This window comes from Mustela lutreola, chromosome 16 (genome assembly GCF_030435805.1).
Source record: "Mustela lutreola isolate mMusLut2 chromosome 16, mMusLut2.pri, whole genome shotgun sequence".
In the NCBI taxonomy this organism is placed as follows: Eukaryota; Metazoa; Chordata; class Mammalia; order Carnivora; family Mustelidae; genus Mustela; species Mustela lutreola.
The window spans coordinates 42520612-42581559 of NC_081305.1; the positions used below are offsets into that span (position 1 = coordinate 42520612).

General features: G+C 47.7%; 4 protein-coding genes and 1 long non-coding RNA gene across 8 annotated transcripts; 4 read left to right on the forward strand and 1 right to left on the reverse strand.

Annotated features, from left to right (window-relative positions):
- Positions 1–14670: 14670 nt before the first annotated feature.
- LOC131818448 (uncharacterized) lies at positions 14671–19906 on the reverse strand. Its single transcript, XR_009348826.1, has 3 exons — positions 19798–19906; positions 19417–19521; positions 14671–16649 (listed from the first exon to the last, which is right to left on the reverse strand). It is a non-coding gene; the product is annotated as an uncharacterized LOC131818448 (long non-coding RNA).
- Positions 19907–19945: 39 nt separating this feature from the next.
- Positions 19946–29923, forward strand: HAUS5 (HAUS augmin like complex subunit 5). The gene is made up of 19 exons (XM_059152017.1): positions 19946–20087; positions 20847–20909; positions 21001–21033; positions 21161–21185; positions 21802–21907; positions 21985–22144; positions 23223–23292; positions 23382–23464; positions 23982–24039; positions 24181–24305; positions 24510–24573; positions 24685–24815; positions 25027–25189; positions 25405–25485; positions 25587–25732; positions 25993–26104; positions 26182–26314; positions 28449–28581; positions 28764–29923. The coding sequence occupies exons 1-19, from the start codon at positions 19990–19992 to the stop codon at positions 28879–28881; spliced, it is 1902 nt and encodes a 633-aa protein (XP_059008000.1). The 5' UTR covers positions 19946–19989; the 3' UTR covers positions 28882–29923.
- A 6613-nt stretch (positions 29924–36536) lies between these two features.
- On the forward strand, positions 36537–44511 carry RBM42 (RNA binding motif protein 42). 3 transcript variants are annotated; one of them, XM_059152018.1, is made up of 10 exons: positions 36537–36771; positions 36999–37143; positions 38428–38512; positions 38617–38691; positions 40483–40548; positions 40628–40803; positions 41206–41538; positions 41866–41983; positions 43975–44169; positions 44262–44511. In XM_059152018.1, the coding sequence occupies exons 1-10, from the start codon at positions 36644–36646 to the stop codon at positions 44372–44374; spliced, it is 1434 nt and encodes a 477-aa protein (XP_059008001.1). In that variant the 5' UTR covers positions 36537–36643; the 3' UTR covers positions 44375–44511. The 3 variants fall into 3 exon arrangements, with proteins under 3 accessions (XP_059008001.1, XP_059008002.1, XP_059008004.1); XM_059152019.1 differs by lacking the exon at positions 40483–40548; XM_059152021.1 differs by lacking the exon at positions 40483–40548 and having other exon boundaries at positions 36538–36771; positions 40649–40803.
- A 3562-nt stretch (positions 44512–48073) lies between these two features.
- ETV2 (ETS variant transcription factor 2) lies at positions 48074–51154 on the forward strand. Its single transcript, XM_059153138.1, has 7 exons — positions 48074–48494; positions 48742–48831; positions 48926–49039; positions 49285–49344; positions 49592–50071; positions 50580–50692; positions 50936–51154. Exons 2-7 carry the CDS (start codon positions 48762–48764, stop codon positions 51134–51136), a joined length of 1038 nt encoding a protein of 345 aa, XP_059009121.1. The 5' UTR covers positions 48074–48494; positions 48742–48761; the 3' UTR covers positions 51137–51154.
- A 1927-nt stretch (positions 51155–53081) lies between these two features.
- Positions 53082–60377, forward strand: LOC131818340 (cytochrome c oxidase subunit 6B1). Of its 2 annotated transcripts, XM_059152705.1 has the most exons (4): positions 53082–53232; positions 54981–55096; positions 56244–56344; positions 60186–60377. In XM_059152705.1, exons 2-4 carry the CDS (start codon positions 54991–54993, stop codon positions 60237–60239), a joined length of 261 nt encoding a protein of 86 aa, XP_059008688.1. In that variant the 5' UTR covers positions 53082–53232; positions 54981–54990; the 3' UTR covers positions 60240–60377. The 2 variants fall into 2 exon arrangements, with proteins under 2 accessions (XP_059008688.1, XP_059008689.1); XM_059152706.1 differs by lacking the exon at positions 53082–53232 and having other exon boundaries at positions 54959–55096.
- Positions 60378–60948: the final 571 nt, after the last annotated feature.

Here is a 60948-nt window from a genome sequence, read left to right on the forward strand (position 1 = left end):
TGATGCTGATGTGAATGGACACCCAGGTGGCTCAGTCAGTTAAGTGTCTGCCTTTGGCTTAGGTCATGATCCCAGGGTTCTGCAATAGAGTCCTCTGTCAGCTTCCTTGTTCAGTGGGGAGGCTGCTTCTCCTTCTGCCTGCTGCTCCCCCTGCTGTGCACTCGCTCTCTCTCTTTCTCTCTCTGACAAGTGTTAAAAAAAAAAAAAAAAATGATGCCGATGTGAAAAACAAGTATTTTAAACGGAGTTGGGAGGCCCTAAAAAGAAGGCTGTCACTGGCTGCCACTTGCCATAAGAAGCAAATATTCATTCCCCAACAGGAAGAAGCTTGCCTTAATATTCCAGCAGCGGGGGAGGAATGGAGAAAAGACTTGCTCCTACCACTCCCAGAAGCCCAGCCAATGAGAACTCAGGGAAACAGCCCTTCCCAGCTTCCCCCTTTCTCTTATAAAAGTAAACCCCTGCCCCCCCCCCCCCCGACCAGCTCTCAGGACTGGCCTAAGATTCACCATAGTTTGCTTGTCCTGAATTGCAATTCCCCTGCTATTAATGAAAAAACTCATTTTCTGGTAAAAATAGAAACAACACTGATGACCCAGGCTCATTCACCAGAAAAACAGTGAGATGAACTATTAATTAGGTTGAGGCTCAGCAGCAAGTAACAGAGCAGGGGGCCAGGCGGGAAACCACAGATACACTTTCACAAGGTAGAGGCATTTCCCTCTCACATAAAAGTCTTGAGTTTGGTGATTAGGACTGGCCTGAAGGCCTCTCAGAATGTCAAGGTAAGGCTCCTTCCATCCATCTGTTCCTGTTCTCTAATCTGGAGCACTCATCCACAAAGCCCAAAATGGCTGCTCAAGCCATCACATGTGCATCCAAGGCAGTGAGACAGAGGAAGGGAAAGTGGACCTGTCCTTTAGGACACTTCCAGGAAGTTACACACAAACACACACACACACAAGGCTGCTGTGAACACTCATAGACAAGTTCTTGTATGCATATATGCTTTCATCCCTTTTAGATAAATAACTAGGAGTGGGATGCCTGAATCATATGGTAGATGTATGTTTAACATTTATGAAACTGCCAAAGAGTTTTTCCAAAGTGGTTGTACCATTTTACATTCATATCAGCCAGGTATGAGAGTTCCAATCACTCCAAATATTTGCCAACACTTGTATGATTACTTTTTAAAATTTTAGCCATAATTAGAATGTAGTGGTATCTCGCTATGATTTTAATATGCATTTCCCTAAGGCTAATGATAGTACCTTTCCAAGGACTTATCTACCGTTTATATACGTATTTGGTAAAGTTTTTGTTCAAGTCTTTTGCCAATTTTTATTGGTTTGGCTTATTATTGAATTTTGAGAGTCCCCAATCTATTTTGGAATCAAGTCCTTTATCATATTTTCCAGTGTGTAGCTTGTCTTTTAATTCTCTTAACAGTGTCTTTTAAAAAATATCTATTTATTTATTTATTTGAGAGAGAGCGTGCAAATAGGAGGGGCAAAAGAAGAAGGAGAGAGAATTTAAAGCAGACTCTGTGCTGAGTGCAGAGCCCAACATCGGGCTCAAACTCATGACCCTGAGATCACAACCCCTGAGCTGAAACCAAGAGTTAGACATTAATGACTGTACCACCCAGGCGCCCCTTAACAGTATCTTTTGAAGAGCAGAAGTTTTAACTTTGATGAGGCCAATTTTGCCCTTAACAGATCATGCTTTTGTTGTTGAATCTCAGAAATCTTTGATTAACTCGAGTTTTCTCTTATGTTCTCTCTAGAAGTTTTATGGTTGTGGTTTTACATTTAGATCTAGGATTCATGCTGAGGTCATTTTTATTGGCATAAGGTATGCATCTAAGTGTGTTCTTCTGCATATGAATAGTTAATTAATCCCAGGACATCTGTTGAAAACACTAGCCTTCTTCACTCTATTGTTTTTGCACATTTTAAAAACCTCAAATGCTTACATATGTTAAGATCTATCTTTGAACTAAGAATAGGCTACCCTTTTCCATGATCTATTTGTCTTTCTTGATCAACACCACACTGTCTTAATTTCTGACTTATAACAGGTCTTGAAGTGAAACAGTGTGAGTTCTTCCCTCTCTTCCTTTTCAAAGTTGTTTCGACTATTCTAGTTCTTTTTAATTTCCATCTGAATTTAGGGATAAGCCTATAAATTTATTTTAAAAGAAAAAGCCTGCATTGGGACTACACTGACTCTATAAATCAATTTGTGAATTGACATTTTAACAATATTTTGTGTCTTCCAATTCGTGAACATGGCACATCTCTCCATTTACTCAAGACATCTTTAAAATCTCTTTGCAGGGGTGCCTGGGTGGCTCAGTTTTGGGGCGTCTGCCTTGGGCTCAGGTCGTGATCCCAGGGTCCTGGGTCCCTGCTCAGTGGGGAGCCTGCCTCTCCCTCTCCCACTCCCCCTGCTTGTGTTTCCTCTCTCACTATGTCTCTCTCTGTAAAATTAATAAATAAAATCTTTTTTAAAAATCTCTTTGCAATGTTTTGTAGTTTTCAATGTACAAATCTTACATGCCTTTTGTCAGATTTATCCTGAAATATTTAATATTTTTGACCCTATTATAAATGGCATTTTAAAAATTGTGGTGAAATACACATAATACAAAACTTACCATTCTAAAATCTTTGAAGTTCAGTATTATAAAATACCTTTCATATTTTCAACCAATCTCCAGAAGCCTTTTCATCTTGTAAAACTAAACTCCATACTCATTAAACACAACTCCCGAGGAACCTGGTTGGCTCAGTCAGTTAAGCATCTGCCTTCTGTCAGGTCCTGATCCCAGGGTCCTGGGATTGAGCCCCAGGAATGGCTCTCTGCTCAGCTGGAAACCTGCTTCTCCCTCTCCCTCTGCCTGCTGCCCTGCCTGCTCATTCTCTCCCTCTCTAATAAATAAATAAAATCTCAAAAATAAAATAAACACCCCACTTCCTCATATCAGGGAGATCATATGATAGTTGTCTTTCTCCGCTTGACTTATTTCGCTAAGCGTGATACGCTCTAGTTCCATCCATTGGGGAGGGTATGTGTTTTGGTGAGTGCTGTGAAGTGTGTAAACCTGGTGACTCACAGACCTGTACCCCTGGGGATAAAAATATATGTTTATAAAAAATAAAAAATTATATTAAAAAAAAATAAAATAAATAAAATAAAATAAACACAACTCTCCATTCCCTTCCTCCCCCCAGCCCTTGACAACCACCATTCTACTTTCTGTCTCTATGAATTTGACTACTCTGGGTTCCTTATATAAGTGGGATCATATAGTGTCTTTTGGTGACATTTATTTTTCTTAGCATAATGTACACAAGGTCCATTCATGTCATAGCATGTATCAGAATTTCCTTCCTTTTTAAGGATATCTATCATTTTTTTTGTCTCTTTCAAATTTTTACTTAAATTCTAGGTAGTTAACATCTAGTGTAATATTGGTTTCAAGAGTAGAATTTAGTTGGGGCACCTGGGTGGCTCAGTGGGTTAAAGCCTCTCCCTTTGGCTTGGGTCATGATCCCAGGGTCCTAGGATCGAGCCCCACATCAAGCTCTCTGCTCGGCGGGGAGCGTGCCTCTCCCTCTCCCTCTGCCTGCTGCTCTGCCTACTTGTGATCTCTGTCTGTCAAATAAATAAATAAAATATTTTTTTAAAAAGAGTAGAATTTAGTGATTCACCTTACAATGCTGATGGGAATGGAAACTGGTGCAGCCACTCTGGGAAACAGTATGAAGGGTCCTCAGAAAGTTAAAAATAAAGTACCCTCAGACTCAGCAATTGAACTACTAGGTATTTACCCCAAGGGTACAAAAATACAGATACAAAGGGATACATGCACCCCAATGTTTATAACAGCATTATCAACAAAAGCCATATTATGGAAAGAGCCCAAGTGTCCATCAACTGATGAATGGATAAAGAGGATGTGAGATATATATATATATATATATATATATATATATATATATATATATATATATAACTCAGTCATCAAAAAGAATAAAATCTTGCCATTTGCAACGACATGAATGGAGCTAGAGTGTATTACACTAAGTGAAATAAGTCTGTCAGAGAAAGACAAATACCATATGGTTTCACTCATATGTGGAAATTAAGAAAATAGATGAACATATGGGAAGGGGGGAAGAAAGAGGGAAGCAAATCAAAGAAACTCAATCACATTTTATTTATCCATCCATCAATGGGCACTTGGGTTAGTATCACCTTTTGACTATTGTGAATAATTCTGCAGTAAAAATAGGGAGGCACAAATACCTCTTACAGACCCTGTTTTCAATTCTTTTGGATATATACCTAAAAGTGGAATTGCTGCATCATATGTAATTCTATTTTTTATTTTTCAGGAACCACCATAGATTTTTCCATAGCAGCTATACCAGTTTGTTTTCCCACCAATGGTGCACTGATGTTCCAATTTCTCTGCACAACCTTCTTCACACTTGCCATTTTCTGGGTTTTTTTTTTAATAATAGCTATCTTGATGGGTATGAGGTGACATCTCATTGTGATTTTGATTGTCATTTCCCTAATGATTAGTGATGCTGATCAAATGCTTATTGGTCATTGGCATATCTTCTTTGAAGAAATGTCTAATCAAGTCCTTTGCCCATTTTTAAGTCAGGTTATTTTTGTTTTTGTTAAGTAGCAAGAGTTTTTTATATATTCTAAATTTTTAAAAAGATTTATTTATTTATTTACTTATTTGTGGGAGAGAGAGAGAGAGCGCGCGCGCGTGAGCACAGGCAAGCAGAGAGGCAGGCAGAGGCAGAGGGAGAAGCAGGCTCCCTGCTGAGCAAGGAGCCCTATGTGGGACTCCATCCCAGGATGCTGGGATCATGACCGGAGCCGAAGGCAGTAGATTAACAGACTAAGCCACCCAGGCTGTCCCTATGTATTCCAATATTAACCTTTTATCAGATATATGATTAGCAAATATTTTCTTGATCCACTTTGAGTTAATTTTGATAGATGGGATTAGGTAAGGATTGAACTTCATTCTCTTACAATGTGGATATCCAGCTTTCCTGGCACCATTTGTTGAAAAAGACCCTTGTGCTTACTTTTAGGGTAATTTTCTCTTCTTTTTTCCAGATGCTTAAAGAGAAAGCAGACATCCTTAATTTTAGATGGTTTGCTATAAATTGAATGTTTGTGTCTCAACAAAATTCACTTAAGCTTCATCCCTAACATAATGGTACTTAGAAGTAGAGCCTTGAGAGGTGATTAGATCATGACGGCAGAACCCTCATGTAGGGATTAGTGCCAATATAAAAGAGGCCTGAGGGAAATCCCTTGCCACATCCACCATGAGATTACACTAAGAAGACTCTTGTCTAGGAGGAAGGTGAGGCTCTTACCAGATGCTGAATATGCCAGTTCTTTGATCTTGGACTTCCCAGTCTCCAGAACTGTAGGAAATACATTTCTGTTGTTTATAAGCTACCCAGTCTGTGGCATTTTGTTATAGCAACCTGAGTGAACCGACACTGTTCTTTTCTAAAATAGCCATTTATTGCTATAAACTTCCCTTTAATGACTGCTTTGACAAACTCACATATATTTTTACATTTTGTGTCTTCACTTATATGCAGCTCAAAATGCTTTGTTTTTAAAGATTTTATTTATTTATTTGACAGACAGAGATCACAAGTAGGCAGAGAGGCCGGAAGAGAGAGCAGGGGAAGCAGGCTCCCCACTGAGCAGAGCCCGATGTGAGGCTGGATCCCAGGACCCTGGGATCACGACCTGGGCCAAAGGCAGAAGCTTTAACCCACGGAGCCACCCAGGCGACCCTCAAAATGCTTTTTAATTTTTCTTTTGATTTCTTTTTTGAGCCATAGGAAAGTTTTTTATTAAAAATTTTATTTATTGGGGTGCCTGGGTGGCTCAGTGAGTTAAAGCCTCTGCCTTCAGCTCAGGTCATGATCTCAGGGTCTTGGGATCAAGCCCCGAACCAGGCTCTCTGCTCATCGGGGAGCCTGCTTCCCCCTCTCTCTCTGCCTGCGTCTTTGTCTACTTGTGATTTCTGTGTCTAATTAATTAATTAATTAATTAAAAATAAATACATTGAAATAAATAAAATTATACCTATCAAAAATGATCATCCATAGGGGCGCCTGGGTGGCTCAGTGGGTTAAAGCCTCTGCCTTCGGCTCAGGTCATGATCCCAGGGTCCTAGGAACGAGCCTCGCATTGGGCTGTCTGCTCAGCGGGAAGCCTGCTTCCCAACCCCCCCCCCCCCACCCCGCTTCTCTGCCTGCCTCTCTGCCTACTTGTGATCTCTGTCTGTCAAATAAATAAAATCTTTAAAAAAAGAAAACCCTACCCCTTATACAATAATGAACTCAATATGGATCACATATTTAAATGTAAAATGTAAGTCTATCACATATTTAGAAGAAAACATAGAAGATCTTCCTTACACTGGATTAAGCAGAGAAACTCTTAGACATAACAACAAAAGCACATCCATAAAAGAAAAAATTAATTGAGTTTAATACTAATTAAAAACTTTCCTCTGGGGGCACCTGGGTGGCTCAGTGGGTTAAGCCTCTGCCTTCAGCTCAGGTCATGATCCCAGGGTCCTGGGATCGAGCCCCACATCGGGCTCTCTGCTCAGCAGGGAGCCTGCTTCCTCCTGCCTCTCTGCCTGCCTCTCTGCCTACTTGTAATCTCTGTCTGTCAAATAAATAAAATCTTAAAAAAAAAAAATACAAATATCCTTGATAGTGGAAAAAAAAAAAAAAAAAAACTTTCCTCTGCACATGACACTGTTAGAAAATTAAAAAGATAACAACAGACCCAGAGAAGACACTTGCAAATCTCATATCTGAGAAAGGACTTGTATCCAAAACATATAAACGGCCTTCGAAACTAAACTAATAAAAACAACTCCCGGAATTGACCAGTCACCTAAGAGAGTAGGAAGAGTTTGAACTCCTTCAGACCAATCAGCAGCCATGTGAGTATTGGATTCCCCACCCTATCACATGCAAGCTCAATCAGCCAATAATAATAGAAAGAAAGGCTAGGAGGCGGAGCCTGCATGGTCTCCGCGGTAACCCCTGGCAGGTTGGAATGAGGAAGAAGCTCCTTGTACCCAGACCCAGATGCCTTAATGGGGGTGTTTGAAGGGGCAGGGAACTTATGGGGGGATAGGGTGGGAGGAAGAAAGCGTGAGTAATGGCAGAATGAGGGGGAAAGAAGGGTCTCAAGAGGAGACAGGGTGTTATAAGAACTATTTAGAGGGAACACGGCTTTAGGAGAACCGGGAGGCTGCTAGGAGTGGAGGAAAGAAGGGTTCAGAGGATCAAGACGCTAGTTTCAGAGGTTGGGAGAAGGTGGCAGAGGGAGAAAGGACAGGCCTTTATAAGGGGACAGAGAAGAGGCCACAAAGGGACATGGAGAGGACTTAGAATTTAGAGTTGGTCAAGGAAGGTCTTAGAGGAGCCAACAGAGAGGCCATGGGTGGGGGGGGGAGGGGAAGGGAGAGTTGATGGGTAAACAGTAAGGCTCATAACAGACAATGGTCCATCGGGACAGAGTGAGAGAGACAGCAAATGAGATCAAGAGAGCAGTATTGTGGGCACAGTTTTATAGGGTGAGAGCTTTATGATGGAACAAGGTTCTATAGATGGAAAGCAGTGTTCAAGTGTTGAGTAGGGTCTTCTTTGTAGGTGTTTTATAGGGGCAAAAGGCTGCTTTTGGGGACCATGACTGTGTTACAGGAACAAGGTGTGATAGTGGCTCAGTTGTGGCTCCAGGGAGGGTAGTGAGAGTCATCAGAGTCAGCAAGGGATTTTGTGGGGGTGGTGTTAGGGGCCAAGTGAGACATGCTGTAGAGACCAGCAAGGCAGTTCTAGAAGACAGGGAGGAGGTTATAGGAGACAGGGAAAGGGCTACTGGGAACAGGCAGGCATTATAGAGCATAGGAGTGGAGGGGGCTGGGAGATCCAGGGTAGAAGGAGGTATTAAATAAAGGCAATAATGACAGGTTACAGGGGACATGATAGGAATTAGAGGGAGTCAGTATGAGTTTTAAAGGAGGTCAACAAAGAATTTATAGGAGCCAGGTTATCATGAAAAAGAGTTAGAGGGGACAGCACAGTCCAAAATCCATACCGAGCCATGACCCACTCCCCACCCACAGGCATTTGAAATTTTTCGGGACAAGCCCCCCAAAGACCACATGTGCCTATCGATTTGTGCCTTCCTCCTGTGTTTTCCCATAGGCATTGTAGCCTTGATCTTCTCTGTCCAGGTGGGAAACCGTATCATGCCAATCCTCTCCTCCTGTACTCCCTTTTCATCCTGGCCTTGACCTTGACTCAAATTCTTTCTTTTGTCCCTCCTGTGGGTTCAAGTCCCCACCCTGGGTCCTTTCAGTCCCATAGCTCAGCCATTACAATAACCCATTAAAGGCCAACTATTCCTGCCCTGACTCTTCCCTCTAACCAGACAAGGCACAGCAACATGTGGAATAACAGAGCCTTGGCAGCCGAGACCTCCCACCAAACCTACTACATTGCAGTCTTGGGGATTGTTTTAGGAAGCCTCATCACCCTCACCATCTTGATACTCCTCATGATGGACTTATTTCCTCGTTAACTTCCTTTTCAGCAAACTACCAAATATATACAACAGTGATACTTACCTTGGCTCTAAGTATCCATTTGGGCCAAATGGGAAAACCTTTAAATGTCTGGACTGCTAAATGTTGAGCCTGAGCCAGCATCTTGAGGTAGTTGATGGAGTAAGAAAGGGGCAGCTGGGCAGTCCACTGGACCAAAGTTCAGGATCAACCCGAGGATCCTGCCAGGAGATAGGGGCTGTGGAGGCATGGTAGGGCACTGTTTCCTCAGGGAATCTTCTTCCTGTTTACATCATACATTCATGCCATAAGTCTATTCATACCAAGGGCCTTGGCTGTGCTATGACACTGGGGATATATCCGTGACCACTTCAGATTCACCACACCCTCTCTGGACTTATAAACCAGGTGAAGACAGACATATCACCAAGCAGTGACAGTCTAGTGTGGTCTAATCTCCAGTAGGGGAAACTTAGAGAGGAGAGTTATAAGAGACCAGATTTAATCTTGGGTACTTATGGTCTACCAGAAAGCCAGGGAGTGAAGCAGTTGTCAGTAAACTGATAGGAATTCAGGTCAAGTTACAATTGAAGAGAACATCTATTACAGGTATGGTTGCCTCTCCTCCCCCTCACCACCAAAGTTTGTAATTTATTCATTATTCAACACAGAATTTCTGAGCATGTAGGATCTACCAGGCAAAATACTAGGAGCTGGAAACTGAACAGAGCAAGATAAGTACAACTCCTTTCTGAAGGAGCTTACGTTCTCCTGGGAAGAATACCATAAGCAAATAGACCTCTAAATAAATAAGATAATCATAGGGAGTGGTAAATGGTAAGGAGAGACATAACACAGGGTAATAAGCTAAAGCAGTACCACTACTGGTCCACTGATGTTAATGGTCTGCAACAAGAAAAGTGCAGAGATTGCCAATAAGCATTACAAAACTCACAGAAATTTGACATGGCCAGGACATCCAAGAATAAAACCAATATTCTTGATTCTTGAATATAATTATTGAATATAATCAATATCAACAAGACTTCTCTTGTTGGACAGAGATTGGACAGATTGGAGAGATTAAAAAATGAGTCCTACTCCACAACCACAAATAGTCTGAGGTACAGTGAGCTAGTGGGCAATGAGGTCTAGAAGTATACTGTTTAGAGTCATAATAGCGGCTATAACAAATAAACCCCACCATTTCAGTACTCACAAAATTGTTTATTTCACATCCACAGAACCTCCCAAAGTGGGCATTTCTTTTTGCCCATATGTTAAGTTAGGAATCCAGCCTCCTTCCACTTGGTGATTCCACCATCTCCTAAAATGCCTGGAGTCTTCTGAAGGACTCCAAATAAGAGACTGGAGAACCCCCACTTGCTTCCTAAAATCCTCAGCCCAAAACTGAATCCTTATACACTCTTGGATGGGAATGTAAATTGGTACAGCCACTATGAAATATGAGATGGGGGTTCCTCAAAAAATTAAAAGTAGAACTACCACATGATCTAGCAATCCTGCTGCTAGGAATATATCCAAAGGGGGGGGATCACATCTCAGAGACATCCATATTCTCATAATTACAGCAGCATTTTTCACAATATCCAAGATATGGAAATAACCCAAGTGTGTACCAATGAATGAAATGATAAAGGATTGTGTGTGTGTGTGTACACATTATATTTCTTTATATATATATATATATATATATATATATATATATATACACATTATATTTCTTTATATATATTGCATGTTTCTCATGGTTTAATAATATTTCTTTATATATAAAGAAACATGCAATCCTGCCACTTGCAACAACACAGATAGACCTTGAGGCCATTATGCAAGTGAGATAAGTCCGCTAGAGAAAGACAAACACTGTGTGGTATCACTTATATATGAAATCTTAAAAAGCCAAACTCACAGAAACAGAAAGTAGAATGATGGTTGCCAGGGGCTGGGGGAAATGGGGACAGGCTTTTAAAAGGATTCAAACACTCAGTTATATAAGATGAGTAAGATCTTAGGATCTAATGTATAACATGATGACTATGATGAATAATACTGTACCGTACTTAAAATTTTCTAAGAGTGGGGTGCCTGGGTGGCTCGGGGAGTTAAGCCTCTGCCTTTGGCTCAGGTCATGATCTCAGGGTCCTAGGATTGAGCCCTGCATTGGGCTCTCTGCTCAGCAGGAAGTCTGCTTCCCTCTCTGTCTCTGCCTGCCTCTCTGCCTACCTGTGATCTCTCTCTCTCTCTCTCTCTCTCTGTGTGTGTGTGTGTGTGTGTCAAATAAATAAATAAATAATCTTTAAAAAAAAATTTTCTAAGAGAGTATACGTTACATGCTCTCACCAAAAAAGTGGGGGAAAGGCAACTATGTGAGGTAATGGATGTATTAGTTAACTTGGCTGTGGTAATAATTTCACAATATATACATATAAGAAATAATCATGTTGTACACTTTAAATAGCTTACATTTTTCATCAATTATACCTCAGTAATCCAAGAGGATTTTTTTAATAGAGTTTTGGCCCTAAATGATATACATCTCTTATTCAGAGTCCATTGGACAGAATTAGTCTCGTGACCTCAACTGGTTGCAAGGGCTTCTGGGAAATGTAGTCTCAGACTGGCTGACACTAGCTGGCTTTGCCACAGAAACCCTTTCTAAGGGGCCCCTGGGCGACTCAGTCAGTTGAGTGTCTACCTTCAGCTCAGGTCATGATGCCAGCATCCTGGGATTGAGTCCTGCATTGGGCTCCCTGCTCAGCAGGGAGCCTGCCTCTCCCTCTGCTCCTCCTTACCCTGCTCCTGCTGAAGTGCTCTCGCTCTCTCAAATAAATTAATCAGAAAGGCAGAGAAAGAGGGGCGCCTGGGTGGCTCAGTCATTAAGCGTCTGCCTTTGGCTCAGGTCATGATCTCAGGGTCCTGGGATCAAGCCCCGCATCAGGCTCTCTGCTCAGTGGGGAGTCTGCTTCTCCCTCTCCCACTCTCCCGCTGTGTTCCCTCTCTCGCTGTCTCTCTCTCTCTCTGTCAAATAAATAAATAAAATCTTAAAAAAAAAATAAAGGCAGAGAGAGAGAGGGGAAGGAAGGGAAAAAAGCAAGCCTTTCTAAGATGTTCTTTGAGCTGAAACATGGAGGCCCAAGTGTCAGAGCTCCAAGAACTATGAGAACAGGGTGCCCAGAGTGAGAATGGAAATCACAAAGAACAAAAAGGAAGCCAATGTGGCAGTCAGTAATGTCACACTCTCCCACATTCCAAAGCAGGTGGGGTTCTCTCCTCCCTGTGAGAACTCTTTTCTTTTTTTTAAAGATTTTATTTATTTATTTGTCAGAGAGAGAGCGAGCACAGGCAGACAGAGTGGAAGGCAGAGTCAGAGGGAGAAGCAGGCTCCCTGTAGAGCAAGGATCCCGATGTGGGACTCGATCCCAGGACGCTGGGATCATGACCTGAGCTGAAGGCAGCTGCTTAACCAACTGAGCCACCCAGGCGTCCCTCCCTGTGAGAACTCTTGTAGGTGCTTTCCAGCTCTCCTGAAAAGAAAATACAACACTTCTTTTTTTTTTTTTTTTTTAAGATTTATTTGACAGAGAAATCACAAGTAGGCAGAGAGGCAGGCAGAGAGTGGGTGGGGAGCAGGCTCCCCGCTGAGCAGAGACACCGATGTGGAGCTCAATCCCAAGACCCTGAGATCATGACTGGAGCTGAAGGCAGAGGTTTAACCCACTGAGCCACCCAAGCACCCAAAAATCCAACATGTCTTTACCTTCATCTGACAAAGATCTACTCACAGGAATCTTTTGTAGACATCTTTTGCAGTCTATCTTTAGGACCTCCAACCCCCTCCATGCCTGGCTTTGCACTGGGTGACACAACAGTGACCAATACAGATTCTGTCCCTGTCCTTGGGACATCCTCAGTCCAATGGAGAAGACAGGCTCACCACCAGATGGAACTGTGAGCTGTCCTTTCATTTATTCCTTCATTCGGCAAAGTTTTATTGTGTGTCTCCTGCAGTGCCATTCTGGTGCCATGTGAAAGATGATAAACTTAAGTAAGAAACATATTAAGAGTACTGTGGAAGGGGTGCCTTAGTAGCTCAGCGGGTTAAACCTCCTCCTTCAGCTCAGGTCATGATCTCACGGTCCTGGGATCGAGTCCTGTGTCAGGCTGTCTGCTCGGTGGGGCGCCTGCTTCTCACTCTCTCTGTCTGCCTCTCTGCCTACCTGTGATCTCTCTCTTTCAAATAAATAATTAAGATCTTAAAAAAAAAAAAAGAGTACTGTAGAAAAAAGTAAAGCATGGCAAGGGTGATCAGAAGTATTAGAGGGGCGCCTGGGTGGCTCAGTGGTTTAGCTCTGCCTTCGGCTCAGGTCATGATCCCAGGGTTCTGGGATCGAGCCCCACATTGGGCTCTCTGCTCAGCAGGGAGCCTGCTTCCTCCTCTCTCTGCCTGCCTCTCTGCCTACTTGTGATCTCTATCTGTCAAATAAATTAATAAAATCTTAAAAAAAAAAAGAAGAAGTATTAGAGATGGGCGAAGAGCTATAATTTCAATAGGGAGGCAGGTAATGCCCCAATTAGGATCTGACTTTTGAGCAAAGGCTTGCAGGACTTAAGAGAGGAAACCAAACATATATCTGTGGTGAGAGTCTCGGGCAGATGGAACTGCTAGTGCAAAGGCCTGGAGGGAGAAGCCCATCTGATATTTCTGAGCGATAGTAAGGAGGCTAGTATAGCTGAAGCGAAATAAGGTAGGAAATGGTTAGAGATGAAGTCAGGGAAGTAACAGAGGCAAGATCAAAGGGAGCATACTTTACTTCAAGTGCCATGAACAGACATTGAACAGATAAGTGACATGTGCCGGCTCAGGTGTTAACGGGCTCTTTAGGACCCTGGAGGAGAGTCGACATCTGGTGAAGAGATGACAGTAGGGAGACTGCTGTGATTTTCCTAATGGGAGGTGATGGTATATTAGGGCAGAGTGGGGAAGAAAGGAAATGCCTTGATGAATTTGACAGGTAAACAGGAATTGCTGATACATGATGTAGGTGTAAGAGAGAGAGGGAATTTTGGCCTCAGGACGTGGAATCACAGAGTTGCCCTTGTGTGATCTGGGGAAGTGGGAGAGAAACTAGTCTGGGGAGGTACGGTATAGTGGTCATTCTAAGATTTGGGAGCCATGTTCTGGCTACAGGCTGGCTCAGAGTGGGCATGTGACCCCATCTGAGAAAATGAGACTTGGATAAATGGTTTCTGGAGCTTTTGGTAAAGAAAGAAAGCCCCCTCTCTTCTACGTTACCCTCTAAATCCACATCTTTCTCCCCTTCAAATGGTGGAGGGTAAGTCGTTTTGCCACCAGGCAAAAGAGCCTGGAACTGCTAGGATGAAAGAGAAGCCAAAATAGAACCAAGTGCTAGGAAGGGGAGCCAGACACTGGGTCCCCAGTGATACCACCATCATCACCATCATGACAGTCACTGAGTGTCAACTTGTGTGCAGGCACTCTTTAAGGAGTTTATCCATATCGTCTCATTTAGACCCCACAACAATACTGAAAACAGGTATTATTATTATTGTGCCTAATTCATAAATGAGGAAACTGAGGCTGCAGAGAATGAGAAACTTGCTCTAGATCATTTAGCCTGAGTGACGAAATGAGGATTCAAACCCATTGAGTCAGACTGCAGAGTCTTTGCTCAAAATAATTGCCTTCCAGTGTTTGAGCTTCTGGATCATACGTCACCTGAATCAGGATAAACCAGACACTTTCTTTCTTTTTTTTTTTTTTTAAGATTTTATTTATTTATTTATTTATTTATTTTATTTATTTGAGATCACAAGTAGGCAGAGAGGCAGGCAGAGAGAGGGGGGAAGCAGGCTCCCTGCTAAGCAGAGAGCCCAATGTGGGGGCCGATCCCAGGACGCCGAGATCATGACCTGAGCTGAAGGCAGAGGCCCAGCCCACTGAGCCACCCAGGTGCCCCCAACCAGAACACTTTCTAAATCACATGTGCCAAGATATTTTTTTGTTTGGGAAGAAAAACACTACTTTGGGTTTAGGGCATTTTTAAAATATTTTATTTATTTATTTGACAGAGAAAGAGAGCGAGGTCACAAGGAGGCGGGAGCAGGCTCCCCGTGGAGCAGAGGGCCCAATGTGGGGCTCGATCCCAGGAACCTAAGACCATGATGTGAGTCGAAGGCAGAGGCTTAACGCAATGAGCCACCCAGGCGTAGGGCATTTTTCATCAGAGAGCGGCTTACCTTTGAGAGTCCAGAGAAGTTAATCCAACCAACCTGGAGGCGGGGGGTGGGGGGGTGGTCAGAGAAGGCTTGCATAGAAGGGCACATCTGAGGTAAAATGTAAAGAAGGAGGAGGAGGTAGCCATTTAAGATAATGAAGAAGGGTGATGGAGGTAGGGGACAGAGGAGGAAGAAAATCCCAGAGGTGAGAGAGAGGGAACCTTGACATGTCATGTCCCAATGAGAACACTGCTTTCCTCTCTGGAAAGGGCTTAATTGAGGGATAAGCATCCTCCACTCTACTCGATCATCTCTCCCACCGCCCCCTGCCAAGCCTCAACTCTGTCATCACCTGTCCTGGTTCCCTGCTGTGGCCTGTCTCCTCCTATCATCCACCCACAAGACACCTAGAATGTACCTCCCCACACTGTTTTAAATGTTTAATTTCTTAATTTCTTTTTTTAAGATTTTATTTATTTATTTGACAGACAGAGATTACAAGTAGACAGAGAGGCAGACAGAAAGAGAGGAAGGGAAGCAAGCTCCCTGCTGAGCAGAGAGCCCGATCCAGTGCTCAATCCCAGAACCCTGGGATCATGACCTGAGCCGAAGGCAGCGGCTTAACCCACTGAGCCACCCAGGCGCCCCTAATTTCTTAATTTAGATAAAGGTTTCAAATCTACAGATTGTGCAGAAATAAGTCTAAGAGACCCCCATGTGCCATCTACATTTCCCAGATGAAAACAGTTAACTATACTTGCACCAGATCTCTTCTTTTTAGAAATAAAATGTTGTAGAAGCAAATTAAACCCTTCCCCCTTCTGTTCCTTCTTCCTGCTCTCCATTCCTGAAACCACCAAACTCATGATGCTGTAAATCAATCCTGTGTGTACTTCCTACTCTTAGTATATGTGGACACACTTGGTACAGAGTTGTTGCTTTGGGTGTTGAAGCATCCTTAGTGACCTCTGCCACATCTTTCCAGCTCTTCACTTTCTAAGACTCACCTTCTGGGTCTCTCAGCTGGCCCAGTTCATGTTTCAGTTAACATGGTCATAAAAAGGCCAAATGTTATGAGGAAATTAGAGCAGGATGGTCTAAAATGTGCCAGATAGTCATCATAAATTTTAAAACTGTATATCCAAGAAGCCAGTGATAAGAATCCATCTCTGGGTATTAATGCTAATAAAGGTTTTATCCCCCCAAAGTCATGTAGATGGCACCTTCTTAAACTTCAATATGCATACGAATCACTGACAGATTTGGTCAAAATGCATGTTTTGATTCAGTAAGTCCAGGAGTGGAGGGGCAAGGGATTCTGCATTTCTAGCAAGCCCCTGGATGCTGATCCTTGAACACCTTTAAGCAGCAAATTACAGGCATAATGTGAGAGCTTGAAGCTTGTCAAACAGGGGTCAGGAGCAGAATACAGGTTAACGGTCTCAGTTTGGGGATGATAATCATTTTGTCATTTGTAGATTGAACAGACTGAACATGGTAGGGGTACAAATATGACTTCTACTTGTTCTTTCTGTGAATAAGATGCCAATCTCACATTTTTGCGTCAGCCTTTTGGGGAATGGAGAAGAAAACATCCTCTTCTTATGCGGGAGAGGAACAGGAAACCCACTGCAACTTCCTCCATGAACAGCAGCTTGAGGTAACAATAACTCCACAGACACCAGGAGTCTCTGCTTACGGAGTGTATCAGGGCTCCATCTGAGAGGCTGAACCACTAGGGGAGATCGAAGATAGATAGATAGATAGATAGATAGATAGATAGATAGACAGACAGGCAGGCAGATAGATAGATGGATAGATGGATGGATGGATGAGCTTGGATTTAACCTTATGCAGTCAGGAGTTATGAAGCAGTTCCTAACATTGTGGTCTTAGTGTCAGATGCCGACACTCGAAGTACGGAGGGTAGGCAGTTAGGAAGAGAAAACAGATGTAAAGTGGGGAGAAGCTAAGACAAGCTGGTATAAGCTGGCCTCTGCCTTTGGTGGTATGAGCATCCATGGGAGAAACTGGCATCCTTCATCATGGAGCCAGACACACACCTGGCCCAGAGCTGGAGAAGTTGAGAAGATCCAGAAAAAGGTGAAACAGTTGCGGGCCTGGCTGCTGCCCTATGCAAACCTGACGAGCCAGCAGCCAGCCAGCGACAACCTGTGTGATCTATAAAATGGCAGCTGCTTCACTTCTGCCCTCCACATCTTGCCCAAGAATCTCTATTGGTCCGTCCTAACCGAACGCATAAGGAGAAGGTAATTCTAAGATATAGTTCATTCAGCCTAGTCAAGCCGATACATGACAAAGCCATGCACAGAGACTGGAGGAGAGTGGAGAGAAGATCCGTCAGTGGCCGCTGGGGAGATGGAAACATGAGCAGCTCTGCTCTCAAGCAGAGGCACCTTGAATGCATGTGTCTCATAACCTCTGGGTGGCTTTTTAAAAATTTTAGAGTTAGAGGGGAAACTGGTAGCAGCTACCTCTTATTTGGCTTTAGCTTTTCTTCCAAATCTTTGAGAATCTTTTTATGTTACAGTTTCAGTCAAGGTGCATCTGATCAGTTGTCATTACATTATGGTTGTAGATAGTTCATTAAAAAATATTCCAACTTTCAACCAATTTTTTAAAAGATTTTATTTATTTATTTGACAGACAGAGATCACAAGTAGGCAGAGAGGCGGTCAGAGAGAGTGGGGGAAGCAGCCTCCCTGCTGAGCAGAGAGCCCGATGCAGGGCTCCATCCTAGGACCCTGGGATCATGACCTGAGCCGAAGGCAGAGGCTTTAACCCACTGAGCCACCCAGGGCCCTCAACCAATTATTTTTTTAATAGATTTTATTTTTCATGAGCAGCTTTATGTTTACAGAAAGGTACACAAAAAGTCAAGGAAATTCTCATATACTTCCTGTACCTCCACACCCATTTTCCCCTATTATTACCATCTTGCAGGAGTATGGTACCTTTGTTACAATTGATGACCAATAGTGGAATGTTATTACTAACTAGAGTCCATATTTTACACTAAGGCTCACTCTGTACTGTACAGTTCTATGGCTTTTTATAAATGCATCATGTCATGTATCCACCATTACAATACCACACAAAATAGTTTCACCTTTCCATCCCTACCCCCATCTCATGATCTCTTGGCAACCACTGATCTTTTTACTGGTCTCTATAGTTTGGCTTCTCCTAGAATGCCATATATTTGTGGTCAGAGAGTTTACTGCCTTTTCAGATTGTCTTCCAAAATGGCTGTATCATTTTGTACTCCCACCAGCAATGAAGGACAGTTCCTGTTGTTCCACATCCTCAACAGCATTTGGTGTCATTTTTTTTTTTTTTTTGGATTTTAGACATTCTAATAGGTGTGTAGAAGTATTCCATTGTTGTTTTAATTTGCAATTCCCTAATGACATTATGGTTAGCAACTTTTCATGCTTATTTGCCATCTGTACATCTTCTTTAGTGAGAAATCTGTTCATAACTTTTGTCCATGTTTAAGCAGATTGTTTTCTTATGGTTGGGTTTTAAGAGTTCTTTATATATTTTAGATATAAGTCCACCATCAGTTATGTGTTTTGCAAGTATTTCTGCCAGTCTGTGATTTATCTCATCATTCTCGTAACAGCCAGTGCTATGAGTCTCAAAAGGCTCATAGACCAATGGCAGACATGCTGGCTAACTGATTTTAGTTTTTAACAGCAAAACACCCCACAAACGGCAGAAGGGTGACAATGTTTGAGCAAAATGGCACCTTTTGAGAATTAGGCACTGTGGAATAGCAGCTGTTCTTTCTTCCAGGAAAGCCACCTGGATTACAGCAGCCCATGGCACCTTCTTATGCTTTTCAGCCCTTATGAAACACTTGAAGCTGGACTCAGCTTCTCGCCAAAATTTGCTATCTTAATGGTAATCCCATGGTCCCTTTCTCCCTGGGCCAAAGGCTCAGCCAACCCTTGGATGTCTGACTCCTCACACCCACAGGGTCCCCACATTGTTATCAACATTTCCCCCAGAGTTGTGCCTTCTCTGACATCTGCATTTCAAGGTCTGCTCCGGAGCCCAGAGCCCTGGACCTCACCCTGGGTGCCCCACCCTCTACACCCAATCAAGATCCGGACCCACTCACTCAGTTGTCTCCCCTCTGCTCCACAGCCCTATATGGTCCACCATTGCCCTCCACCCCCATACCTCATCCTGTCCCCAGTTTTATTCTCACCCCACCACCTCTCCCCTCATTTACTGAATAACTACTTAGAGAGTCAGGCTTTGTACCAGACACCGAGGACAGAGTGGTGACCTAAGCATGTTCAGTGAAAGGTCCCTGAATGATGCCATTTCTCAGGGCCCTGAATGAGGCTGAGTGGGCTCTCCAGAACTCCACTACCAGTATCCAGTGCTTTCTGGGGCAGCCCACAGACCTCTGACCATTCCCTGTGTCCCCAATTGACCCACTCCTGTTGTTTATTTTCCACCATCCCTACCTGGTGATGGTGATCCGTCTAAGTCCCCCACTGAACCTGAGCTCCGTAGCATGGAGACTGGGGCTCTCTCATCCACCGCAGTGGAATGGTAAAGACGAGGAACACCTGGAAGAATGCATGCCGGGGAGATATCAGGGTCGTGCTATCGGCCTCCTATCCCTTTCCATCCCTACCCCCGTGCTATCGGCCCCCTATCCCTCCTCACTCAGACCTGAAACAACCTGTTTCTGAAATCAAGGAGCAGTAAGTTTGACATCTCCGCACCTGACCTCCCAGAATGAAAGTCTCATTTTGTCAAGAGAATCAAGGGAGGCATTTGGAACCTTTTGCCTCTTAAGGGGCACTTGATGGTGAGCGGGAGGACGAGGAAAGCGAACGAACCTCACCGTTTCCCCTCACTCGAAGATACCTAAGCTGGAGGAGCAAGAAACGTGAGCACTGCTCCGTGGCGCGGCGGGGCACCGAGACCCTAGTCCGCCTGGACACCGATGGCGTCACTGCCGGCGCGCTCGTGACGTCAGAGGCGGGCGCCACACTTGAAGAGGGTGCGGGAAGCCGGGGAGCGGAGCTGTCATGGAGTTAATGCAAGAAGCGCGGGAACTGGGCTGCTGGGCGACGGAAGAGATGGGAGCGCCCGTCGCAGCCCAAGCCCCGGAGTCGACGCTGCGCAGGTGAGGGACGCTCTGAGAGTGAGCACTCCCAAACCCTCGAGGTGGTCTCCAGGGATGAGAGAGAACCCCACCCCTCCCTGAAGACCCGCCTTCCTCTGCCTCAGTGAGAATAACCCTTAAGGGCGCCCCCTCCCCCGCCCCGACACACGCACACCCAGTAGTATATTCAAGAAGAGGATCCTGGGTTGAATGAAGATCCCCTGGCGGTGATCCCGACACTCCCACCCCCCACCCCGTGAGACCACCCAGAGTGAGAGCGAGGCACCAGTGAGGATCCTCCGAAATTCAGTGGAGACCCCTTCCCGTGTGGAAGTAAGATCTTTGGAGTGAGACCGTCCCTGCAACAGCCTACCACCCCCACCCACCCCAACCAGTGAAGAGACTGGAGTTACCAAAGACCACCCCACAGGAGATTGAATTTATAGGCGTTATGACCCACATCTGGTAATGAGAGCACTTCCTGACAGTATATTCCCCACCCCTCTCCTCTGGGAGTGACTAGAGATAGCCCTCTTCTCCCAGGAGAAAGGAATCACCCCACCATGGAATGAGAATATCCCCCACACAGAGAGAACCCCACAACTCAGTGACCAAGAACTCCCCAGAAAGGACTATCTCACCCCAGAAAGTATGCGCTCTCTTTCCCCCTAGAAGTGAGAATTCCCTAGTAAAAACCTTACCCACCATGACCAGCCTGGGAATAAGGGTGAGCCACCCTGTGTGATGCCGGAGGTGTACCTTTACACACTCTTCCCGCAGACTGTGTCTGGGCCAAGGGGCCGACATCTGGGCCTATGTCTTGCGGCATGTGCACAGCCAGAGGTGAGCCTGGCCACATGAGGGAGGCTGTGACAGGGAAGGGACACAGGCAAGCCCCACAGTAACACCTCTTCCTTCTGCCTCTCCACTGTAGGAGTGTCAAGAAGATCCGGGGAAACCTACTCTGGTAAATGGTTCTATATTCCCTCCTGTTAACCCTAGTCCCATCCAGCTGTGTTTTCACCCACAGCCTCACACCACTTGTCTCCCCTGGAAGTCCCTGTCATCCCCTAACTCTGGCCTCATTTCCTCAGGTATGGCCACCAGGACAGTCCAGAGGTGAGAAGCATGTGTTATAAGATCTTTTATCCAAAAAGAGGACATGTAGATTTCTGCTCTAGGCCCAGCCTTGTGCTATGGGATGCTGGGGACTACTGAGTCACAAGACAGGTCTGATCCCCACACTCACAGGACTTAACAGTCCAAGGGAGGCAGGCATGAGCTGGATGTTGAGGGGACATGGATATGAGGCATCCAAGCTGATGAGAGGAGATGGGAGAAAGGACTGGTTTCGGAGATATACTGAGGCTAGTGTAGGACCTATTGTGTGCAAGGCGCCCCAGTGCCATCTAGGGGGAGGTTGCCAGAAGACCTTGGGGCCCCTCGATGTGGTGCTCAGTGGGGAGGTAAGAACTGGGGCAGAGATGTAGTGTCATCAGTGCAGAGACAGGACACGGGTTAGGACGATAAGGGAGACAATCCCAGGAGAAAGGAGGAGGCCAGATAGTACCCTAGTGTTCTTTTAGGCCCAGAGAATAAGACACAGAAATTCCTCACAATAAACCCTCTGCTACTTCCCTGTGCAGGCAAGGAGACCAGTGCTCCCCAAATAGCAGTTAGTCCAGGCCAAGCCCCAGCCAGGCCATGCATCTGACTCTGTACCTGATCCCACCAGGCCCATCGGAAGCTGGAGCTGGAAGCCACTGTTGCTCACCTGCGGGCAGAGATCCAGGAATTAGACCAGAGCCTGGAGCTGATGGAGCAAGAGACCGAAGCTCAGGGTGACCTATGGGGCTGGGAAGATGAGCAACAGAGTGGTGGTGGGGGAACTGCTGATAGCCATGCATTTCTCCTACAGACATGGCCCTGGAGCAAGCCCTGCAGAACATTCAAGACACCCAGCGTCGCGCTCTCCTCCTCCAGGCCCAAGCTGGGGCCATGAGAAGGCAGCAGCGTGGACTGCAGGATCCCATGCAGCGGCTGCAGAATCAGCTGAGGCGTCTACAGGACATAGAGAGGTGGGCCTCAGGTGCTCAGGGACCAGCCTTCACCAGGCGGGGCAGGCAGACATTTTCCATAGAGACCTCATTGCTCTACCCTGACCCCTTCTTGGGTTCCAGAATTCTGAGCTCCACTCCTTAGGATTTAAAGCCTGTGAGGTCAGAAAGTTTTCTCATCTCAGCCACTTATATTTCCAGTGCTTAGAATGGTCCCAACCATATATCTAAAGAATGTTCTAGGGAAAGAACATTAAATAAGGGACAAGTACCTGCCTCCTGGGGCTTCTACTCTGATGCAGAGGAGCCAAAGATAAACTAGGAAGCAAACTCTATAACTGCAAGGAGAGATAAGTGCTGTGATTAAAAAGGTGGTGTGATAGTAAAGGTGAGGGAGATATACTCCAGGGAGGATGGCCAGAGAAGCCGTCTCTGAGGAGGTAGCACTGAGCTGTGGAAGGAATCTCCAGGGAGAGGGACAGGAAGGGCAGAGGTGCTGAGTTTGGCATATGGGAAAAACAGCCAGGAAGCCAGTTCATCTTCAGTTACACAGGCAAAATGGAGGGCACGAGAAGGTGAGGTCAGAGAGGTGGACAGAGTGCCACGGGGGCATCGGAATTTTACTCAGAGGCTGGGTTCATGCCTTAGCCTGTCCACTTACAGCTCTGTGACCTTGGGCAAACTACTTAGCTTTTTTGTGCCTCAGTTCGTAAACTCTATGGATTGGGGATTAATTTAAACCTACTTTATAGGTGACTTAAATGATGCAGAGCACTTAGAAGAGTTTCTAATACCCATTATTACTATTTTGAATGTGATGGGGAAATGTTACATTTTTTCGAGGGCTTTGGGTAACAAGGTGACCTGATTTGTCTGAAGTTTTAACAGGATCATTGACTACTAGTTGGAAAATAAACTGCAGAGGGCAAGAGCAGAGGCCAGTGAGGAAGCTAATACAGCCAGGAAGTGTCAGTGGCCTGATTTTAGAGGTGGACCCTGAGATCCAGGCTTAGTGACTAGCCTTGTAGCAGAAAGAGACACATCCATTCTAGCTCCCTTTTCCCAGTGACTACTACCCCAACTCTACTTTTCTCTCCAGGAAGGCCAAAGTAGATATATCTTTTGGACCCTTGACATCAGCAGCCCTGGGCCTCGAACCTGTGGTCCTGGTAAGAGTCTTGGGCCATGGGGAAACGAGTGGGGAGTCAGGTCAGGTGGACCCCTGGGTTGCCCTCATGTCCCATCCTCTTCTTCCCAGGGTGATGTCCGAAGAGCCTGCACCCTCCGGACCCAGTTCTTGCAGAAACTCTTAATTCCTCAGGCCAAGGGAGGCAGCGTCCCGTGAGTGTCATCCAGGCTCCACAGATTCTGACAAGAACCTGGGCTTTCATGGAGGAGTTACTCATCTGTTCCTTCCTCAGACACTCAGCCTCTGGACTGTGTCAGCCCCAGGCCTTGGCCTGACAAAGCTCTCAGGTTGAGAGCAAAAAGAGACAAATACATTACAGATGGTGGCAACGTGGGTGATTAGGACTGTTGGGGGTGGGGAAGCCTGAGAGACTCCAGGTCCCCAGAGAAGACATCTTCCTCACTTAAAGAGTCAGGGAGGACAGGTTCTCTGGTGAGGAGGCTTAGGCAGGATGAAAGGTTAAGACAATATTCTAGACAAATAGCACATGTGAAAGGCCCTAAGGGCAGCTGGTTGGTGAACCCAAGTCTAGCAGGCATAGATGGACTTGGTTTCCTCATCCTTAAAATGGGGACAGTGATAGCCCCCACCTTACAGGGTAGTGGTGATCAGTAGAGGGAGAGTTGTTGTGTCTTGTAATATTCTCTGTCCCCTTCCCCAACCCCACAGAACCCCTCGAGATGACTACTTTGGAGCTTCCTACCAGCAGTGGCTTAGCTCTGTGGAGGTAAGGGGGGGGCCTCACCTTCTGTCCCATGAGCAAACCTCAGGGTGCGAGGACCCAACTCTTGATCCCTACTGCATCACCATAGATCCCAGCGCATAGCCCCGCCCCCATCTAGCCCTACTTTACCCTTTCCCCTACCAGACACTGCTGACAAACCATCCTCCGGGTCATGTCCTGGCCTCCTTGGAGCACTTGGCTGCAGAGCGGGAGACAGAGATTCGGTCCCTGTGCAGTCCAGATGGGCTCCGAGATACAGAGATGGACAGGTGTGGAGTGCCGTGCTCCTAAGGGCCGGGCAGGGCGGGTGAATGGGTAAGCCAGAACAAACTCTGGACCAAGCACAGTCACCTGCTGATGGCGGTGAACCTGAAACTCAGTGATCAGTCTGGCAGGTGGGCTGACATTGGCCACCCCCAAGAGCCCTGGCAAGGGGGGGGACTCCTCCCTCAGCAGTTTTACCCCACCCCCAGGTCCCAGGCACCAGACCAGTCAGACTCCAGCCAGGCCCTGCCATCCATGGAGCATCTCATCCAGGTAACCCCCAGGCATCCTTCCCAGGACTCCATCCCCTTCCCATCCCAAGGCCCACTTGATCCCCTTCCCCCCAGGGATCATGCCCACCCTGACTTTGTACTCTTGCCCCAGGAGGGCTGGCGGGCTGTGGGTGTACTGGTTGCCCAGCGGGGCCCCCTTCTGAAGGAGCGTCAAACCCTGACCCAGCGCCTCCAAGGCCTGATGGAGGAGGTGGAGAGATATGCCCCAGGATCCAGTGAGAGGTGAGGGGGCTCTCTCAGCAGAGACCTCTAGGGCATCTCTTTCCCAGAGGTCTCAGAATACTAGACTTTTTCTGCTCCTGTGGCTCCCAGTTCTGCCTCCCTGCTCTCCTGGTTTGTCTCCCTGTGTTTGTGGCTCTTTGTGCATCCTTACAGATCCATCTGCCTCCTCTACTGGGAGTCTTAGTCATCTTTCTTTTCTGCCATGCCCCAGGCAGGCCTTCATGCTGGGGCTCCGTGGCTGTGGCCTATGGGCAGAGCTCAAGGCCCTGCGTGCCCAGAGCCAGGAGCTGGAGGAGGTGGCTGGGCGGCGGCAGCTTCTGCTGCAGGAGCTACAGGCCAAACAGCAGCGGATCCTGCACTGGCGCCGGCTGGTGGTGAGAGGCTGGCCCTGGGGGATGTGGCAGTGCCTGATGGAGGGCCAGAGAGAGTCTGGGAGCCTTAGGTCCAAAACTTGGCCTCCAGTGGTGTGGAGAGGCCCAGAGTCAGTCTCCTAGGAGGCAGCAGGACCTGTGCAAAGGGGAGGGCAGGGGTAGAGGCTGGGAGATGGAAAGTAAAAGCTGCCCATCTTGGTGGTCTCATGGCTGCCCAGGAGGAGACACAGGAACAGGTCCGCCTCCTCATCAAGGGCAACTCAGCCAGCAAGACACGCCTGTGCCGGAGCCCTGCAGAGGTGAGATGGGAGTTGGGGCAAGGTCTGGGTAGGGCTGGGGCTCCTAGAGATGGCGCCAGGGGGCTCCAGGCTGCCCCTCGCATCCCTTTCATTCCCCGCAGGTGCTGGCTCTGATTCAGCGAAAAGTGGTCCCCACATCTGAGGTGGTGGCACCACAGAGTCAGGAGCTGCTTCGCTGTCTGGAGGAGGAAGCCCGGCATCTTCCGCACCTTCTGCTGGGTCCCCTGCTTCGGCACAGCCCTGGAGGGTAAGACTGAAGCCACCCCCTTAAGCTCCTTCTGTGGGTGACTATCACTCCCTGATTCCACGCCAAAAACATAATCCTGGGCCTCCAGTGTTCCCAAGCTGTCAGACCTCACCCTCAGGTCTCAGTCCTACTCTGGAATCCTAGTCCCCAGACCCATCTCCAACTTTCTGGGCCTCCTGAAGCCAGCTCTCAGCCCCCAGAACCTCTGGAATCTTAGCCTCCCTCCAAGTAGCCCACCCAGCCTGGACTTTCCCCCCCAGATTACAGCCCCTGCCCACGGTCCTGCCATCCATCCACCAGCTGCATCCTGCGTCCCCGAGGGGCTCCAGCCTCATAGTGCTGAGCCACACACTGGGGCTGCCTGCAGGGAAGGTGAGTACCTGTCCCCTAGGACCTGTCTTCCCACTCCTCCTCCTGCCCAAAGTGACTGTCCTTCCCCCTCCCTCCAGGCTCCGGAACTGCTCCTCCCAAAGGCTGCCTCTCTTCGCCAGGACCTTTTGTTCCTCCAGGACCAGCAGAGTCTCCGGTGCTGGGATCTGCTGCACGTGAAGACCAGCCTGCCACCAGGACCATCCACCCAGGGTAAGCCCTGCCCTGCCTTCACAACCAGCATCCCTGCCCAGCCCCGGGACCATCAGCCTCCAGAACAAATCCCAAACATCCATTGCTGACACAGGGCCTACTGTGTGCTGAGTGTGTTCGCTGGTTTCATCTGCACAGCAGCCCCATGGGGTGAGCGCTGCCGTTTGCCCCTTTTGCAGAGGCAAGAACTAAGCCTTGCTGGCTGCCTAGGTGGCAGAGCTAGGATTTAAATCCAGGCAGTCTGACATGTGTCTATACTCCTAACCAGGTGATCCTACCCATCAAATTACCAAGTACTCATGTATCACCATCCAGTAGGAAATGAGAGTAGTTAAAAGTTGGGCTTTGGAGTTAAACTCCTCTCAGGCCTACCTCTTCCCTGCTGTGTGATCTACCAGTGCCTCCATTTTCTCCTCAGTGGAGTAAGCATAATCATAGTACCTTGGAGAGTTGCTGGGAAGACTCAGTCCAGTTACCCAAACAGGGCACTGAACAATGCATGGCATTCAGTAAGCGCTACGTGCCTCTGGTACAATTATGATCATTTTGTCTGCGCATGTGCAGTCTCTTTCAGTCCTTATGGTGAGGGTAGGATGTCTGTTGTTGAGAGAGAGGAGCGGGGAGGGGGAGGTGGGGAGAGAGAATCTTAAGCAAGCTCCAGGCTCCGCACAGAAGCCAACATGGGGCTCAGTCTCACAACCCTGAGATCAGGTCCTGAACCAAAATCAAGAGCCAAATGCTTAACTGGCTGAGCCACCCAGGTGCCCCCAAAGGTAGGGATTATTAAGACCCAATTTACAGATGAAGAAACAAATTCAGGGAAGTTGTTCCTTGCTAGATTCCCTCAGGAGGCACTTGCTGGGTACTTGCCAGCTGCTGGCCCCGAGAGCTCAAGGGGGAGAGAGGCCAGAGCTGCCCATCCCCAGGGATCCCACTGGTAGAAGCAAAGAGCACAGAATCAAAGGGTAAATAGGAGAGGTGTATTGATAAGAAACGACTTGGGTGCCATCAGCAAAGCAGGAAAAGACCATTTCCAGGCCTTCGGAAAGGCCTTCCCCTCTCTGATGAGCAGGGAGCTGTGTGCGAGAACAGCCCATGTTATGGCACAGAATCATCCCGCCTCGTGGGCTTCTTGGGCTTTAGCACGTCTGTGGCAGAACATAGTTCTCTCTGTTCTGAAAAGCAGTTTTGTTTTTCTTCTGCATTGTTTCCCTCCCTCAGCAAATGACCGCACTCTCCTTACTGAGGCCAGCCACCCAGGAATCATGCGTAATTCCTCCCGGCTCCCTAACCGCCCCCCTCCCGACCTTCAACTTGTCAACAAGCCTTATAGGTCCCACTCCAGCATGCCCCAGTCTTCCCCCTGCCTCACTATTACACATGACCGCAGGAGGGGCTGAAGAAAGGGCAAGTGTCAGGCCTGAGGTCAGGCAAGAATGGAGCCAGGCCCAGGGGCTCAGACTGCACTGCTGATCTGTACTTGCTCTGAGATGGACCTGGTTTGGACCTGTGAAGAGGGACTAGACCTAGTCACATCTCCAGGGGGAAACACTGCTGGAATGTCGGTTATAGCAGTCTAAGGAGGAAGCCTTGGGGTGAAGAACACTGGGAAAGTCTTCCAAGAGGAAACGTGGTGTCTCGAGTGGGCCCAGAGGGACAGGCAAGGTTTTGGTAGTAGCAGAGGCAGATAGTGCAGACCCTCAAGTACTAGGCTGAGGAGCTCAGACTCTGTTCTTGGGGGTACTAGGGAGCCTTGAAGGGTTCCATGCAGAAGAGGAAGAGGATCAGGTTTATGCTTTAGAAAGATCACTCTGGCTGCCATGTAAAGAATGGACCAGAATGGGAGGCTGAGACCTGGAGCCTAGGAGGGAAGCTGGAGAGCAAGCAGGGAAGGTGGAGGAAGGGAAGGGATGGGCCAAGGAGATGGGTGGTCTGTGCAGAAGGGAGGAAGGTACACAGGATAAATCCTGTGGGATGGTGGACTTGCCCCTGAGATGAGGACCTGGAAGGAGGGAGAGATCTGGGAGACATGCTGAGGTCCTGACTAGGTGACTGGAGACTTGGTGACCCACTGGCCATAAGGCACCAGACAACCCGAGGACTCAATGCTGCCTCCCGGGTTTCTCACCCGCAGAGCTGCTGCAGATCCGGGCATCCCAGGAAAAGGAACAGAAAGACAATCTGGGGCAGGCTCTGAAGCAGCTGGAGAACGTGCTGAAACAAGCGCTGGAGCGAATCCCCAAGCTACAGGGGGTTGTGGAGGACTGGTGAGAGGGGCATGTGGTGGGGGGTTGAGGGTGGGCAGGGTGCTGAGCCAGGTGGAACGGGCAGAACTTGGGCAGGGTGCGGGGGGCAATGTGTGGCTGGTAACAAGCAGGCCAGGGTGTTGGGAGGGAGGCTGAGTGTCTAGAAGCCCAGGCCTTCCTGTGACACTATCCCCTTCCCCCAGGTGGGAGCAGCCAGGCCAAGCTGCCCTGTCCGAGGAGCTCTGCCAGGGCCTTTCCCTGCCCCAGTGGCGGCTGCGCTGGGTCCAGGCCCAAGGTGCCCTGCAGCAGCTGTGCAGATGAAAAGGGGCCTCAAACAGAAGTCAGGAGCTTCATATTCACCCCTTCATGAGACCTTTGGAAGAGAACATCACTTGGATGTGTCAGCCCACTGTCTCTACCCACACTTGCTGTCCCCCTCACAGGTGTTTCTGTTCCTCTCAACTGCCTTGGACTTGTCTTTTCATCACATCAAAGCCAAGTGAATGGGGTACTCTGGACCCCACCCTAGGTCCCCCTGAAACTCCCCTCGTCAGCGGAAAGTCATTGAATGAAAAGTCATTGAGCACCTGCTGTAAACACTGAAGATCCGGCACTGAACAAAGTGCACGGAAGTCCCAGCCCAGGAAGTTGTTCAGCACAGGGAAGCAGACCCTTGACAAGTTAAGTGAGCACATAGCATGTTCGAAGAAAAAAGTTCTGGAGAAAAAGAAAGCAGGCAGTAGGAAGTGTGACTTTAGCTAGAAGACTGCACACACTCTGTGAAGGTGATTAGAGGGCATCTGAGGAGAGCCTGTGGGGGGCCAGAAGAAGGCAAGAGCTGGGGAAACAGCCCTGAGCTCAAGGTTGTCTTCTAGTTTTTACATTGTTTCCTTTTTTACATTTAAATCTCTGAAATCATTTGGAATTTATCCAAATGGATCCAGTTTTGTCTTATTTTACATATATCCCAATAGCACTTAAAATTCTCTGAAGGAGAGGTGGGTAGCAGGGATCAACCAAGGGTCAGGAGACAAGGGAACTTTCTAGAGTTGAAAATGGATTACACGTTGAAGGTAGTAAGGATAGATGTCAGAACTCATCTAGCTATACTCTTTTAAGTCTGTGCATTTCACCGTGAATTATTCTTCACCGTGCATTATTCTTCAACTTATAAGGTAAAACTTTACCCACCTATATAAAATAAGATTTCAGGTGATTTGAGATGCCACCTCTTCGTATGCTAAATGTCTGTGAGTAATCAGACTATATCTGGATTCTCTTCAAGTCTGTTGTCTGTGATTCTCATATGCTATCCCCACCGTGTTGTAATTATAAAGGTTTTATTATGTTTTAGGATTTGAAATGGCTGGTTGTTGTCTTGCTCTATTTTCTCAAGGCTTCCCTGTCTCTTCTTGCTCATTTTTTCTCCCAAACGAAATGAACTTTATACCCAACCTGCCTGGTTCTAGAACAAATACGAACACAGATGGGAGTTTTACTGGGGTTGCAATAAGTTTACAAATGAGGGAGATTTACATCTTTATGTCTTTAGCATATTTCCTTTCCTAAGTGCCACCATAGTGTTCCTCTTCATCCTGGCTCCTAACCAAGACTGATCATGGGGGTCCTTGTCCCCCCTCCCTGCTTAATTTTTCTCCATAGTACATCTTTTTTTTTTATTTGTTTTAGGATTTTATTTATTTATTTTACAGAGAGAGATCACAAATAGGCAGAGAGGCAAGCGGGGGTGGGGGGAAGCAGGCTCCCTGCTGAGCAGAGACACCCCCCCCCCAATGTGGGGCTTGATCCCAGGACCCTGGGATCATGACCTGAGCCAAAGGTAGAGGCTTTAACCCACAGAGCCACCCAGGCACCCCTCCATAGTACATCTTCTAACATACTTTGTGTTCTACTTTATTTATCCTTTGTTGTCCTCCAGACAGAATGGGAGCTCCATGAAAGTGAAGTTCTCTATAAACCAGAAGTTGGGCAAACTTTCCTAAATATGATTCAAACTCCAGATGCAGTAGGGTAATTATTAATGAAAACATAAAAACAAACTTTTGCAGGGTACCTGGGTGGTCCATTTGAGTGGCCGACTCTTGGTTTCCACTTGGGTCATGACCTCAGGGTCATAGGATCAAGCCCTGCATTGGGCTCCTGTTCAGCACAGTCTGTTTAGGATTCTCTTTCTCCTCCCTCTGCCCCTCCCCATGCTTGCACACACGCTTGATCAATCAAGTAATTAATTAATTTTAAGAACTTTTGCATGGCAAAAAAAAAAAAAAAATAACAAAGTAAAAATTGATAAATGGGAGGGGAGAGGGATTTGCAGTTTATACCATAAAGGGGGGGGGGGGTGTGCACACATGTGTATGTCAAAATGGAAAAAAAAATTCCAAGTCCATAGAAGAGTTGGCAAAGTGAATGGACGATTCTCAGAAAATATCCTCGAATTCAATATAATAAGAGAAAAGCAAATTAAAACCCTACTTTGAGTGCTTGCTTCAGCAACACATATACTAAAAACCCTACTTTGATACATTTTCCACCTATCAGACTGCAAGACAAGTTGGGGGACCTTGTATGAAACGACTATCTTCAGAAAATCATTGGGGCTTGGGTGGGGACAACCACATGCAAGATGGGTCTTGATCGAGCCATGGAATTTTTTTAAGTGAAAGTACTCTTAGGGGACAACAGGAAATTTGAAAATTGGTAATGGGAAACTTGTATGTTAGAGAATATTACTGTGTCTTTGTTAAATGTCTTGACTGAGATAATGGCATTGTGTTTGGGTGGGAGACTATTCTTAGAGGATGCGTGTTGAGGTGTTAAGGATAATGTCTGCAACTTTGAGATAGTTGAGAAGAGAATAAGGTAAAAGGGACAGAAATGAAGCCAAACATCTATGTATACTGTTTCATATTTTGCACTGTGGAAACATCTAATTTATCATAATTTTTAAAAGTGAGAAAGTAATCCCTAAAAGCTGAAAACAAACAAACAAACCTAACTATATCATGTTGGTGGCACAATTGATTCAGATGAAAATTATTCCACGTTAGGTTAAAATAGTACTTCAGGGGCACCTGAGTGGTGCAGTTGGCTAAGCGTCTGCCTTTGGCTCAGGTCATGATCCCGAGGATATGGGATCAAGTCCCACAGTGGGTTCCCTGCTGAGTGGGAAGTCTGCCTTTCCCTCTACTTCTGCTTCTCTCTCTCTCTCTCTCTCTGCCAAATAAACAAATAAAATCTTTGAAAATAAAGTAAAATAGTACTTTTGCTCGATGCCTCCAGTGGTACAGGTATCTTAAGGGAAAAAGAACAATACAATCTTAAACTGCATTTATTAGTCTTACAGTCCGTAGTAACACTAGTTTTTATTTTGATAAAAATACATAGTTTACATTTTTGAGACCCTACATTATATATTTTGAAATTATATATTTGACTAAAGCAAATAAGTATTTGTGCTAATGCTACTGGGAAACAAGATTTTTTTTTAAAGTAGGCTCCATGCCCAGCGTGGAGCACAATGAGAGGCTTCAACTCATGACCCTGAGATTAAGACCTGAGCTGAGATCAAGAGTTGGGTGTTTAACTGACTGAGCCATCCAGGTGCCCTGCTGAGGACCAAGGGTTTTGGTTTTTTTTTTTTTTTTTTTTTTTCAATATAAATGAAAAGAAAATCAAAGGAGTAAACACCCTGTAATCTTTCATTTGACTTGGGAAGAATGAATTCATGGGTTTTTCTCTTTCTAGAAAACATATTTCCCTCTCTAAGTCCACAGAAAAAGTCTAATTATGATAAGCCAGTAACAGTGAGCAACCCTAGTCCCAGACTATGGTCTCTAAATGCCATTTTTGACTAGATAAAACCAAGGATCTTTGGGGAGACCAGGGATTCCAGGTCTGGGACAGGAAATTGACAAATGAGTTTGAGGCATCTTGTGTCAAAAAGCAGGGAAGTCTTCTAATACCAATGAGGTTGAGTCAGAAGGACTCAGGAGTCAATCTGAAAAGACTGCCACTGGCCAAAGATGGGACATTCTGAGTAGCAATTAGAGCTACTGCAGTGATTTGAAGCACATCAAATATGTTAGAAAATGTAAGTTCATATTAGTATTCATACACACAGTATCTCACTGGTCACTTTTTAAAAAAATGTTTCTAAATGTCTCTAATGTTTCTCTTTAATGTTAATCTCTTTAATGTTTCTAATGTCTCATTTTAAAAAATGAGAGACTTTTTTTAAGATTTTATTTATTTGACAGAGAGATCACAAGTAGGCAGAGAAGCAGCTGGGGGCGGGGGGTCAGGGGGAAGCAGGCTCCCTGCTGAGCAGAGAGCCCAATGCAGGGCTCAATCCCAGAACCCTGGGATCATGACCAGAGCCAAAGGCAGAGGCTTAACCCACTAAGCCACCCAGGCACCCCCTCACTGGTCACTTTTTGAAGGGTGCTAGGAACCAAGTCATTTTGTTTTGTTTTTGTTTTGTTTTCATAAAATAGGGAAAGAATCAAGCATGTCCCCCCTGTAGGTGAACAAGTAACCAAACTCCTGATAAGGGGGAAGTTATTTATGAAAGAATAACTGCTAATTAGAGAAAGAATGATAAAATTTGATAACCACTATTTTCCGTTTATCAAAAAAAGTAGTAGATGCAGGTAATGATGATCAAGGGCTGCTAAAGCTAGTAGTGGAAAGATTGGGCATCTTAAGAAGGAACAGGATGACATTGCTGATCAGTCTTAGGGGACCAAAGGAAGACAACTAGACATCATGTGCTCCTGATAGAATACAGTAAGATACGGTGGTATATTACAATAGCACTATGGAATACATACTCTCTCACCAAATAAACTCTAAATCTAATCAAGCTTTTAGCTGTAAATACAATATATAAGAAAGGGGGGCAGTGAGGAACAAATGAAACTATAATCAGTCAAATCCAAAATCTGAGATATCCTATAGGACAACTGGTCCAGTTTCTTCAACAAACAGAAAGCCACAAAAAAAGGGGGGGTGCCTGGGTGGCTCAGTGGGTTAAGCCGCTGCCTTCGGCTCAGGTCATGATCTCAGGGTCCTGGGATCGAGTCCCGCATCGGGCTCTCTGCTCGGCGGGGAGCCTGCTTCTCTCTCTCTCTCTCTCTCTCTCTGCCTGCCTCTCTGCCTACTTGTGATCTCTGTCTGTCAAATAAATAAATAAAATCTTTAAAAAAAAAAAGGGAGGGATGAGGGGGACAAAAAGGCAGGGGGAGGTAAATGTATAGACTAAACAAGAATGAAATTTTAGATGCTGAAACAATTTCAGCAACAAAATAGTGTTGAATTATAACCCAGAGTATAAAATATCCATGAGTCCATAGTGATAAAAATGATGTAATAAAAGAACAGACATCCTCTGTGCAGAAGAATTGCGTGTAATTAATGTAAATATTCCATTCTTAAAAGGTAAAATTTAACTCTCCACCCCTTAAATGTGGGCTGTGCATAGTGACTTCCTTCCAAAGAGCATGGAAAAGGAGTAAGAAGAAAAGTAACTTTATAGTGGAGAAACCTGACAAACGGTACCTCAGCCAAGAGATCAAAGTTAAAACACCAACAGTTAAGTCATGTTGATAGTATGTGTGCCCTTGATATGACGTGATGAGAATTGCACTTTACCTCTGAGGTCTACCCCCAACCCCCATCCCCCAAAAGACCCCACATAACCCCACTCTAATGATGAGAAACACATCAGATCCCAAATGAAGAACGTTCTACAAAATACCTGACCAGTACTCCCGAAAACTATCAAACTCATGAAAAGCAAGGTAAGTGTAAGAAATTGTTACTGGCAAAAAGAGCCTAAAGATGGGGCACCTGGGTGGCTCAATGGGTTAAGCCTCTGGCTTCGGCTCGGGTCGTGATCCCAGGGTCCTGGGATCGAACTCCACATCAGGCTCTCTGCTCAGCAGGAAGCCTGCTTCCTCCCTCTCTCTCTGCCTGCTTCACTGCCTATTTGTGATCTCTGTCTGTTAAAAATAAATAAATAAAATCTTTAAAAAAAAAAAAAGAGCCTAAAGAAGCAAGGCAACTAAATGCAATGTATTCTGGATGGAATGCTCAAATGTAAGAGATTAAACACCAAGAAAATATGAATACAAAGTATGGATTCTAGTTAATAATGTATTTTTTTAAAAGGTGTCCTATTCTGGGGCGCCTGGGTGGCTCAATGGGTTAGAGCCTCTGCCTTCAGCTCGGGTCATGATCCAGGTCCTGGGATCGAGCCCCGCATCGGGCTCTCTGCTCAGTGGAGAGCCTGCTTCTGCCTCTCTCTCTCTCTCTCTCTCTCTGCCTGCCTCTCAGCCTACTTGTGATCTCTGTCAAACAAATAAATAAAAAAAAATCTTTAAAAAAAAAAAAAAGGTGTCCTATTCTTTTTATCGCATCTGTAGCACAGAAGCAAACAAAAGCCAGTGGTTTTTAAAAAAATACTTATTTACTTGAGAGAGAGAGAGCCAGTGAGCACAAGCAGGGGGAAAGGGCAGAGGAAGAGAGAGAAGTAGGCTTCCAGCTAAGCAGGAAGCCCAGATGGAGCTCAAACCCAGAACCCTGGATCATGACCAGAGCCCAATGCAGATGCTTAGCGCACTGAGCAACCCAGGGACTCCTAGTGTTGTGTGTTTTAAATATTCGTAATGAGGGGCGCCTGGGTAGCTCAGTGGGTTAGACCTCTGCCTTCTGCTCAGGTCATGATCTCTGGGTCCTGGGATGGGGCCTAGCAACCGGCTCTCTGCTCAGCGGGGAGCCTGCTTCCCCCTCTCTGCCTACTTGTGATCTCTCGCTGTCAAATAAATAAATAAAACCTTTTTTTTAAGCTTTTTTTTTTAAAGACTTTATTTATTTGACAGACAGAGATCACAAGTAGGCAGAGAGGCAGGCAGAGAGAGAGGAAGAAGCAGGCTCTCTGCTGAGCAGAGAGCCTAACGTGGGGCCTGATCCCAGGATTCTGGTATCATGACCCAAGCCGAAGGCAGAGGCTTTAACCCACTGAGCCACCCAGGCGCCCCAATAAAACCTTTTTTAAGAATAAATATTCGTGGGGCACCTGGGTGGCTCAGTGGGTTAAACCTCTGCCTTCTGCTCAGGTCATGGTCTCCGGGTCCTGGGATAGAACCCCCCCCCCTCCCCCGGGCATCGGGCTCTCTTCTCAGCAGGAAGTCAGCTTCCTCCCCCGCCCCCCCCCCGCCTACTTGTGATCTCTGTCAAAAAAATAAATAAAATCTTAAAATAAATATTCGTTATTAAACACATTGAGGATTACCAAAAAAAAAAAAAAAAAAAAAAAAAAAAGGATCAGTCAGCTGTGTCCCAAGAAAAGACAGACAGACCTAATCTACAAACCATTCTGGGTTGACGCATTTTACTACTCTCTCGGCCTTTACAGGAACTATTCTCCCACCCAGAACATCTCCATTTTCATGTAGCAACTCTTCAAACGTCACCTTTCCCAGAAAGCCTGGTTCAGGCGCCCCTGTCCCTGGTGTTTCTGGAAGTAACTGTCCAGTAGTGCGTCTCTACCGACTAAAAGGCCACGGCACTCAGCACTCTATAGCCTCGCCCAGCCCTGCGTTGATACGGACCTCAGTGTTTTAAAAACTTCCGGAAGGAGCCTCAGTGGCACAGGCGGAGCCTCAGTGGCACAGGCGGAGCCTCCAAACTTTTCTGAGCTCTCAAAGGTCCGGTTTCCTCGTTAGGGACGGGGCCAACCACTTTACAGCGCTCTCATTAGCCCTTGTTCCTCCAATGAGGGCGTGGCCGCCTCACTTAGTTGCACTTACTTAGACCCAGGCTATTCATTGGTTCCTTTTTCCAGCACTCTGATTGATTTATTTTCCTCCTTGGGGCGGGCCCTCTAGGTGTGGCCAGATTCTCATTGGCCTCTCTTCATCTGATGTCATGGACCAGCGCCTGTCGCTTTCGCTGATACGTCATTCAAGGGCGCCAACCCCGACAAGACCAGAGAGTAGACAGCGGAACTGGAGGAGGCCGCTGAGCCGAGGCGGTAGTAGTGGCGACAGCGACGGCAGCAGCGATGGCCGGGGCGGGACCAGCCCCGGGACTCCCGGGTGCAGGAGGACCTGTGGTCCCAGGCCCTGGCGCCGGCATGCCGGGCAAGAGCGGGGAGGAACGCTTGAAGGAGATGGAGGCAGAGATGGCCCTGTAAGGCCCGCGATAAAAAGCTGTCCCAGAGTTAGAGCCACTGAGTACTGGAGTCTCCAGGCCGAAATTTAGCCCGCTATGGCTCCGTCATGGGGAAATGGGACTTTTGGGATTGTGGGGGAGGGAGTAAGAAGAGGTTGGCAGGGGTGAAGGCGCTATCGCGGTATACCCAGCGTTTCAGAATTAATGGGAGGTCCTGAGCTGTGATGTCGGTTTTGCCTCCTCAGGTTTGAGCAGGAAGTTCTGGGGGCTCCGGTAACCGGCATCCCAACTGCTGTGCCCGCGGTTCCCACGGTCCCCACGGTAGAAGCGATGCAGGTCCCAGCAGCTCCTGTGATCCGCCCAATTATTGCAACCAACACTTACCAGCAGGTACGGCTGAGCCAAGGCATATAACCGAGAGCACAGTGCCTTGAACACAGTGTTTTATACAAAGAGCTGTTGACATGTTGACTTATCGATTAGCATGACAGATGTGTTTTATGTGTCAGGCACTGAGAACACAGTAACCACTAAGCAAACAATAATATCTCTGCCCTTCGGGAGCTAATATTCTGGAGCATTTTATCCAGTAGAACTTTCTGTAATGATAAAAATACTCTGTATCTATTTAAAATTTACATTTAAGTTAAATAGTTCTTTGGTCTTATTAGTTACATTCACCTGCTCAATAGCCAGCTGTATGCAACTAGTGGAGATAGACTACTAGAAAGAAAACAGGTAAATGAAACTTGTTCGTTCTGTCAGTAATTGTTGGGTGCCTTCTATGCATCAGGCACTATTCTAGGCATTAAGCACATAGCAGAGAACGATACAAAGAAAAACAGTCACTGCCTTTTTTGAGGTTTACATTTTACTGGGTGAAGACAGGTAAAGTAGAGTAAGAAAGGAAAGGTTTATCAGTGAGATGAGGAAAAGCCTTTCTGAGGAGGTGACAGTTAAGCAAAGATATAAAGGACATGATAGAGGGAACCTTGGGGAAATATAGGGGAACTGCGAGTTCAAGGGCCATGACACATGTGACATGTTCAGGGGGCAGCAGAGAGAACAGTGTGGCTAGAGTAGAGCAAGCAAGCAAGAAAGAGAGAGAGATTGTGAGGAGATGAGGACAGAGAGGTGATAGAGACAAACCTGGTAGTACCATGTGGGCTACCGTAAAGACCTTGGTCTTTACTCTGAGGTGGGATGCTTTTGAAGGATTTTGAGCAAAGGGGTAATATGGTCCAACTTAGACATTAACTAATTATGGCTGTGTTTGGAGAACAGACTGTAGGGGGCTGGGACAGAGTTAAGGAGACTGAAGAAGAGGCTACCATAATCATTTAGGCAAGATACAATGATGGCTTGGACCAGGCTGGTGGCATGGGAGATGAGAAGGACAGGATGGACACAACTTCAGATAGTGCTAAATGCACTGAGGAAGATTAAACAGGATAACAAGAAAAGTTGCAACTGAGAGGGGTGAAGGACGGCTTTCACTAGTGGAATCCCAAAAGCCTCCCTCTAAAGTGACATTTTAACTTAGACTTAAGGTTAACAGATAGCCAGCCCCACACAGAATACAGAGAATAAAACCCCTAGCCTCCCAGGGTGAGCCAGCCAGCACAGCTTGTGGGCACTAAATCAGGGCCCTCACCCCAATTTCCTTCCCAACAGGTCCAACAGACTCTGGAGGCCCGGGCAGCTGCTGCAGCCACAGTGGTTCCTCCCATGGTGGGTGGACCTCCTTTTGTGGGTCCAGGTAAGGAGTGGTGGAGGAGAGGGAGCCAGGGGATCAATCAGAGTAATAAAAAGGGATGCCTGGGACACTCCTCCCACAATCCTTGTCTCTTTCCATTCCAACAGTTGGCTTTGGCCCTGGTGATCGGAGTCACCTGGATAGTCCAGAGGCTCGAGAAGCTATGTTTCTGCGTCGAGCAGGTAGGTCTGGGCCAGGAATCCCACCTGTAACCAAGCACTCTTGTTTTTGACGACTACAGCATCTTGCCGACATCATTGTGCTAACTCTTAATTTCATCCCCATTCTGACATTACCGTCTTCCTAAAGCACAAACCGGATCATACACTTAAGAGTTTGCCCTTAGTAAGGCTTCACTTGATCATTGCAAACCAACCCCCTTATTGTTACTCCTAATCCCTACTCTTTGCTGTGTTTCTCCATGGTACTTAATACCCTGTAACAAGCTATACAAATTATTTATTACGGTAATCACCTTTCGTTTCCTCTAAAATATAAGGTCTATGAGGAACAAAAGTCTTGTGCCTGCCACATTGTAAGCAGTATGTGCTATCTGTGGATGGGGTAAATAAACCATCAAATAAACACCAAGCTCCTCAGCTGGCAGTCAAGACCTTGCATCCCCTAGCCCCTTACACAGAGATCCCCATATACTCTCCAGAAGTCCTAGGCATTGCTAGAATGTGCCCACAATGTTCTTGTTGACCTCCCTTCTGTCCCCTGCTGTCATCCAGCTATAATCTTCCAAAGCCTATTAACTAAATCAGAATCAAGTTAACTAAATCTATCCTCTCCACAGGTCATTCTTACTTTTGTTGTCAAGGTGATGTTTATATACACACGGTCAATTTTTCTAACACTACTTCCTGATATGTATGAAAAGAATACATGTTCTTTTTTTTTTTTTAAGATTTTTTTAAAATTTATTTTTATTTGACAGACAGAGATCACAGGTAGGCAGAGAGGCAGGCAGAGAGCGAAGGAGAGGAAACAGGCTCCCCGATGAGCAGAGAGCCTGATGCAGGGCTCGATTCCAGGACCCTGGGATCATGACCTGAGCCAAAGGCAGAGGCTTTAACCCACTGAGCCACCTTGGTGCCCCAAGAATACATGTTCTTAAAGTTCTGGTACAGTCACTATTAGATCAAACTTATGCGTTGTGTTACTTAATCTCTTTTACACTTTTTAAATCTGATATATGAGAAATCTTAACATCTCTTCTTCTTTAGTATGGCTTTGATCAAAATGCACATCTGACCTAGTCACCCTGCCTAGCTACCAACCTTGCTGTGGCTCCCTGCTGCCCTCAGGAGGACATCCATGATCTTGCCAACAAGGCTATGCTTGGATGCCTGCTGACCTTTTGACCATTCTCTTACAATGCTTTCCAAATTTCAGCCTCTATTATTAAAATTATACTGAATTGAAAAGGGAAAGAAAATAATTTGTACATGTTCTCCTTGCCAGTAATCTTTACAGTCACCCTTTGCCTGACCAAAGGTAGCTGGGTCTTTATTATCCTTTAGGTTTTGGCTCATAGGTCCCTTTCTCTAGGAAACCTCTAGCTACCCTGGCTAAGTCAGAGGGCTTCTATGGGTTCCCACCACTCCCCAGGCTTCCCCCTCATAGTTCCAGTCACCCTGCCTGGGCTTTACCCCATCCTGGCCCTGATCACTCTGGGCTGTCACCCTCTGGTGATGGGTCTCTTCCCTCCTGCTCTGAACCAGGAGCTCCCTGAGAGCCTTTGGTCCTTTGGTGTGTCCATAGTATTGTCCAGAACAGGGACACCCAAAGGAGATGCTCAGTGGTAAATTTTTGCTGAATGAACAAATGGAAAGACTCCTGCATCACCTAGAAGGTTCCCCAGACTCTTCTCCAGGATTTCTTGGATGCTGAGAGTACCCACACACACACACCTCACCTCAAGTGCCCCGGTCCCCCATGACACACACCCCCATCTCTCTCTCCCACAGCTGTGGCCCCCCAGAGGGCCCCTATCCTGCGTCCGGCCTTCGTCCCCCACGTGCTACAGAGAGCAGGTGAGGGGGCCAGGGTCATCATCTGTGCCACATAACTTCCCCCTTAAATCCTCCAACTCCCCCACTAACACCCTGACAGATTCTGCTCTTTCTTCTGCAGCAGGTGGTCCCCGCCCCATGGCCCTGCGGCCCCCTCACCAGGCCCTCGTGGGTCCCCCTCTGCCTGGCCCCCCGGGACCACCTATGATGCTGCCACCGATGGCTCGGGCCCCAGGGCCCCCCCTGGGCTCCATGGCTGCTCTGAGACCTCCGCTGGTAAGTGTGGACAGGGAGCTCATGGCCAGAGGTGTGACGGGTGGAGAGATGCTCAATCCTGGCTTGATGGGCCATGTCTGAATCTGCCTTCTCACTCTCTGACTCTGTCTCTCACTATTTCTTTTTGTGGCTGAATCTGTTTTTCTTTCTTTTTGTGAGGAAAGTAGAGAAACATATGCCTTGGGTTGTTTCTGTCCCTATATCTCTATTTTTCTGATTGTCCCTCTCTGTTTTTCTGTCCTCGTGTCCTTGTCCTTGTGTCTGTCTCTGACTAGAAATTCCTTTCTTGGTGTAGGTGTCTCTTGTCTGCTCTCTGGTGTCAGACCCTTGCTTTGTTGTACAGGATGGGGGTAAGGTCTGAGCCTGGGAAAGGACACTCTTCATTGTCTCCCTTTCCCACAGGAGGAGCCAGCAACACCTCGAGAGCTGGGGCTAGGCCTGGGGTTGGGCTTGAAAGAGAAGGAAGAGGCAGTGGTGGCAGCGGCAGCTGGGCTGGAGGAGGCTAGTGCAGCTGTGGCCGTTGGGGCAGGAGGTGCCCCCACCGGCCCTGCGGTCATTGGGCCCAGCCTGCCATTGGCCCTGGCCATGCCTTTGCCTGAGCCTGAGCCCCTGCCCCTCCCGCTAGAAGTTGTACGAGGCCTACTGCCCCCACTGCGCATTCCTGAGCTCCTGTCCCTGCGTCCACGACCCCGGCCCCCACGGCCTGAGCCACCACCTGGCCTCATGGCTCTTGAGGTAAGTAGGGAGCATAGCAGCTGGGGATGGGAGGCAGGTAGAACGGGCAGGGAGGGCAGAGAGGAACCCATGATCTTCCACACCCAGAAACACATGTAGTCCTGTACTGATGGAGGTAAGAGGGACTCGGGAAATTGGAGGGGCTGGGAGGACATAGGGGAAAAGGAGACAGACACAGGTACTTCACATTAAGAAGTACATCCAGCTCTTTAATTATAGAAGCAGGACAGTGAGAGGCATAGGCAGGTGGGGAAGGTTGAAGGGGACACATGGGTCCAGGAGACTTAACACCAAGCCTTTTGCGCCCCATCCCCCTTTCCTCTACAGGTCCCAGAGCCCTTGGGTGAGGACAAGAAGAAAGGAAAGCCAGAGAAATTGAAACGCTGCATTCGCACCGCAGCTGGGAGCAGCTGGGAGGACCCCAGCCTGCTGGAGTGGGATGCAGGTGAGGGGCCCAAGTGCAGGGCCAGGGATTGCTCAGTCAAGGACGCACCAAGGTCTCCTCCTTGGGGCAGACACAGGGAAGGTAAACCAACTCACTCCGCAACTGCCACCTCTCTGTAGGGCAGGCCCTGCTATTTGCCTGCCTCATGGTGGGCTAGGCTATGGTTCTTGGGGGCAGGCCCCCACCTAGCCAGTGAACAGAATTTCATAAAGGCAACTGATACCTAGGACTTTCTGAACTGTTTTATTCATGAGAAGCCTGGCTTGCTAAAGGTAAAGGGAATTTTTTTTTTCTCTCAACTTCTTATGAAAAATTTTAAACACTGGGGGCACCTGGGTGGCTCAGTCAAAAAAGCCTCTGCCTTTAGCTCCAGTCATAAACCCAGGGTCCTGGGATCAAGCCCCACTTCTGGCTCCTTGCTCAGTGGGGAACCTGCTTCTCCCTCTCCCTCTGCCTGCCACCCCCCCTGTTTTTGTGCGTGCTTTCTTTCTTTTCCTCTGTCGAATAAATAAATACCATCTTAAAAAAAATTTTTTTGAAACACTGAATTGCGCAGTGAACAGCCATGTATATCCGCCCCTACATTCAGCAGTGGCCATTTTGCTATATTCACTTTACCTTTCTGTGTATATATATGTTTTTTTTTGGATTTTGCTCAGTCATTTGGAGCAAGTTAAAAATGAAGTTATCACTTCACTCCTAAATACCTCCACATTCAGCTCCTAAGAAAAGTGACAGTCTTTTTTATATCATAATATCGTTAACATTCCTAAGAAAATGAATGATCATTCTGTGTTATCTCATATTCCCTTTATGTTTAAATTTCCCTAGTTGCCTCTAAACCATCTGTTACAGCCGTCTTTGCCCGTGAGTCAGGATGCCAGCAATTTTCGGTCTCTAGATTACCTTGTAATGAAAATGGTCTCCCTGCTACCACTTTGTCTTGCGTGTAACAGGGTTTTTTGTTTTTTTGTTTTTTTTTTTTAATGTCTAACCTAGTCGGTCTGTAGAAGACCCCTCCCTCTGAGTTTATCAGACTTTTTCCTCTTAGGGGAGCCTAACTTATTCTCAGAGAGTGTCCCTAATCACCACAGAAGCTGTGGGGCAGCCACAGTGCTAGCTGAGGAAATGGACCTGCCTCCCATCTGAGTCCTTGACTTCTGCCTCTTTTGAGAATCGTCCACCTGCCCCAGGCCAGGGCATGGCAGTGTCAGCCTAGAGGTGGTCAGGGCATGCTATAGACCCTAATTCTGGGATCTGGGCAAATCACTTAGGCTTTCTATCCTTCTTTCCTCACTCTAACAAGGGGATAATAATAGTATGTGCCTTGTTGGAGGGATGCTTTGGGCTTGAGTATATTCAGTCTGGCTCATGCCCAGCCCAGGGGAGATGCTCAGGAATGGCAGCTAAGGTCAGCCTTGGAGAAGGATCAGAGCGTGTTCATGTTTTGAGGAATTAGAGTGGGCTTTGCAAAGAAAGCAAACGGGTGTAAGGAGCCTGGGGGATATCCATGGGGAGATGTCCAGGAGACCAAGGGGTGCCAGGAGCTCAGAGGAGCGGCCAGGGGTAGGACAGAGTTGGAGCCTTCATCATGGCAATGGGTAAGATGGCCCTGGGGTGGGGAAAGGCAGTACAGGTAGTTAAAAGTGAGGACTCTGGAGCCAGGTGCCTGAGGTCTTGTCCTAGCTCTGCGACTACCTGGTTGAATAACTTTGGGCAGGTAACGTGACTACTCTGTGCCTCGGTATAAAAGGGCCCATTGGGCATTCCAGATGTGTTAAAACCTCACGAGTACTTAGCAAACAGTCTAGTGCAGGGTAAACACCATACAGATTTTGGCTGTTATTACAGAGAGGGCCCCAGGCCAAGACTGCTGGGACTACAGAGGGAGGGGAGTTTCGGGGATGCCTCCAGAGAAGGGGAGCTATTTAAGTAAGGCAGACACAGGACCAGGCATCTGCATCTTATGACCTCCTCTTTCCCAACCCCAGATGACTTCCGGATCTTCTGTGGCGATTTGGGCAATGAAGTGAATGATGACATCTTAGCACGCGCCTTCAGCCGCTTTCCATCCTTCCTTAAGGCTAAGGTGATCCGAGACAAGCGCACAGGCAAGACCAAGGGCTATGGCTTCGTCAGCTTTAAGGACCCCAGCGACTACGTGCGCGCCATGCGTGAGATGAATGGTGGGTGAGGCCTCTCTCAGGGACCATGGGTGTGAGGAGCATCTGGCCTAAGCCCGACCCCGAACCTGACCTTGAACCCTCCATTCCCACAGGGAAGTATGTGGGCTCACGCCCCATCAAGCTCCGCAAGAGTATGTGGAAGGACCGGAACCTGGATGTGGTGCGCAAGAAGCAGAAGGAGAAGAAGAAGCTGGGCCTGAGATAGGGTCGGTGGCCAGGCACCCGCTCCCTCCTGGCCGGGCGCTGGCTCTTCTCCCCATTCTCTTTGGAAGACCCCCAACTAGCCACCCACCCACCCTCCCCAAAACCAGTTTCAATAAATTTACGTTATTTCCGTCCCTGGCTGGGCTTGCAAGCACTCTTTGGGGAGTAGGGCTTGGCATCCTCCAATCTGGGAATAGTGATGAGTAGGGAGCTTTGAAAGTTTACCTAGGCAAACATGCAGATGGACATCTTTCTGTCCCTACTGTGCTCCCGCCACATCTTCCTGAACCCTATTTTAAGTGCATTTGGAGTACAGCCATTTGACAGAGGAGAAAGTAAAGGCTTATTAGAGTGAGGCCACAACCAAGCCGAGACCCAGTCCAGTTGTCTTCCGACTCCAGCCTGTGGTCTCAGTACCAAGGTAAGGGGTCTTCTGGGCCCTGCCCTTCTGGAGGTCACAGCCTTCCAGGCTTTCATCCATTCAGCAAACTCACAGAAGGCCTAGCCAGTGCTGGGGACATGGTGACTGAAACCATCCTGGACTCTTCCCTCAGAGCTTGGTCCAGTGGCGGCAGATAGGCCCACTGCGACATGGAGTGGTTAGGGTTGGGGTGATGAAGCCCAGGGTGTTGACGTGGGAGTCAGGGAGGGCTTCCTGAAGGAACTGGCCACTTCTGAGTCTGTCTCATGCTCTTCCTATCATTCTTGCCCAGTCTCTGAAGTTCTCACCCCCTGGTCCCTGCCCCTGCCTCCTTCAGACCTCCAGTTCACAGCATGGCCCTGTCAGGGTTCTTTCTAAAGTGCAAATCTGATGCCAGTCCCATTTGAACTTGGTTCCGGCTTCTCAGGGCTTGCTGCTGCCTTCAGGGTAAAGTCCAAGCTCTTAGTCTAGTGTTCAAGATCCTGCTCGGACACTTCTTTATATAGGCAGTGTCAAGCTTGGATTTGACTTGAACGGGGAGAAGAGCCATCTGCATCCCGGAGACTGTTTTCCAGTTTCTTCATTCCTCCAAACCCCAGCCACCTTCTCTTGCTGTATGTCTGTGTGGACCCCCTCAAGTTCTTCTCTATGTCTGTTTTTCCCTGTGAGTGTCTCTGTGAGTGTCCTTCTGGTTTGTTTGTTTTTGTCTCTAAGTGTCTGTCTCTGAGTCTCTGTTCTCTCTCTGCATCTATGGATCTCTCCCCCTCTCTTTTCCCAGCCCCAAGCTTGCCACTGCCTATCTGAAGAAGTGTCTGAGCAGGATCTTGAACACTAGACTAAGAGCTTGGACTTTACCCTGAAGGCAGCAGCTAGCCCTGAGAAGCCAGAACCAAGTTCAAATGGGACTGGCATCAGATTTGCACTTTAGAAAGAACCCTGACAGGGCCATGCTGTGGACTGGAGGTCTGAAGGAGGCAGGGGCAGGGACCAGGCAGAGGAGGGAGACTGTGTGGTTCAAGCATGGGATGGGGATGAGGGTCTCCCAGGGGCATAGCCAGCAGAACCCTGGGTTGAGAGGGGGCATGGGAGGAGGAAGGAAACAAAGCCAAGACCTCCCTGGGAATCTGGTCGCCCAGGAGAGGTGTCAAGTTACCTCTGTTCCTGCCTTCCTCCCTTATTGCTCCCTCTCTGACGTCACATTTTCCAGTCTGGTTAGAAGGGTGAGGGCCTCCCCTCCCTCCCTCACAGGAAGTGCCCTTCAGCCCCCTGCCACCTGGGCTTGACAACCCAGCCCCAGGACCGGTCCCTACCCCCACATCACTAGGCCTTCCCGCTCCTGACCCCCTCTGGTCACTTCAGTCACAGGAACCAGGGAGGAGATGGGAAGAGGGAATGACTGCAGAAAGGAAGCTTTTTAAAGAAAAAATTCAATTAATTAACATATAATGTATTATTGGTTTCAGAGGTAGAGGTCAGTGATTCATCAGTCATATAATACCTAGTGCTCATGACATCACATGCCCTCCCTAATGTTCTCTCTCCCCTCCAGCAACCCTTCAGTTTGTTTCCTATGATTAAAAATCTCATATGGTTTGTCTCTGAAAGGAAGCTTTTAAACGTGTGCATTTAAGTCCTCCTGAGGAAAGGGAGAAAAAACTCAACCGTTGGGTTGAGAGACAGATGGACAGAGATGAAGGGATGCAGCAAGTGGAGACGGAGAGATGGGGAGAGAGACAAAGCTGGAGAGATGAGACCTGCAGGTGAAGGCAGTACAAAAGGAAAGGGCAGGGGAAGAAAACCCAGAGACAACAATGGGGACTGAGCGATAAGGAGGTGGGGAGACAGATGGGGAGGAACTGAAACTTAGCGGGAAGAGACTGGGCGGCAGGACCTCACTGGGGTCAGGTCTGGTACAACAGAGACCCAGAGCCAGAGACACTAACTAGGGCAGAGAGCCATGGACGGACAACACACACAGACAGGAAAAAGGCCGACTTCAGGGAGAGGAGGCCTGGGGCCTGTGGGGCTCAGCAAGAGACCCTGCAGGCCCCTGGGTTAGATGGTGGCACGGTGATGCCTGGGGGCTCTCGGATCCCCCGATGCTGATCCTGGCACCTCCCACTTGCTCACTCTGTGACCCATTAAGTGGCCCTCCCTCCTAAGGCCTAGTTTCCCTAATGTAACATGAACAGAAGAGCAGTGCCCACACCGCCATCCTCCCACCCCCAGAATGCCAAGTCGTTAATGGCCAAGCAGGGTGAATACTGGAAAATGCCCATATCAAAGAGGTTCTTTTTAATGGCAAGTACATATTAATACATACAGCAGGATGGGTATAACCACAGGCTCTGAAGCCAAGCTGCCTGGGTTTAGGGTTACCAGGTTTAGGAAATAAAAATACAGGGCAGGGATGTCTGGGTGGCTCAGTTAGTTGAGCAGCTTGTTTTCAGCTCCCTTCTCTTGATTTCGGTCCCCTTCATGGTGTCAGGGTTTTAATACTGAGCCATATCCCCTCCTCGTTGGGCTCTGTGCTCAGTGGGGATTCTGCTGCTCTCTCTCCCTCTTCCTCAGTCCCTCCCCCTGCTCTCATTCTCTCTTTCTCTCTCAAATAAATAAATCTTTAAAAAAAAATACAAGACACCTAGTTAAATTTGAAGTTTCAGATAATTTTTAGTATAATTATGTTCCAACTGTTGCATGAATATATATGTTACATGTATATGGGGGGGTCTCTGAATCATTTAAAGCAAGTAATACTTTACCCCTAAATATCTGTGTTCATTTCTTTATAGAGACATCTTTCCTACTGTAAAACCATAATCGTATCTAGGAAAATGAATAATTCTATATCACATATTCAGTGCATACTCAAGTTTCCCCCTTTTGTCCAGAATATTACAGTATAGGATTCTGGAGATGAAGGGAAGTGAAAAGGAAGTCTGCTTCAATTTCCCCTTTCGTAAAATAAAGACTAGTACTTACCTCATAAAAGGATTAAATGAAGGCCCATGGCATAGTTGGGGGCGGGCAACTGAGCCCTCAATGCTAGCGATTAGAATTACTCTGGTTATTGTTTACACTGTTGTGTTATCATGATTGACACTCCTCAAGAGCAGCCCCAGAACATCCTCAAAGCCCTCAAAGGGAATCCTGCGTTGGCTTCCCCCAACCATATCCCCCCACCCCGCCCCGCAGTCCCCCTACAGATTGTGACGTTGGCGGACCTGGGATCTGGCCGGAAATCCCCCTTCCTGTTGCAGATAAGCCTGGCGCAGCCCCGCTGACCCCCAGACCCTCCCCCTCCCCACCCCCATGTCGCAGGATCAAGTCCCCAAGACGGAAAACCTGTCCACCAACCCCTCCCCGCGCCACGCTCCATCCCCATCACCCCGTAAACACGCCTTCGGACCCCGGTTCTCTCACAGCCTGCCGTTCCCCAAACTCCTGTCCAAGTCCTAGCCACCCCTGCAGCCCGACAGCTGTAGCTATCAGGAGGCAGGCGGCCATCCCTGAGGTGTATGCCGGGCAGGGGGTGGGGGGGGGGTTGGCCCCGCCCCCCGGCCCTGCAACTCGACCCGGCTGCGACCCCCGGCTCTGACGTCTCGGAAAATTCCCCCCTGCCCAGGCTCCCCAGGGGAGGGGGTACATGGTATGAAATGGGGCTGAGACCCCTGGCCGGGGACAGAGAAACCCGCCAGAGGTGAGCCATGAACTGGGGACTGGAGGTCTGGGGGCCCGGACTCCTGGGTCAGAGGAAGGAGAGGGCTGAGGTCTCTTACTCCTAGTCTGAGAAAGACACGGGAAGCCAAGATTCCAGGGTCCTCGGGAAGCAGGGAGCAAAAAGCCTGGACTCCTGGGTCTGAGGGAAGCAAGGGTTGGAGCCCAGACTCCAGGGTCCCTAAGTGTCCCCAGCTCTCAACCCTTACCCCTTTTTCCTCTCTGCCCAGAACATTCACAAAGAGCATCCATGGATTTCTGGAACTGGTCTGAAGCGCCTCCACAGGAAGTGCCCCCAGGAAACAGACTGTCAGGGCTGGGTAGGCTGGGGGACTGAGTCCCTGTGTGGGGAGGGTGCACAGGTGGGGGCCTCCGCTGACCCCGACCTGGCCCTAACCGCCTCATTGCCTGCAGAAGGAGCTGAACTCGGCTTTTATTTCCCCGAACTGGCGCTCCCAGGAGACACGCTGTCAGCGGAGGCACGCTGGAAAGGTGGCTGTGGGCTGGGACTCCGGGGAGCTGAGGAAGGTGAGAGGCTGAGCTCTAGGGCCTGAGGGAGGAAGGGGGCGTGCCTTGACTCCTGAGGCTGAATGGGGAGAGGGCTGGCGGCTGAGTCCTGAGGCTGAAAGAGGACGAGGCCTTCTACGTGTGAGTGTGTAGGAACTAGGGGGAACAACTCAGCCCCTGACAAATAAAGACTGCTGGGGTCGAGGGGGCGTCTCTAGTCATTGCTCACACCCTTCCCTAAACTGTCCCTTCATTACCCATCGCAGGGCTCCCACAGCCGGACTGGGGCTCCGCGTTACCGCACCCAGAAGCTCCATGGGGAGCGGGTGAGTATGCGTGCAGAGGCGGGGTAAGGAGGGGACTGGGGTCCTCCACCGTAGCTAGAGGTTTAAACTCCTTGATCTTTAAGGGGAACAGGGATAAGACGGGAATCCCTCTGCCCTCGAGATGGCATAGCCTAGATCCGGGATCCCAGGGCGCCAGGGCTGAGAGCCTAGACTCCAAGAACCCCTGAGGGGCCCGGGAACCGGGACATCTGGGCACCCCTCACACGGGGTCTCTTACTTCTCACAGAGCCCGCCCCTCAGGCTCTTCCGTGGTCGGGAGACTGGACGGACTTGGCTTGCAGTAGCTCGGACCCTTGGAGGGGCGTCTCCCAGGCCCTGGGCCCCGCCCCTCCCGGCCTGAACCCCGCCCCCTTCGCTGGTGTGGAGGCGGCTGCGGGCCAGAACTGTACCACCTCCCGGGGAGGGACCAGCTCGTGGCCCAGCGCCCAGGCCGCCGCCAGCTCCACCAACTGGGACTGTTCTATTGGTCTCGACCGCCCTACCTACTGGGGCAAGGACCTCCGCGGGGAGCCGAACGCGGACTCTACCATTTCGTGGGATGGGCCTGTGGGCTCAGACTGTACCACCTCCTGGGTCTCGGAGCTGCATACGGACTGCACGACCACTTCAAAAGGGTACCAGACTTCAGATCTCACCACGTCCTCCGAACCAAGCCAGCAGTCGGGCGGCGTAACCTTGGCTTGTTACCCCAAAAATAATCATCGAGGTGAGAGGGTCCATAGGACCGGAATCTAGTGAGGCGGGGCGTAGGCGCGCAGGGGCGGGACCGGAACCTGAGAGTGAAGGTGTGGGGCTTACTTACCTAAGAGCGGAGAGAGGCTCTTAACACCGTGGGTCCTGATGGGGGAGAGGACTGAGACACGGTACTACAATAGGGAGCAAGAGACTAGAGCCTAGGTTCCTGGGTAAGGTGAGAGGAAAGAGGTGAGGGTCTGGACGCCTGGGTCACCAAGGTGTGGCAGCCAATCTCCTCTAAGTCTCCGAGATGGGGACCCCGGCTGCGTGGGTCCCTGAGGCCGATTCTTGGGTTCCTTATATGGAGCGATCTGGACTCTTTGGGCCCCGAGGAGGAGGGGATCTGGGCTACTGGGTCCTAAATTGGGAAGATCTGGACCCTTGAACCTTCGAAGCGAGGGAGGCCGGACCGCTGGGTCATTGAAGAGACATGGTCTGGGGCTAGGAAACCTGTGTGTTCACCTGCCTGCCCTCCGCAGGTCCCATTCAGCTGTGGCAGTTCCTCCTGGAGCTGCTCCGAGACAGCGAGCGTAGCAACTGCATCCGCTGGACTGGCAACAGCCGCGAGTTCCAGCTGTGTGACCCCAGAGAGGTGAGGGAGCCTCCCGGACGCGCAAAGTCCCGCCCCGGTCTCCGCCCGTTCCATTTGGCAGGGCCATTCTGTTTACCTAGTAGTTGGCCCCGCCCCCAGCTCGTACTCCTCTCCCCTTGCCGGGAGTTACCGCGACTAACTGGCGTCCAGAACTTACGCGAAACCGCGCCCCCCGCCCCTCCCGTCAGTTGCGGAGCCCCACTCCCTCCTGCCCTTTCAGACTAAGCCCGGCCTCTGTCCTAGGTGGCGCGGCTGTGGGGTGAGCGCAAAAGGAAACCGGGCATGAACTACGAGAAACTGAGCCGAGGTCTACGCTACTACTACCGCCGGGACATCGTGCGCAAGAGCGGTGGGCGCAAGTACACTTACCGTTTCGGGGGCCGCGTGCCCGGCCTGGCCTATCCGGACTGCGCCCGGGTTGGACCGGGAGAAATGATCCAATAAAACTATCCTATCAAACTAGTCGTGAGTGCTGCCTGCATTCTTCCCATGGATACTGACTAAACCCGCTAGGTACCCTAAATGTGCACCACCACACTCACATCACACGCACACCACCCACCCCCCCGTGTGATCCGAAGACACACCCAGACCCTTAGGGGACCTACTTGTGTGGTCACTGTGTGATGGGATTTTCAAAGGAATCATCTCAGTCCCTACAGGGCCTACTGTGTGCCTGCCTGTGCTGGGACTTGCAAAGAAATCAAACCCAATCACTAACTTTCGAGTTTACCTACCGTGCCCCTCCTGAAGACTCCAAAACACTCAAGACTTTAAAAAAAAAAAAAACCAAACAAACAAAAACAGTTTATGTGCATCCTTTCAGTGCTTGGGATCATTAAGGAATTTGGCCTAGGGTTTGATCCCCCAAACCACCTATCTTCCCACTCCAAGCTGAAGGAGATAGAACTCCAATCTAGACCTCAAGGAGAGCTTACTGCTTTCTGGGAACCACTGAGCCCCTAAAGAATGGTCCTCCTATGGACTGACCAGATGCACATTTTAAATAACTGGTCTGGGAGGGACTAACCAAGGAGGTGACCTGAAAGAGGTGAGGGAGGGAGCCAGCTTTAGAAAGAGCATGGCAGATCAAGGGGACAGTAAGTGCAAAGGTCCTTAGAGGAAAGTCAGCCTGCAAGTTTAAGCAGGATGAGGCCAATGTGGTTGGAGCAGTGGGAATAAAGAGAAGAAGGATAGGAAATGAGAGTATAAGAGAGACCAAACTGGGGCACCTGGGTGGCTCAGTGGGTTGGATCCCTGCCTTCGGCTCAGGTCATGATCTCAGGGTCCTGGGATTGAGCCCCAAATTGGGCTCTCTTTGCTCAGTGGGGAGCCTTCTTTTCCCTCTCTCTGCCTGCTGCTCTGCCTACTTGTGATCTCTCCCTCTCTGTCAAATAAATAAATAAAATCTAAAAAGAGAGAGAGAGCCCAAACTATGCAGGTCATTTGTAAGGACTTTGACTTTTGACTGAGTCAAACAAGACCCAGGGAGAGGGTTCTAGGCCAAAGGGAAGTGATCTCACTGAGGTGTTAACAGGGTCCCTCTGGCTGAGTGGACGATTGTGGAGAGCAGTGGGGAAACCAGGAGGCTAGGGAGTGCTCTACTGCAATAGCCCAGGCTAGAGGTGCCTGTGGGTTGAACCAGACGTCGGAGAAAATTCTGGATATATTGCTAAGACAGAGCCAACACGATTTTTTGATAGGTCAGCTGTGGGGTATGAGAGAGCAAACTCTGTGACCGGAAGCATAGATGTGTCACTTTCTGAGATGGACAAATTTCTGCCAGACCCAAGCTTTTATTCTTAACCTCTGCCAGACCAAAGCTTTTATTCTTAACTTCTCCTCTCTGTGATGCAGGTCTTTGGTTTGAGTCCTCAGGAACCCAAATCTGTCTTAATTTGTGCCTTCTGAGGCTTGGGGAAAGAAGATAATGAACAGGGAGGTGGAATCTGAGTATTCATCATAATGCGGCAAAAGACCGTAGGAGAACAACTGGTTCGATTTCAAACCCCTAACAACTGATCACCTAATAAGCATAAAAAGTGTAAGGATTCTTGTATTTTATTCAATGATGCTTCCCCAGGAATTACAGAAGTATGTGGCACACGGTAAGCGTTCAATAAGTAACTCTTGCATGAATAAGGATACTTCTGCTGGGATATTTACCCCAGGCCCCCTCTGCATTTAGCCTCAAGAACCAGAACTCCTTCCCCCAATTAAAAACCCTAAAGTGATGAGAATCGGTAACCAAGGATCTCAAGCCCCACCCGGGACCTTCGAAGTGCCGCGCAAGTTCACGATTGGGCCGAGAGTGATAATGAACAGGCATTCACCCCAATAGGGGATCAGAATTCTCCCGGATGGGCGTGGCCTTAATGGCTTCGCAGACGGCCTCCGAGGGCGCTCTTACCCAAGCGGAAGACTCGAGTTTATGCCGCCTCACCCCGCTTCCGGCCGGTCTTAATTCCGCTTCCGGTCCGACTCTGGCGTCTTTGCTTAGGGTCACATTGAGCTGCGAGGTGCTGCTGTGGTGTCTTTAGGTAAGTGTCGAGGGCTTGGGAAGCTGGGACCCTATCCTGGGGAACTGAGGAACCGGGCCGTAGTTTTCCCGAGAATGAAGTGAGTTTCTGGCCCCCGGCGTCCGGCCTTCCCGGTCCCTGGGGTTCTGTCCTGTTAGTCTTCTGGCTAACGATTATGAAGCTCTTCCTTAATGCCAGGTTACAGTTCAAGTGTCTTTATTAATTCATTTCGTCTTCCCTCCAGCCCTATGAGGTAGGGCGTGTAACGGTCCCTTTTTGACAGAGGAGCAACTGAAGCTCCGCGGTATTAAGCTACTTAGCGAGTGTTCAGGGTTTGGATTCTGTAGTTCGGACTGTAGTGCACTCAGTCACCAGGCCGCAGGCTTGGCCTCCCGTGGCTTGCCCGGGCCGCAGCCTGGCTCCGTGGTGTCTGGTCCTCCTTCCTGCTTGGGCGTTGGAGGGGCCTCAGAGCCCTCCCTGAACCACCCTTCCTCCCACCCCCCCTCCGCCCTAAACAACTCCGAACAAATCTTTTGGGTCCCCCTCCCCACGCTCCTCTACAGACTCCGTTGTGGTGCCCCATATCTCCGCCACTATGTTGGATCTCTTAAATTTTAACACTGGCCTGCTCACTTCTTTGTAACCCCGTTACTCCTCGAGTCCTCTGGGATAGAGGCAATTTCACATACCCTGGCGAAAACTGCTGCGTGTCACCTCCTAAAAGACTTTATAACAGGTTTTTAACTCTGGGTCTGCAAAATCAATAGAATGCAAGGTGTGGCTAGGACCTGAATGGGGGAAAAAATAGATTTGTGTTTTTCTTAATCTGTAATTGAAATGTAGCATTTCCTTCAGGTAGAAACGGAGGCAATGACCTTAGTAATAGCATCATCTGTGACTTTGTCAGCAATCAAAAATCACAGGTCAGGGGTGCCTGGGTGGCTCAGTGGGTTAAAGCCTCTGCCTTCAGCTCAGGTCATGATCCTGGGATCTGGCCCCATATCAGGCTCTCTGCTCAGCAAGGGAGCCTGCTTCCCGCCACCTCCCCCCAACCTGCCTCTCTGCCTAATTGTGATCTCTGTCAAATAAATAAATAAAATCTTTTTAAAAAAATTATAGGTTGTCTTATATCACATTATGGTTGCAGATGTCACAGAATTCATTCACTTACAGTACTTAAGAATTGTGGTAGTCAGGAAATCCTCAGCTGCATACAACTGGTGTTCTTTGTGATCCTCTGCAGTTTTTTTAATGCATTTGAAAATATTCTGAGGGATGGTCATTAGACCCCAGAGGAGTTGATGGCACCACAGAGATGAAGAACCTCTGCGGTGTAGGTTCTGTCAATGATTCCTGCCCCTCCTTCACTTGTATGACCTTGGGAAGTCACTTAGACACCCTCTCCCTTGTCTGTGAAACAGTGATAGCAATAGTTCCTACCTTTTCGAGTGCCTGCAGGAGTAAAGTGTACACCAGTGCTTGGCCCAGACTAAGCCCTCAGTGAATGTTAGCTGGTGTTATTTGGGGATGAATAAGGCCTGATTTTGCTAAGTAGATACTTACCTCCTTCCACCGAGCGCTGCTGTAACTGCCACACTTAGAAGTGTGGATTTGCCCCACACTTCACCTCAGTGTGTATATGTTGAGAGGGAGAAAGATGTAGCTTGCTTACATTTACCTACTCCATTCTCCTGTGTCTGGGTGGGCTGACCTCCCCATGCCCGGGTCCTCTAGAATGTTTGCCAGCCTCCATTCTCTTTGCCTCCAAGAGTCAGCACCATGGCAGAAGACATCAAGACCAAAATCAAGAACTACCAGACTGCCCCTTTTGACAGCCGCTTCCCCAACCAGAACCAGACCAGGAACTGCTGGCAGAACTACCTGGGTAAGCAGGGCATGGGGTTGGGAAGGGATGCAGAACCTTTTCCTAGTCCCACATTTCAAGGTGCTTAAGCCTACTTGTCTAGGGGATCTATACATCCCAGGCCTCTCTTGGTCTGGACGTCCTGCCTTGCAGTATCCATGCCCCTCATCACAGCTGTGTTCAAGATCCAAGGTCTGGGCCAGGGTCACAAACTTCAGTTCCTTTGATTTTTTTTGTTTTTAAGATTTATTTGTGTATGAGACATGTTAACATATGTATAAGAAATACATAAATCATAGTACAGCTAAATGAGTAATACTTAAGTGGATCCCTATGTGTAACTATAACCTGGATAGAAATTTAGATCCTTTCAGCATTCAGAGCTTGCTTGCCTACCGCACGCCCTGTCTTAAACACAACATCATACTCTCCGCCCTAGAGATGTTACCCTGCCAATTGAAGGCAATCGCATTTTGGTTTTATCACTGCTTTTAGGTTTGCCTCTTGATGAACTTAACAGTTACTATATATATTCTCTTTTGTTTGGATTTCTTCATTCAGCAGCTTGAAAGATTCATCCTTGCTATGGCATGTAGTTTGCTCATTTTCAGGGCATATAGTTTTCCATAATTTATTCCTAGACACTTGTGTGCTTTCCAGTTTGAGGTTTTTACGAATGAGGATGTTAAAAATGTTCTTATAAATGTAACCTGACATCCAGGCGAATGCTTTTCTGTGTAGGGAGCGTGCCCAGGAGTGGAATACCTAGAGTAATTTTTTTTTTAATTAATTGCCTACTTTAAAAAATCAGATTATCTCCCTCCTGTCCTCCTCTATAGGATGCCAGCATCTTAGCCCCAAGATATTTTCCCCTTCCTTTGCCCTGGTTTTGGACTTCCATAATCCCCACACGTGCCCCTCATGTTGCCCCCTCATTCCAGACCACAGAATTTTCAAGTCAAACAGTAGTTGTCTAGGGGTTGCAAAATCAACTTAGGGAGGCCTGTCCAGCCCTTTTCAGTAGGCATAGACATTCCTTGTGACACTTATTTTGTAGTTGTATGTGTGTATATAATTGGTTGTGAAGTAAAAATGATTTCTGTGAGATTTGATCAAAAATGTGTTTCGGCCCTTGGCCCTGGCTGACCCTGACCTGCTTTCTCTGCAGACTTCCACCGCTGTCAGAAGGCAATGACTGCTAAAGGGGGCGATGTCTCCGTGTGCGAATGGTACCGGCGTGTGTACAAGTCCCTCTGCCCCATATCCTGGGTACGTGCTGCCTCTTGGGGCCCTGAGACATGCGAGTGGGGTCTCAGCAGAGGAGTATGTTAGCTTGGTGGAGCCTCATCTGGGAGAGGCAGAGGGAGGATGGGCATTGCGCTGTCCATGGGACTCGGCCTTGTCCTCCTTCTGGAATTGCCTCCCTTCCCTCTTTTCACTGGTACTCTCAACCAAGCAGGGCTCTCGCCCAGGACAACCAGGGCCCTCTCCTTGCTACATCCATCTCGCCCATGCACCCCATAAATACATACACAGTGCCAGCTCCCCGCCCCTCTGGGGCTCACCGTCTTGTGCAATTCTGTGCCTTTTTATTATGCACATTTTCAAATTATACATAAAAATAGAATAATCCAGTGACCTCCCCCCCCAATTATACCCACTACCCAAATTGAATAGTTTCAAGATTTTTCTACATTCCCTTCATCTGTCACCTTTTCTTCTTTGCTGAAGTGTTCTGAAGCAAATCCCAAGCATATCTTTTCATCCCTACCTACTTCAGTGTCTCTAAAAGACACAGACCCACTAAGACAATTAGTCTGTTTAGCCCTGATCGGACCAGACCTTTTGTCACCATTTTATACTCTCTGCTGTACACTTTTCCAAATGAAGAATTTCTGTTTAACTTTGTACTGTTTCATCAAAGCAAAGATCCCATTGGCTTCAAGAAACATGGAGAGATGGTCAGATCTTTTTTTAAAATGCCAGACGTAAATGTAACTAGCATGCTAATTTCAGAGATGTTAAAATGAAAAATCCTGTGTCTTAGAGATATGATACAGTACAAGTCATAGTGCTCATTTAAAAAACAAAAAACAAGGGCTCCTGGATGGCTCAGTTAGTTCAGCATCCAACTCTCAATTTTGGGTCAGGTCATGATCTCAGGGTTATGAGATGGGAGTCCAGACATGTGCTCAGCAGGAAATCTGCTGAAGATCTTTCTCTCCCTCTCCCCCTCCTCCCATTTAAGCAGGCTATCTTGCTCTTTCTCTCTTTCAGATAAGTAAGTCTTTAAAAAAAAAAATGTAAGCAGTATAGCAAAATAAACGTAGGAGCCCTTTTGGGCTTCCCAGCCCCCCTTCCCCAAGGTAACTACTTCTAGCTCATTACCTTTTTTCTCTGTATAAATTAATCATACAGAAATCTGTGGAGCTGTGTATGGGTGGGTCATACTGTATAGTTTTTGAATACTTTGACTTACCAGTGTGTCATGGAGCCTTTCTTACAATATAGGTCCGCCTTACTTGCTTTAGTAACTTCCACGTGCTTTTATTTAGCTGATTTCCTTTTGATAGAGATGATGATCTGATTTTTTTCAGTATATTTGAAACATCCTTGATATGTGCCTTTGGAGCTTATTTCTTGAGAACAAACTGCCTTAATGCAGTCTCCCTCAGCTTGCCTGGTTTTCCTCCCCCTCTCTCTGGCCACACTGTCTCAAGTGTCTTTAAGTGCCCTGTGCCCCTCCAGGATTTCCCCTTGTCCCTGGGTAATCTTGAGTAACCTGATGTTGTAAGTACATAACATCTGAGGCTCCAGCCTCAGAGCCCGCATCAGGTGCGTGCTGGGCAGGGTGCCAGCAAGCATGCCTCTAGTCCCAGTGCTGCCCTACACCCCATTCTCCGGGACCTAGGCTGCCTTCGTCTTGGGAGGATCAGATTGTGTGGTTCCTACCCTCCAGTGCCTGCAGTGTCCCCATTGTTAGGGCTTACAAATGTATTCTGCAGTCCCCTTTGTACTGGCTGCCCTGGCTTCTTTATTTCAAAAACTTGGTGAAGTAAGAATTAAAAAATCTTTTTAAAGATTTTTATTTATTGGGACGCCTGGGTGGCTCAGTTGGTTAAGCAGCTGCCTTCGGCTCAGGTCATGATCCCAGGGTCCTGGGATCGAGTCCCACATCGGGCTCCTTGCCCTCTGCAGGGAGCCTGCTTCTCCCTCTGACTCTGCCTGCCATTCTGTCTGCCTGTGCTCGCTCTCGCTCACTCTCTCTCTGACAAATAAATAAATAAAATCTTTAAAAAAAAAAAAGAAAAAAAAAAAAGATTTTTATTTATTTATTTACTTATTTTGAGAGAGAGCACCAGCCGGAGAAGGAGCAGAAGGAGAAGCCGACTCCATGCTGAGCTCCCACCAGGGGACCTGATAAAGGGCTTGATCCAGGACCCTGTGGTGATGACCAAGAGTCAGAGGCTTAACTGACTGAGCCACACAGGCGCCCCTTTTTAAAAATTTTTTTAAGTGACACCTCAGTGTACGATTCCATTGCAGGAAATGTTTTCCCCTCTATTGGAATGGTTTTCTGAGCTTCCACCCCATGAAGTGGGATTATTGGGCAAAGGGAAATATGGACTAGAGCAGCCTGACTCTTTAAAAAGAGACAGAGAGATAAACCCAGAGAATGAGAAATGCACACAGAAAACTCTGGACTGTGGACAGTACAATTCCAGTGCTAGGGACTCCAGGGGAACCCAGGCATGAAAAGATGTCCGTCCGCATTGAAGTCATCAGGACGAGACAGCTTAAAACAACAGAGAGATGCTTATTTTTGCCTTGCAGTCTGGTGCAAGAATTATGAAGGTTGACTGTGCTAAATGTTACTGGTTCTATAAATTGATGTCATTTTGGCAGGATCTTTCAAAATGGAAAAAAAAACCTCCAGATGTGGCAGTTTTACATATAGACATTCTATGAAGATAAGCTTGTGTCCAAGGACGTGTCCATAGCAGAGTTGTTTGTAATGAGGAACATTCAGAAACAGCCCAAGTTAGATAAATGGTGGTACACTTATCTTGATCTCTGTGACTGAATACAGAAGGAGCTCTAAGACTTGGGGGAAAGGCAGTTGCAGGACCAGCTACATAGTATGGCCCAGCTTGTATACATGTTTTTCAGAGTAGAGCGAATCCATGATGTGTGCGTGCATGCGTGCCTGTGTATATGTGTGTGTGAATAGACACTTAACTGTGAGCGAGCTACTTTGTAAGCATTTTCTATCCTATAAGGACAAACATGCTAAAAAAATGGGATGAGATGGATACCATTTTCACTATTCTTACTTTACACAATTGAAAACTCAGGCCCTGAAAGGTTGAGGAATTTTCCCAAGGTCGTAGAGCTAGGAAGTGGTGGGGCGGGGATGCAGAGTCAGTTTTCCTTGTCCATGCTTTTGTCTACTGCCTCTAATGTATGCATGTAAATGTGAGTGGGTGTGTCTAAGTGGATATGCTTCTGGCTGCCTGTACGAGGGTCCACAAGTTGCCCAGTGTTACTTCTGGGGAGTGTTAATGGTTGGATACGGGCTTTTCCATCATTGTTTATATGTGTGCACACATCAGTGATCAGCAGTAGGATCATACTCTCTATTCAGTTTTGCATCTTTTTGCACTTGACTGTACATCTTGGAGATCCATTTGTGCTGGAACATAGATCAGCCTTTTTTTTCCCCTCACAGCTGCCTGGTATTTCTTCTTTCCTCTGTTCTGCCAGACATCATTGAGTGTTGACTCAGGGGTTCCCGAAACAGGGTACAGCTACACTCTTGAATCTCTCTGTACAGTCCTGCATCTCCCTAAGGACAGCCCTATAGTGAATGTGGGATTTTTCTGCTTGTTACTCGCCCCCTCCAATGCCCTACCCCTTTACCCCCTCAGTGTGTCAGTTGACAGTGATTTTTCTCTTCCTGGGTCACTGCCGATTCTCTCGCTCCTGGAACAATGGCAGTACGGGCCTTCCTTGTTGACCATCTGAACAGGTGGGCAAAGTTAGGAAGACAGGGTTCACCCGTCTGGTTTCCCCACAGAGGAAAGAAGTAACACTGGGTTGTTTTTCTCAGGTGTCGGCCTGGGATGACCGCCGGGCAGAAGGCACATTTCCTGGGAAGATCTGAACTGGCTCCACCCACGTCTCCTCTGTCCTCCGTCCTTCTCCCAGGGTGGTGAAGGGGGACCTGGATGCATGGTGATCCCCACCCTGGGATTCTGAATCATGGCCTAACTAATAATAAATACTCGTTGGAAAAGTGTAAGACTGCGTATGTGTAAAAGAGCCAGGTGATCGGGCATGAAGCTGTGGTGGGAATTAAAACCTTGACCAGTAAGAGGGGCTTCAGGCTGATTGGTTTTTTTCTGTTTTGTTTTGTTTTGTTTCATGTTATTAAACTGACCACCTTATCTATACCAGACACTAGAGTGAGCGAGAGGAGTCTCAAGCCCCTGGATGTGCTGAAATTTATCTGTATGTTCACCTTTATTTACACAATTTCAAAAAACTTTTCTTGTGTAATTTTTGAACCACATGAAAAGAGTATAATAAAAATTCTGTGTATTCATCACCTAGCTTGAATGGTTACCAACAAATGGCCAGTTTTATCTCTAATTATTGCCCTCCCCCTCTAGGTGATTTTAAAGCAAAGCCTGGGGATCACATGTCATCCAGAAATAAGTATGTGTGTCTCTTAGAGTTACAGGTTTATTTTGTACATAATTAGATTTCACTGTTAAATCTAAGAAACTAATGATAAATTTTAATACAAGTAGGGGAAGATTATTTATTTATTTGACAACATAAGTAGGCAAAGCAGCGGGCATAGGGAAAGG

What these genes read in the sequence shown, in the direction of transcription:
- HAUS5 (XM_059152017.1), top strand. Translation starts at nt 19,990, where the DNA reads ATGGAGTTAATGCAAGAAGCGCGGGAACTGGGCTGCTGGGCGACGGAA. An exon ending in CGTCTACAGGACATAGAGAG is followed by an intron (nt 22,145 to 23,222) that starts GTGGGCCTCAGG and finishes TTTTCTCTCCAG; the next exon opens with GAAGGCCAAAGTAGATATAT. An exon ending in CAGGGGGTTGTGGAGGACTG is followed by an intron (nt 28,582 to 28,763) that starts GTGAGAGGGGCA and finishes CCCTTCCCCCAG; the next exon opens with GTGGGAGCAGCCAGGCCAAG.
- RBM42 (XM_059152018.1), top strand. Translation starts at nt 36,644, where the DNA reads ATGGCCGGGGCGGGACCAGCCCCGGGACTCCCGGGTGCAGGAGGACCT. An exon ending in CCACGTGCTACAGAGAGCAG is followed by an intron (nt 40,549 to 40,627) that starts GTGAGGGGGCCA and finishes ACACCCTGACAG; the next exon opens with ATTCTGCTCTTTCTTCTGCA. An exon ending in CTGCTCTGAGACCTCCGCTG is followed by an intron (nt 40,804 to 41,205) that starts GTAAGTGTGGAC and finishes CCTTTCCCACAG; the next exon opens with GAGGAGCCAGCAACACCTCG.
- ETV2 (XM_059153138.1), top strand. Translation starts at nt 48,762, where the DNA reads ATGGATTTCTGGAACTGGTCTGAAGCGCCTCCACAGGAAGTGCCCCCA. An exon ending in ACTCCGGGGAGCTGAGGAAG is followed by an intron (nt 49,040 to 49,284) that starts GTGAGAGGCTGA and finishes TACCCATCGCAG; the next exon opens with GGCTCCCACAGCCGGACTGG. An exon ending in CCCCAAAAATAATCATCGAG is followed by an intron (nt 50,072 to 50,579) that starts GTGAGAGGGTCC and finishes TGCCCTCCGCAG; the next exon opens with GTCCCATTCAGCTGTGGCAG.
- LOC131818340 (XM_059152705.1), top strand. Translation starts at nt 54,991, where the DNA reads ATGGCAGAAGACATCAAGACCAAAATCAAGAACTACCAGACTGCCCCT. An exon ending in CTGCTGGCAGAACTACCTGG is followed by an intron (nt 55,097 to 56,243) that starts GTAAGCAGGGCA and finishes CTTTCTCTGCAG; the next exon opens with ACTTCCACCGCTGTCAGAAG. An exon ending in CCCTCTGCCCCATATCCTGG is followed by an intron (nt 56,345 to 60,185) that starts GTACGTGCTGCC and finishes TGTTTTTCTCAG; the next exon opens with GTGTCGGCCTGGGATGACCG.